Consider the following 72,089-nt stretch of genomic DNA (forward strand, 5'->3'; position numbering starts at 1 on the left):
TTAAGAAAAGCTTTTCGCAGTTAATGGCAATCAAGATATGAAATGGTTCAAATTATTTCTCCCTCCCACCCCCCCCCACCAAAAGAAATAAATAAAATAAACAATATCTACTAGGACATCTGACATAAAATACTACCAGTGTAATCATGTCTACTGATTGCAAAATAAGATCACAAGATAAAGGCAGCAGTCACCTTAGTCACCAACCATAGCTACCCTACACAATCTTAATGAAAAATTCCAGAAGAATCAATAGTTCACATAAAAAAAAAAAGTTAAATGGCAAAAGGCCAGATGCTTTTCAACACAGGAAATCATTACAGAGTTCTAAGTGTGTGCCACCAAAGATTCACTTTTTAGGGAGATTTCTCCTTTCTTTAAGTCGGTGAGACAGTAAAGTTGGTATATATGAGTTCAGAGGGTATGGAGGGCTTGCTCTCCACATCAAATGTTGTGCTTGTGTGGGGGGGTTGCCCCTTGGGGGAAAAAAAAAAGGAAAAGGGAATTGTTTGCCCTTTTGGTTTTTGGGCACTTTTTTCATTCTGTTGAAATGCCAACTTTCCGGAAGGTGGCATTTCATAGTAGAGCCCACAACCATACAATGAAAAAGCCACCAAAGAATACCAAAGATTCATAATGTTTTGGCTATATAGCACGTGATTTATAAAACTGCTAAAGTCACCTGCTGATGTGTGGCTAATATTAAGAGATATTGTAGTGGTTCAAAAATATGCAGGACTTTTATAATGAATAGGAATTTACAGTTGAGGTAAACAATGTTAGATATATTACCTTCAGAAAGGTGCAAGGTAACATTAGGATGCTTCCCATATTCCTCAGTGGAACAGAAAAGGCCTATGCAGTGAATGAGATTCTGCCTTTACAATGTATTTAGCCACACACTGTATTACTGGTGTTATAAGCCAGGGATTCAGTGCCAGTCTGCACTGCCAGTAATATGTCTCTTCACTGTATGCTGTGTATCAGATTGCTGCAGCTGTTCTTTTAAAGAGCATAGATAATGGCAAAAATGTTTAATTATCAATGTTGTAGCATGCTTATTTATGTAAAGGTGTATATGGCTAGGCATCTAATAGTCTCTGTGATCACCTGCCCAGAATAATTCCTAACCTTTGTTATGTACGCACTTAAATAAACAATGAAATAAGAGTGATGGAGGATGCAATGATCACTGCACACAGCTTAAACAGGAATTTGATTAATCTGGAGGAGATTTTATTTCAAATCTAAGACAGAAGTTTATTTGTCAAAATTCTGAGAAACAAAAAATTTCATGTCAGCTTCCTGTTGCTGCTGGACTACTAAAGTGTTTTATGGGAGGGTTGCCCTATACTTTCTGTTGTGGAGAAAATATCGCCTGTACCCTTACTAGCTATACATGTAAACTCCAACATCACTGCACTTCAGAGTATGGTGGATAATCTAAGATACCTTCCCCTCAAACTTATTATATATTCTGCATTCTTATGATAATAGTCTTGTAATTCCGAGGACAGCAATTACAGTTCAGATAATCAAGCCAGCTGTGCATATGTGGGCTTCCTTTTTATGGAGGGTGTTGAAATCTGCATGCTCCCAGAAATATGAAGAAAAAAGCCAAGATCATCTCTCATATTTCAGAGTGCAACTCTTTTAATAGACTCAGTTCTAATGAGAACATGGGTGGGTAATCATTGAGAATGTGGAATAATTTTGATCCACAGAAGGAATGCTCAGTAGGTGCCAGAACCTTGAATATAACTCAATGAGAGCCACGTTCAGTGAAACTTAAGCTAGTACTTTTTTGTAGAGCTGTTTAACAACTCTGATATCCACTCTGTATACGATGCATGTATATATTTTGTTTTGTCAGTCACTCTCCTGTAGGGGATCTTCTTTGTAATATCAAAATTCCAAAACATTGAAGAACAAAATGCAAAGACAAGAATCACGAATGTTAAAATGCCTAAATGCGTATGTTTCCCAGGGCAGGTAAACATTTGCCCAACACCACATTAAAACACAACGCAATAACTAAAACCCACCTAGGTGTGGGACTATGTCCCCCATACCCCCACACACTCCCTAACTATATATATACCAACTCCAGGATTGCACTACAGTGGGGAAAAGGGCATGATTCCCCATGTCGGGCAAGTGTTTACTTGTCTGGGAATACGTATGCAGTTTGGCATTTTAACTTTTGTGTTTATCGTCTCGGCATTTTGGTCTTCAGCATTTTGTAATTTCTATATTCCGAAGTAGACCGACTATATGATATCTATTGTCTTTATAACCTCTAATCAACTCCGATATTCACTTTTCAAATAATACATGTATATATTACAATTTGTCTTTCACTTTGTATATAATGCCATGCATCTGTTGTGTCTCATAGTGAACCCTGACCAGATGAATATGTGAAAAATGCCAAGAAAATCATGGAAATTCCTGTACAACTACTTGAGTAATATGAAGATGCAGTGTCAAGCTCATAAACAGCAAGAACTATTGTATTTGATTGAGATAATTAAGCCATGAAAATGTTAGCAAGTGGGAGTATGTTAAGCAAAAATCATGTTTTGTTAAGTTAAACTGGAACTTCATATTGACATTTTTGGTAGAAATAAACTGCAGTTAACTTGAAGAAACTGTTTCCATTGTGCTACATTTGTTAAACTTGTGGTTTCAGAGGGCAGATTTGTTAAATATATAGCAAGTTACACTGTTTTTTTTTTTTTTGGTTTATAGTCTATGAGAGTAAAACAATTTTGAGTTAATTACGTTACATGAAAAAGAGAGAGATGTTTTTGTTCAGTAGGAATTCATAGAAACCAGCACAAAAATGGGTCAACATTAAATGGCTCTTCGGGAGAGGAGTCATGCTGCTGATAAACATTGTGCCAGTCTGTGGGAAAAGCAAGTTTTATAGCCACTGTACGGGCCATCCCTATACCACCTCACCAAAAAAAAAAAAAATGAGTAGAGGTGATAATATCATTGCATAGTTTATTGCATTTGAGATTATCATATCATGACATCTTTTAAAATGTAATGGAGTTATTCTCCTTGGGCCTCCATTGAAAACGGGCCTCTGGCCCAGTCGGACATTACTGGTAAACAATGTAAAATGAAAGAAAGAAAGAAAGAAAGAAAGAAAGAAAAAATAAATCATATCTCTGAAATATAACTTCAAACCAAAACAAAAACTAACAAATAGTAAACTTTCTGCACTCCCCTCAGAATCCAAATGGTAAAACAGCAAAAATCAGGTATCAAAGTGAAACACAGCTGGTAAGTTTTAAAACACATCCAAAGGCAGCAATTCCATCCAGTGTAAGTCTTTTATTGAAACAGATAAATCTGGTAAGCACTTTCACCCAACAGGGCTTCATCAAACCATAATGCATCACTGATAACAACTCTTACATAGTAAAAAAGGCACCAAAAACTGAATCCAAACAATCCAAATAATCTTTGAGGTTAATAACTTCCTTACATCTGCAGCAGTGTTGTTGAACTGGCTCCTGGCACAAAATAATTCAATGCACTTCACGCAAGCAACAAATGCAAAAGCTGTTTCTTTGATAACTCAGGTATTGGTAAATGTGGTGTGTCACTCAAAATGTCATGGTGTGTCACCTTTGACATGCGTGTCATAGGTTTGCCATCACTGCAATAAAATATGCTATGATGCCATCGCACTGGAGAATCGGGCTCCGTCTGACTGGCTAAAATGACTTCTTCACAACTTTCAGTGGATGCACTCAAGTTCTATATGGACATGGAAGCTATTGATTATGTCGACTACCAAAACTGCAAAAATGAACTGTTAGCTAGGACTGGTGTGATGAGCACATGCAATGAAATTTCATAACTGGCAATTTAAACAAAGTAAATTGGAAAGAACACAAATGCTTTATCTAATGCATATTTAACCTTATGGTTAGAACAGAAAAGCAATAGTAAAAAGGAAAATGAAAGACATTTTAGCAATAATTTGCATAAATGGGATTTTCTGAGTGACACAAAGAGAATTGATTGAAAAGATAGCACACATTTTAAAACTGAGCAGCCTAAGTCTGTAATGAAGAATGTGAAAATGTATGTGAGCAAACAAGAACTGTCAGCAGTTGAAATAGTTTGTTTTAGATGAGGGAAGAGGAAGGGAAGCTAAACATGCTTAACTATGATTAACAAGAATGTAACTAATAAATATATGATTTCTAACCAATATGCTGGTAATGAAAATGGATGTGCTGTGAATTGTAAACAACATGTTGATTGCCTAGCATATGGGATAGGTTACCACTGCAGCTCAATTCAAGTTCTACTTTGATTCACTTTAGGGCTAGTCTTGATGATTAGATGGGCATATGCAAATTTATATCAGGATTGTTATTTATTATCCTGTTTGATTTGGGAGGTGAACCCTATTAAGTGCTTGAAAAGGGAGACATGAACATTTAAGTGTGTCTACTTAAAGATGTATATGTTTAGGCACTTATGGGCCTAGTGATCACTTTCTTAGTATTAGTCCTATTATTTATAATAACCTTGTGTTAATGGGTAGCGTGATAAAGTTAAGTGCTAAGATAACAGAGTCTAAATGGTGACTCTGGGAAGAACCAAGTTAACCAAATGCATCCAAAATGCTGATGGGAAGAAAGGTTATTGGAGTCTGAGACCATATTCAAATAATTAAGGGCACATAAGTCTATGAATATAAAACATATGACAAGAGAAATGTACAAGTACTATACTGTATGTAATAACAGAAGAAGATTTTCAAACTCTTTTGGGCAGAGTTCAACTTTACAGCTTTAGTACCTAATTTAACACATGGCATAAATGGTAAAGATAACCTTCAGTTCAAGGCACTGTGGAAATTATGTGGAGATGGAACACAGTTTTGTACTTTCTGGCCAGAACATAACCCCAGTGAAATAGGCCTGGGGCAGTAGCAGAAGCTGTTTGCCACACTGTTAAATATACCCCTAGTAAAAACAAGGAGGAGCAGCAGCAGCCTGAAATACTGCTAAATATACCCCAAGTAAAAACAAGGAGGAGCAGGAGCAGCCTCAAATACTGCTAAATATACCCCTAGTAAAAACAAGGAGGAGCAGGAACAGCCTCAAATACTGCTAAATATACCCCTAGTAAAAACAAGGAGGAGCAGGAGCAGCCTGAAATACTGCTAAATATACCCCTAGTAAAAACAAGGAGGAGCAGGAACAGCCTCAAATACTGCTAAATATACCCCTAGTAAAAACAAGGAGGAGCAGCAGCAGCCTGAAATACTGCTAAATATACCCCAAGTAAAAACAAGGAGGAGCAGGAGCAGCCTCAAATACTGCTAAATATACCCCTAGTAAAAACAAGGAGGAGCAGGAACAGCCTCAAATACTGCTAAATATACCCCTAATAAAAACAAGGAGGAGTAGGAGCAGCCTGAAATACTGCTAAATATACCCCTAGTAAAAACAAGTAGGAGCAGGAGCAGCCTGAAGTACTGCTAAATATACCCCTAGTGAAAACAAGCAGGAGCAGGAGCAGCCTGAAATACTGCTAAATATACCCCTAGTAAAAACAAGGAGGAGCAGCAGCAGCCTGAAATACTGCAAAATATACCCCTAGTAAGAAGAAGAAGGAGCAGGAGCAGCCTGAAATACTGCTAAATATACCCCTAGTGAAAACAAGGAGGAGCAGGAGCAGCCTGAAATACCGTTAAATATACCCCTAGTGAAAACAAGCAGGAGCAGGAGCAGCCTGAAATACCGTTAAATATACCCCTAGTGAAAACAAGGAGGAGCAGGAGCAGCCTGAAATACCGTTAAATATACCCCTAGTGAAAACAAGGAGGAGCAGGAGCAGCCTGAAATACTGCTAAATATACCCCTAGTGAAAACAAGGAGGAGCAGGAGCAGCCTGAAATACTGCTAAATATACCCCTAGTAAAAATGAGGAGGAGCAGGAGCAGCCTGAAATACTGCTAAATATACCCCTAGTAAAAACAAGGAGGAACAGCAGCAACCTGAAATATTGCTAAATATACCCCTAGTAAAAATGAGGAGGAGCAGGAGCAGCCTGAAATACTGCTAAATATACCCCTAGTAAAAACAAGGAGGAGCAGCAGCAGCCTGAAATACTGCTAAATATACCCCTAGTAAAAACAAGGAGGAGCAGGAGCAGCCTGTAATACTGCTAAATATACCCCTAGTAAAAACAAGGAGGAGCAGCAGCAGCCTAGCATACTGGTAAACTACAGTGCAAAAAGGGGGTTTGTACAGAAACTTCAAAAGGGGTTAGACTCTGATTGCATCTGGAATGAATAGAGAAACATATATAGATATACCCCAGGGATTACCTCAGTGTCACTAGTAAACAAGGAGGCAGCAGCAGCCTCAAATAATGCTATAGTTCCCATAGTAAAAACAAGGAGGAGCAGCAGCAGCCTAGCATACTGTTAAACTACAGTGCAAAAAGGGGGTTTATACAGAAACCTCAAAAGGGGTTAGTCTCTGATTGCATCTGGAATGAATAGAGAAACATGTGCTATCAGAAACATGCAACTGAGTGTCATCTTAAAACTCCAGCTGATAAGTTAGTAAAATAATTCAATACAGAAAGTAAAAGGTAAGAAACCTTAGGGTATGATATGATACCTTCTCAAAACTGAAATGCAGAAAAACATTAACATTTTCTGTACTGTGAGTTGACTTTTATAGCATAAGGACTAGAAGAAGAAACACATTTGCTTTTGTTTGCAGGTGAAGAAGCTATACACTCTAGTTCACGTCAGTGTACTGATGTGTTCCTTATTTGTCAGATGTACAGATAAGTAATGAACAATTTAAGAAAGTACAGTAGAAAGACAATAAAGGCTGGGTCAGAAAATATGCCCAAAATAGGAGGAAAAACAGGTGTGAAGATTGTGTCTGTTTTGGATCTATATTTTCACTGGAAAACAGATTTACTACAAAGGATAAACAAAGACAGAGAAGAAGAAATGCTATCCCAGCTTTTAGTTCCAAAACCTTTTTAAACCACTTGTGATGAAACTGGCAAGTATCAATACTTTAGCAATATATTTAACGATAAACAAAACCAAAGCCAGAATTATAGGTAGATATTTCTCGCCCAGTATAAGGAAATACATTGAAAATTTATGTAGAACTTGCACAGACTGCAAAAGGATAGCACCATGTCCTGGGTTTAGATCTGCTGATACCTACACTTATTATAGAAGTTCTCTTTTCTGGTTAAATCAATAGCAAAGCTGTTGCAATTGTTTTAAATAGTTAAGAACTTGTATTTACCTCCCTCAAACTGATGGGTTTAGTGGACTGCTTTAATTAAACTCTGAAGTCTGTACTTTAGAAGGGCATGGGACAAGGGGGTAAGAAATAGGATCAGTAATTCCCCTAGGCAAACTTTGAAATATTTTTTCTGTAACAAGGGTTTCTGGCCTTAAATAGGATTTACATCAATTTAGTTTGTATAGGGTGAAATCCACAAGGCTAGCTGGATATAGCAAATAAGCTGTGGTTAAAATAGTGCCAGACTCAGAGTTTAAAACAAGGGGAAAGGTGCTAGAATTAATTCTGTAATCTGAAAAAATAAATACCTGGCAAGATGGCAATGACCGCTTGAAGTGGTATAATAACTAAACAAAGTGAATCATAAGATAAGGCAGAAAGTAAAAAAAAAAAAAAAACTGAAAAATATGTTAAAACCATGAATGGAGGCAGAATCTGAAAGCTGATATAGGTACCCATATTATGGTATCAAGGAATTCTATTTATGCTTTTCAAATAGTTGGTAGTTTTGACGAGAAACAAGGAGTAGATCATATTTTACTGACAAATAAAATATTTTCTGAACTTCCCGGTATAACAAATGTAATAAAGCATGATATTAAAAGTGTACCAGGGAGAAGGGCAAACTTAAAATGCACAGAATAACAGAAACCAAAGAGAAACAGTAATAAGTCAAGAAGTTAAATATTTATAACTATTACTTACTGAGAAATACAAAAGAGTGAATGGAACAGTCCAATAGAGTGTCAGCCCCCAAGCCAGAAGGCTCCCTTAAGGTTTAATAATGACTTCTAAAAACTGAATGCTGTATCCAAATTTGAGACTTATCCAATGCCCAGATGAGACATGTTCATAAAGATGCCACGAAAAACAAGGATTAGAGAACATTAGATTTAAACAAGGGGTACAGGCAGATACTACTCACGCTTGAGCCATTTTCAACCCTTGAATGTCTATTTCAATATTCAGTTTTTTCTATTTGGACTTCAGAAAGTTCCTGACAGTTTTCAAAGGTTAATGACTAGAGTTCTGATACCTCACACCAGCTACTCAAGAACATCCTTTGATGACATATTGATTTATTTATAAGATAGGCTAACTATCTGGCAGTATGAACATTGAGTCTAGATGGCAGTCACTGTTGATGTGACACCTTGACCCTATGTGCAAAAAATGGGAAACAAGAGGTAATGGATGAATGGACTGGAAGACAAATTTATCCAAAGTGAAAATTTTGCTAGATTATTTACGATATACAAGATTTTATTTTATTTATTTTGGTTTTGTTTTCTGGGTGTATTCAACTGGGTTTAATCAAAAAACCCTTTTAAGTGGGGGACCATGGAGAAAAGCTCCAACATGTTACAAACATTTATAAATAGACATTTAGACATATACATGAGCAGACATTAAGTAATATACATTATCAATTACACATACTTTGTTCATTAGATTGCATTCATATGGAAACTATGCAAATGTTACAGTATAAAAGACATTTATTTATTAGTAGATGTTGCACTTTGAGCATTTGAGGATGTAGATTAGTGGGCTTGTCAAAATGATAATATATTGTGTAGTTATTGCATAGAAATTCAAAACATTGGAGATGGTGAGTTACTATGTTGGAAGGAAAAAAAAGTAATACTGTATTTAAAAGATGCTGTATAATGCAAGTTCACTGATAATTATATATATATGTGTGTGTGTATATATATATATATATATATATATATATATATATATATATATATATATATATATATATATAGCTATTACCAAGTATAGAGGTGGGGGTGAGCAGCATCATAAAACCATGTGTATGGCTTGAAGATGCTAGTAAAACTATTCAAAAATTGTTGAAGACTAGTTATGTTATAAAGGATTATTAGTGAAGAGAAATTGTTTGACAATATGGCCTACTGACAATAGCAGTGGTTCATTTATCCTGGAGATATACAGGACCGGATCCACTGACTTGGTAGGTGAAGCTTAAGTTTTTGTATTTTACAAGAGTTTGCATTCTGGATTTCAGTGGTAATAGAATGCGAGTCCACAGTTTAGCTGCATTATTAGGATATAGAGAGTCACCTGGAGTATGACAGCATTTGATTACAGTGAGTACTGATTTTTCTCAAAAAAGTATAAACTTCTATTGGAGCAGTAGTGTTGTATTAAGCTGTAAAGGGATGGGCAACTTTCTGGCTCATGGAGAAGTCTGTACATTGTAGTTAGCTGAGAAAGAACTAGGCAGTGTGGTACTTCTAACTAATTTAGTTCTCTGAGGGCTAGGCAATAACGCATTTTGTTGTCATAGTTTACTGCGAATTTGACTAGTTTATTAAACATTGCTAAAGTTTGGGTATGTGTGAGACTTGAAAATTAGTGAAGATTGGGGCAGTACAGAGGAGAGATGGCATTAAGAAATTAGGTGCAATACATGCCCGGCTATGCCAGTGAGATAGTTTTTGTTGATTTTTTTTTTTTTAAATGTGATATGTGAATTTCAACTGGTCTCCTGTTAGGACACCCAATAATTTTGTGTGGTTTCATTGTTCTACCATAGGTTCATAAGTTCATAGGTAGGTACTAGGCTATCTGCCAGAGGGCATTTATAAGCCTAGCCAGCGTGTGTCAGCTTTTGCTGCCCCATTGATTAATTAACTGAGCCTCTGTCAAGCAGAGCCAATGAAGTGATCCCAGGGGTGTACTTTCTGTTACCCATCCACTCGTCAAGGCTTCTCTTGAAGAGTGTTAGTGAGGGGCTCTGCCTAATGTAGTTAGAAATTTTGTTCCAAAGCATGGGGAGTCTCTGTGACAGGAATCTATCCCTCCAGCATTGTTGTGGTGAGGTTTAGCTCACTAGAGCGCGTGACTCACAGTGACTTGGATTTCTTTAGGTGGAGCATGTCCATCAATTCTGAGTTGGACATGGCTTTGTAAGTCAGGCAGAGATCACCTCTGAGTAAGCAATGTGCCACTGAGTACAGCCGGAGTATTTTCAGTCGGGCTGCATAGGACATATGTTTGAGGCCAGTAATCCTCTTGGTGAGGTGCTTTTGTGGCCTTTCAAGCTGTTGGAAGTGTCTTGTGAGGTACATCCCAAATGGGGCATTGTACTCTATGATGGGTCTGATGAGTGATGAGTAGAGGGGCACTATAACCTCTTTATTTCTAGATGTGAACCCCTTAGTTATTAGATGGGCCACATAGAAGGATTTCCTAACTACTTTGGCAATATGATTGTCAAAGAAGAAATTACTATCTACCTGAATCCCCAGATCTCTTATTACCTCTTCTGTATTAAGGGGGCTGCCACCTATGTGGTAATTTGTGGGTATTTTGTTTTTCCCAAACGGGATGACTATGCATTTTTTGGCAGTTAGCTTGAGGCCATGACTTTGACACCAGGTGTCTGTCTCAGTAAGGCCTTTTTGGAGGATGTCCGTGTCAGCCGGAGCGTCAATTATGGCTCCCAGTTTGCGGTCATCGGCAAACTTGGTTAGCCATAGTTCTCCTGTGTTTGCCTGTACTTCTGAGAAATATATGCTGAACATTAGGGGTCCCAGAACTGAGCCCTGCGGGACACCACTTGTGACTGGTTTAGAGTCAGACCTGGAGCCCGCTATTCTTACCGTGTGAGTTCTGTCTGTAAGCCAGTTGGCAACCCATCTTGTGAAGTAGGAGGTTATGTTCAGGCTGGTGAGTTTTTCTATAATACCCGAGTGAGGAATGGTGTTGAACACCTTGGCAAGATCAAGGTAGGCTGTGTGAACCACCTTTCCCTCATCTATGGCCTTGGTAACTGTCTCGAAGAAGTCAACCAGGTTTAGTAGGCATGATCTGCCCTTAACAAAGCCGAACTGGGTCGGGTCAAGTGTTTGGAGGTTCCCAATGTTTTTGTTAATGAGTTCCATGATGATGCGCTCCATAGCCTTGCAGACCAGGCTAGTCAGGCTTATGGGGCGATAGTTACCAGGGTCAGTTGTGGCTCCTACTTTGTGGAGTGGAATAACCATTGCTGTGAGCCATTCTATGGGCACATAGCCTGTGGAGAGGCTGAGATTGAACAGCGTGTTTAGGTGGGGGGTTAGTTTGTTCTGTAGTTCGTGCAAGACGCAGACTGGGACACCATCTGGCCCCATTGATGCAGTGTTTTTGGCTTTTGAAAGGGCTGTTTTCACCTGTGCTTCTGTGATTTCCAGGACACTACACTTTTCCGGTATTGTTGTGGGCCCTTTTGAAGGTGAGAGGGAGGTGAAGTTTGCACTGAATCTATCTGCCAGTATCTTGGCAATATCAGTAGGTTCAGTATATTTTGTGCTATTTTGCACTATCTCAGACCATATCTGTGAGTTGCCACTTCGATTTTTGACATAGCTAAAGAAGGCTTTGTGGTTATCTTTCGAGTCCTTGGCTATTTTTCTTTTGAAGTTAGCCTTGGATGATTTTATGAGGGACCTTAGTTTCTTACTGATACTGATCAGGGATATCTTTCCTTCTTGGGATTTGCTTTTTTTCTGAATTAGTTTCCTCCTTTTGTTGTATAACCTGTTTGTGGCAGGGTCCACCAGACTGGTTTCTTTCTCTTAGGGGAGTGAGTCTTGGTTTTGCTAGGGATGGCATGATCCATGCATCCTTGTAGGTGCTCATAGAGTGCAATTGTAAAAGATTCTGCATCTTGGGCAGTGTTGTCCTATAGCGTGGGGGTTGTGAAGTTTGCTTTAGAAAAGTTTTTCACTGTGGTTTCCTTGGTTGGGGTGGTGGTGGGGTGTGGACATCCAGGGTGATTAGTTTATGGTCTGATCTAACCAGTGACGGGTTGACCTCTGGTACGGAGCATCTGTCGCCCATGTTGGTGATGACCAGGTCCAATATGTTGTGGCCTCTGGTAGGGGAGTTTACCAGCTGATCCAGGGCATTTGAGCTGATAAATTCCAGGAAGCGCTGAGCCTGGGAATTTGTACTCAAGTAGTTTTCCCAGTTAATGGTGGGGTAATTGAAATCTCCCAAGATCAGGGTGTTCGGTAGGAACTTCATGTTTTCCAGTGTCTCCAGAAAGGCAGAGTGGTGGTCCTGGGTCATGGAGGGTGATCTGTAGCAGGTCACAATTTGCATTGCAGATTTGTCCGATGTTAGTTGCACATGGATGATCTCAGAGGTATCATGCTGCACCACTAACCTGGAGGTGTGGGTATCCTTGATGAATATGGATACACCCCCTCCTTTTGTGTTTATGTCCATGTTCTGTGGCCAATATGTGTGGTATGAGTTGTAGCCCAGTAGTGCTGGAGTGCTCTCTGAAGCCTTGAACCAAGTTTCAGTTACTGTACAGATGTCGACGTTCTCCATACTTAGGAGTACTTTGAGCGCATGCATTTTGAGATTTAAACTCCTGGCGTTGAGTAGCATAACCCTCAGTTTTTTACTTGTGCTGTTTACGGAGGTGGGTTTGAATTTTGAGCCTTGCCTAAAAAGGCACTATGGGGGCAGCAAGAGCCTTGGCCAGTATTCGAAAGCCAAGGGGTGATAGGTGCAAGCCATCTCTTGTGAAGCAACGCAGCTTGTCGAGCATGTCATCCCAGGCTGACAGACACTGGATCCCCTTTGAATGACACTAGAAGCTTAGCCAATTGTTGAAATTGATCATTTTTTCTTTATATTGAGGTATCATTCTTGGTGAAGGCAGGATGCTACTCAGGGTCATGGTCATACCCGCCTGGGCTACATGATCAGAGAGCTCTTCCATGTCTCTTTTCATGTAGTCCAGGGAGATACATCTCAGGTCATTCACACCAACATGAACAATGACAGAGTCATACTTGTACTTGTTCTGGAGTGACCTGAGTGCTTGTGTTATGTGGCGGATTCTGGCTCCCAACAGGCAGCTAACAGTAACCTTTTCCTTGTCCAGCTTGGTGAATGGGGCGTCAGTGTGCCTGACTATTGAGTCACCTATTACTAGTGTGTTAGGTATGTTATTTTGCCTTAAGGGCTGTGATTGTGCGGCACATTGATTTTGTGTTTTATGTGGTGTCTTGTTTGTGATGGGAGGTGCAGGTTTTGTGGGTGTCTGCTTTGGAGCTCTCTGATGCTTTTGCAGGTTTTTATTTAGAGCTTCCGAGTATGATTTTGTGTATTTATGTGTATCTTTTGCCAGTGCTGGTTTAGTAGGTCTATGTGAGGCTGGAGGTGTGGTGCAAGTGTTAACCTTCTCATCATGACTGTCTATTCCAGTCTTGGGTGGAGATACCTTAGCCTCCAGTTTGGCTGTATAATTGCATCTCTCACATATGTTAGTGTTTTGTGGTAGGAGGAGAGGGCTGTCTGTGTACATGAGGCAGTTGTAACATTGCCTCAGGATACCCAAATTCACCAGCTGGACTGGAGAGTACACCTGAAGTTGCCCTTTGGTCATGCCTGAATAGTAGGGTGAGCTGCTTAGTTGCTTGGTTGGTGAGGGGTGGATAAAGAGCCTTGCCCTGATGGGCAGTCAAGTGTCGGGGTATATTAGTGCTTGCTATTAGGTCTGAGCAAATGCTGGACTATAGGATGCTTTTTGAGTGCTTAGGTTGAGAGTAAGACTAGTTTTAAGTGAAAAACTGAAGAGGAGACTTGGAGCCAGGAATAATTTAACCCTAGCTAACCAGTGCTACCCTGCACACAAAACCATGCAACTCATTTTTTTAAACTACTAAATTGTGGGCTGGAACCACTCCTCCAGGGACAGATGGCTGCTCAAAGTTCCCCTCTCTCACAGGTGAACAGAGAAACTTCCCTCTATCCAAGTAAGGTATGGGCAACTCAGAAACTTGTAACACAGTCCTGAATTCAGCACTAGCCTGAAAACTGGACTATACTAGCTTAGAACAGCGGAAAACAAGAAATGTATTTATTTATTTTTTTTTTAAAAGATAAGGCAAAAACAGTAAAAAGTACATCTAAAACAGCTTTAAACAACCTTTAAAGCAGGAAAACCACAACGCCATGAAAACATCAGTTTGCGACAAGAGTCTGATATAAAAGAAGTTGAGCAAGAAGGAGTGTATAAATATTTGGGAATTGATGAAGGATCAGCAAGAAAACATGATCAGTTGCTCTCACAAATGATAGTGAGTACTTTTGTTTTGATATAATTGTGAGATGATATACAGTTAATGCTGACTAAAGCAGGATTTGTAGGACAGAAGCCAGATACTTAGGATATGTGATTGGGGGAGGGCTAATTAAACCCCACATAGACAAACAGAAGCACTCGGAAACTGTCCTGCACCCAATACCACATCACAAGTGAAGACATTCTTAGGAATAGAAAGTTATTATAGAAAATCAGTACTCTGTTTGCTATCATAACCTGTCTTCTAACCATACTTCTCAACTATACAGATTTTCACAGTATGTCCAGATTTTTGCCTTATATCTTTGTCCATTTCTCATAATATTGTGGTTTACTTAAATATCATCGGCAAATCATTAAGTGTTATGCAAAGGAGAAAGCCAAATTAATCAATGTAAAGAAGACAGCCTCAAAGATATTCAAAGAGAAATACAGGCAAAGGCATCCAGATATGGAAAATTTCACAATAAAATAATATCACAAAGAAGGAATGTAGAAAAGAAGATCAGTAAAGTAGAAGTTAAAAAATAGAAGATGAAGTTATGGAGTGCCTGTGAAGTGAAGGATTTGATGTAGAAGGTCTAACACAGGTTATATCACAGCAGGATGGAGTGAGTCCCCAAAGTAGGGAGAAACAGGAAGATCAGGAAACATCTGAAGAAGAAATATGGACATAGGAAAGAAAAACAGATTTAATGTGGTGTAATATTTATGCAAAGGAGAAAGCAAAACTAACCAATATTAAAAGAGCAGCACCAAAGATATTTTGAAGAGAAGTACAGACAAAGGAATCTAGACATGAAAAACTTTACAATAAAAAAAAATAAGAAGGCAAAGAGAAAAGGTAGGAAAGGAGATTAGTAATGGAGAAGTTAAAGAAATAGAAACTGAGGTTATGGAGTACCTGCAAAGTGAAGGATTTAGTGTAGAAAATCTAATTCAAAAAGCACCACAACAGGACAGAGTAATGGATATCCAAAGTAAGGGGAAACCAGTGGAACAAGAAGGAATTGGTCAGGTGCCATATGAAGATAATTTGGAGCCTTCCCCAGAAAACCAGTATAAACGTTCACTTGAAGCTAGACCGCAAGGGAAGGAACAGAAAACTGTGTAAACTCTGATGCAGTCACTGTTGAGGAGTGATAGGCCAGTGAGTTCCCATATGACAGAGCAACGGATGGCACAGAATGAAATCGATGAGAATGTGCCACAGGAAGATACTATAGAACTTTCTATAGAATGCTCGCAGAAACTGGAAAACAAGGGGTGTGCCCTCGGTTTTGAAGAAAATGAGCTAAGAGAAGAATTGCTTGATTTAATGGACATGGACAGATATATCAAGATCAATGAAAGAAATAGACTGCAGAAGGTTAATAAAACCCAAAAAGTCAGAAGTCTGATAAAATAAATGAACACAGTAATTAGGACTGTTTATAGAGATCCGTGTGATATAACAGAAGTAAACAGGATATATGACTGTGCAGCTAAATTAATAACTGATAAAGTTCTACCACAAGAACACAGGGAAGTGAGGGAAAGGAAGGGGAGAAATCGCATACCACCATGGAAATGTCAAATAGAGAAAACTGTAAAGCAATTAAGACAAGAAGTGTCACTGTTAGCAGACTTTAGAAGAGGGAATAGATCAACAAAAATACTAAGAAAGATAGATGTGATAAAAGCAATGTGCAATATTAGAACAGACCAGGATCTATCATGCACTATCACAAATAACAAACTAAAAAATTCAAAACAGGCAGAGAAACTTAGAAGATACACAGATAAAGATAAAGGAAAAGTGCAAAATAAACGATTTATTGATGACCCAAAAAGGTTTTATAGAGAATTGGAAAATAAGGTAAAAGGGATTGAAAGACCGCCAAAAAAAGAATAAATAAAAATGCAATTTGTCAAAACTTTTTTGGATGATATAACAATGTCCTTTGTTCTTGATAAATGTGCAAAAAAAACCCTTTAAAGCAGGAAAACCACAACGCCAGGAAAACATCAGTTTGCGACAAGAGTCTGATATAAAAGAAGTTGAGCAAGAAGGAGTGTATAAATATTTGGGAATTGATGAAGGATCAGCAAGAAAACATGAACAGATGTGAATAAAACGTAGTAAGGAATACTTCAGAAGATTTAAATTAATCCTGAAAACAGTACTGACATCTAGGAACAAATTCAGTCTATAAAACAGTTTGCTTTTCCTGTCCTAACTTACAATTTTGGAGTGATTGACTGGCCCCAAAACATGTTGGATAGATTAGATAGAAAAACAAGAAGGATGTTTCATGCTCACCAAATGATTTATAAGAATCAGTGCATACCAAAATTATATATTCCCCATTCTGAAGGAAGGATGGGCCTCCTTGAAATTGATTATATGTATTGATCTGTAATTGCAGGACTCCACATGTATCAGCTGACCTCACAAGACTCAAATGTAGTGAATGTTTTGAAACATGAGGAGAATAAATCTAAAATGACTTCTCTGCTTTATCTAGCAAAAGCACATTGGCATCAAGCAGGAATGGAAATCAAACCAGAAGTAGATGCAAATCAGGCAACAACTGAATGTGCCAAAATACAAAAGAAAGAATATAAGGTGAAGGATCAGCTGAGAAGGCAAGAAATGTGGAAAATGCATAAATGTAGTTGCAAGTATAGAAAACTTCTGGAAGAACCTCATGTTGATCAGGAATGGTTAAGGAAAGGGAAATTCAAACCAAGAGATGAACGGTTAATATTGGCAGCTCAAGATGGTGGCCTGACATACACACTGGTTTACAAAGTCCATTGAACATGTGGGAGAAACAGACAAATGTAGGTTTTGTAAAACTGAATTGGAAACAGTTGCACACCTCATTGCTGGTTGTGCCATACTAATGGCAGAAGGACTGTATACTGAAAGGCATAATAATGTGGTGAGACTGTTGCACTTGAGATTGTGCAAACATTATGGTTTTGAAGTGGCTGAAAAACACTAAAGACATGAGCCACAAAACTTCATAGAAAATGATGAAGTCTATATGACATGGGATTATCCATTGCCAACAGTTCAAAAGATAGATGCTAGAAAACCAGATATAGTGGTCCAAGAAAAGAAGACAAGAGTAGCATTTATCACTGAAATTGCCATACCCAGTGACTACAGTGTCTTGCGTACAGAGAAACACAAAGTCATAAAATATCAGGATCTGCAGGCAGAAACAAAAGCAATGTGGAAGAAAAATACCCAGACAGTTCCAATAGTAGTAGGAGCAAGGGGTCTTATAAAATATAATTTACAATCGTATTTGGATATGTTACCAATACATGTAACTTCATACGAATTGCAGAAGGTGTCATTACTGGGCACATTGCGGGTGTTGTGAAGAGACTACTAGTTAACATCAAAGACTGAAACAATACTAACTTCATGAACTTTAATCGTAGTTTGACTTAGGAATGGGATCCATTCCCATAATGTTATTAGAAACCCAAAGGACTTGGAGAAATTAAAAAAGAGGTTGAAATCAGAAAATAAAGACAGACATTTAAGTTTAATACTTCATACCCTTAAGAAAATTCATGCTAATGCAAAACCTGTTGTTATATCGAGTTTGCAAGAGCAATGTTTAAAAATTATCCCTATTTTGGGGCCTTTGTCCCCCCATTATTGAGAGCTTTGTCCAAATTTCTTGCTCTAAGAGATTGAGGGGTGTGCCTTAACATACTGTACAAAAGTTAAGGCACCTATGCAGATAAAGTGAACCATAGAAGTACATGAGAATTCTAATCAACTGAATGCTATATTATGTTCACAGCCTATCTTTGGTTCCCCTGACTTTACTAAATCCTTCATTTTAGAAACTGATACACTGATAGTAGGGTTTCAAATTGTTTTATTTCAGGAAGCAGGGAACAAGAAATGAACAGACTGCTTTCTAGGTAGGCAGCTAAGTTAGGCTGAGAAAACATAATGTGCCATGGAGTACAAATGCTAAGTAGGCATTAACTTTATTACAATGGTTTACATTATATTATGCTATTTCTGTTTTTTACAGTAATAATAATATGTTTTCTATACATATCATCATAGATTTTAATAAAGAATATGGTATATATGCTGCATATCAAAAATGACATTTCAACATGTCAAATAGCCAGTATGCTGCAACGATGGCTCACCAACACAGAACACAGATTATATACTAAACAAAACTGGTTATGGGACTGGAATAACCCATTTCATTCTTGTGATTGTTGCCATTTCTGTGCCCAGTTGTAAAATGAGAGTGACAAAGTACATGTACATAACCTGGTATTGATATCCCTTTGTACATGCAACCTTTGAATGGGTACATATTAACCTAATTGCAGCTATATCCTGATGAATAACTGTCTTTCCCTCAATGAAATAAGGGGTATTGCACTGATTCAAGTGTAGTTACCATCTCGAATACCCAGAACATTTGTTTTATGTTTAATATAATTTTAATATTATTTTATTTTCCAGAGGTTTAACAGATGGTATCATAGTCATTTAGCATATCTTATTTTACAATATTTTGGAAATCTGTCTCCAGTGCCCATGACCTTAATTTAAGGTCACATTATTTTAAATTACAAAGCAAACTTACAATGCATGTAATCATTCTTCTTACTTGAACCAAACAATGTTTTTTTTCAAACGGAGTCCATTTCATCGTTATACCCATTTTAAATATTTTGCCAAACATCATATGACAATATTCCATCAACAAACTAGTCTACATACAAATAAAAGTCCATCAATATTTTAATTTTGAAGTTTAGAAGATGTCATTCCATAAAGCTCATAGTGTTTCTTTTAAATTTAAAATGCATTTAATATTAATATTTCCATTTAACTCTGGCCATTCATTTATATTAAACAAGAAAACCAATTATGCAAGCAGGAACCCAGACTTTCATAATTCACGGACAAACATGATTCCGAGCAGTAGAAGCATCTCATTTGTACACCGTATCACAGTTAGGGCAGATTGGGAGTAATGTGTCTTTTAAATTATGGCCACTCATTTCAATTTTGGCAAAGTAGCTAGACTGCTAAATACCACCATAAGTGTTGCACGTTTTTATCTTTTTAAGGTAATTCCAGATATCCACTGGAGCCATAAGTTATGACACCAGTGAGAAATCCAAGCGGTGCTGCAGAGAAGACATATATTTCTGCCCAAGACCCATTTACTGCCTGCATTACAAGTTTGCATAAATAGTAGTAGTAGTATTTGCTGAGAAAGATATGTGTAACTTGAAATATTATCTGTAATGCTAAAATCTAAAAAACTTGGTAGATATCACCGCTTGTTCCTAAATTCATTTTCTTGACTAAACGAAACAGAAACTTTTTAAATACTACACAGGCTGTGCTATGATTAACAACACATTATTAATATGTATATGTTTTATGTCTAATGTCATACACATGCTCACATATCCTAGTCATTATTCACCAAGTGATTTGTTTCTACATAGAAAGCACTATAGGTAAAAAACATAGCTATGTAAATGATGTCATAAGTCATCATCATCAGCCCCCTTTTTCCCATTTTTCTACATGGAGTCAGGGAATCGTGTTAACTGTCACTAACTCTCTCAATTCAGTGCCACACTTCTGCCTTTTTCAGCACTTATGCCTGACTGTCACAGATCTTCTTTCACACAATCCATCCATCTCTTTGCTGGATGCCCCCACTTCCTCTTACCTTCTTCCTGTCTGTCCCAAATCTTCCTTACCAGATTGTCTTCTGCTTTTCTACATGTGTCCAAACCACCGTGATCTGTTCTCTTTGATATTTTCTGCAATTAGAACTACTTTGGCTTCGGCTCTTATGTCCTAATTTCTTCATCTGTCCTACAGCGTGCATCTTATCACCTTTCTCAGGCACTTAATTTCCATCACATCTAGCTTCTTCAGCTGTTCTGCCTTTACTGCCCAGATTTCTGCACCATACAGTAGTACTGGTCACACCGCTGTCTTGTACAACTTACTTTTCAGCTTCTTTGGCATTCTTCTGTCATAGAATACACCTGATACTCTATGCCAGTTGGGTGCAGCCCCTCTGATTCTAACTTTGACCTCTTCATTCAGACTACCCTTCTCAACTACTCCTCCCAGATACTTGAAGCTGTTTACCTGCTCCATTGTCTTCCCTTCTATCTCTATTCTCAGTTTCTTCTTCTGAAGAAGACACCATAAGTGTTGCACATACAATCTCCATATATCATATAATCTGCAGTATCAGACATAGCGTTATCGAGCACCTCTTGGCACCACCTTCATGCATGGTGCTTAGCCTTTTTTATGAGAGGTAGATTGGTACAGAAGTTCAAGGCAATGTGCTGTTATATCTAGACACTGCAGATTTCTGGGATTTGATTATATTTGCCTACTATCTGTCTCTGAGCAAGTGACTTGAGAAGACATTGCTCCTGGGTCACTACTGAAAAAATAGATTGTATCCAGTGGATTTATCCATTTAGAAATATATTTTATAAATAATCATTCAATGTGCTTTGTAAACATTGACATCTGCAGATGCAGATATCCGTCATGTGATCGCCATGAGTATGATCAGCTTCCGTAACCTGTACTTTCAGTACAGGAGGTTCAGAGATGGTGTGTGCACTGCAAATTGCAACATTAGTGACCACTGAAACTGCCCCTCAGAAGTATGTGTGCAGAGATCACATACACCAGTGCACTATCCAAAAACATTGGGCATAACTCTATTGTCAGTATCAATGTCAGACTGAAAGATATGCCCTGCATGTCTGGGGCTGTTACCTAAATGTGTGTAGCATCATGTGACACTGGTCTCACTGTCACAGCTGACACCATCACATTACTCCTGCTGTTAACAGATGTGCATGACACACTGTTGTCATAATAGGTGTACCTACCACAATCTTTTTTTCCTAAAATTCAGGTAAGTCACAGCATCTGCATAACAACCATAAAAGAAACACCAGTAGTCATATTGTTGGTAAGTGGAAAAATATTTCTTTTTATATTGTTTTTAAGTAGTCATTCATTACAAAATGTATTGCTGAATATGTAACATTTTTTTGTTTTGACCCACCATTTCTTTTTTCTTTTTACTCAGAAATGACATAACAATCTTCGGTTGACACCGAGATATACATGAGCACATAATGTTTCATGGAAACTAAAGCCATGATGAAATGGAACGGAATCGGTACTCATCATATTAGTTTTAAGTAGTTATTTATGCTAAAATGTGTTGCTGAATACATAACATTTTTGCCCCCCTTTCTATTTCTTTCTTTCTTTCTTTTTTATTTTTTAAGGTAATGCCAGATATCCACTAGAGCTATGACTCATGACACCAGTGAGAAATCCAAGTGGAGCTGCAGAGAAGACATATATTACTGACCCAGACCCGTATTGTCATCCAGAGGGTCTTCGGCTTCCTGACAAGCCATTTCAGATAGGTATGAGGATGAGTCTGTCTGGGAGTAGCCTTCAGTATAACCCACCTACTGCATGCAAGATGTTTACTGCCTGCATTACAAGTTTGTATAAATAGTAGTGGTATTTGCTTAGAAAGATATGTGTAACGTCAAATATCTGTAATGCTGTTGTGTTAATGCAAAGGAAGTCAGAAACATATGTATACAGATACATGCACCAATCTTATATGATGATTATGTTTAAAAAGCTATGATGATTACATATTAACATAATCTTCTGAATGAATGCAAATGAAGCATATGTATACTTAATAAACTCCATATATAGCTCTGTAAAGGAAAGACATACATGTGCAAGATAAGAAGTACATGTTCAGGTATTTATACAGACTGAAAAAAAAAGTTTACAGATACACATAGTAATTTAATTTATCATTGCATAAACTGAATTACTATTTAGATTAGATGCAGACAGTTTTGGTAAATAAACTATTGTTTGTGTAGGGCACAGAATTATTAATATGCCAATTACTTAACATGATTATTTTCAGTACTTCCATATTATCACAACCAGATTTGTAACCTAGTATAATTCATAATGTGATCACAAAACCACTTCATCTTTAAGTCGAAAGGGGTGTCTAAAGTCTTAACTGCTATTTTGTCACTTTGGGTATGAGATGTAGAAAGAGGAACAATGGCAAAGTTCCTCTTCCTGGGCAGCGTCCTTTCCCGCTTTGTGTCTGCAATGTGGTTTGCAATGGTACTGTAGGCTGTTGGTTTTTTGTGATTACTGGAAACACAGGGATTTAGGTTTCATGGTCAATGGTTTGTAGAAAAGACATGATGTGTGCATGTCTGCCAGTTTTACATGTGTGAGATCTTGCCCATATATTTGCGTGTGTGTGTGTGTGTGTGTGTGTGTGTGTGTGTGTGTGTGTGTGCGTGCGTGCGTGCGTGTGTGTGTGTGTGTGCGTGCGTGTGTGTGTGTGTGTGTGTGTGTGTGTGTGTGTGTGTGTGTGTCTGTGGTGTGTTTTTTCAGCTTACTAGTTTAGGACTATTGTTGATGGTATTACATGTGTCTATGCTGTGTTGTCATTTGGAGAGATTGGAGTGCACAGGGCATAGTATAGCTCGCCTTTGTGTCTGCTACTACATTTAGACAAACAAAACCAAGCAGCAGGACTGCATCTTCCATCCATGGTGTGGCATATGATTTATTTGCACATTGAGTGAGGTTACTGTGTTGAAAAGCCAGACACAAGGTGTAGGGCATTTGGCAGTATTCCATGTAATGTTGTTAGAACAATGACTTAAAGATGGGATAGAGAGGCTACCAGCTGCATTTGCACAATCATGCCAATTGCTATGAAGTGACGTTTGAACTGGTTTTGAATGTCATTTTGTAGTTATCAGTCTAGTTACTTTGCTGAAATTAAAATGAGTGCCCATCATTTGAAAGACAGATTACTGCCAATCTGCCCTATTTGTGGTATGGCGTACAAATGAGATGCTTGTCCTGCTCGGAATCTTATTTGTCGCGAATTAAGAAGGTTTGGGCTCCTGTTTGCATTAATATGAAAAATCAAATCTTTTATTATTTAAATCACTGAAAACACTCAGTTGTTTAGGGTTCAGTCCAAATAAATGACAACCTTTCTTAGATGCTGGAGAACTGTCAAGAGGTATCGCTACTTACATATTATTGAATGGTTTGGAATCTGGTTCCGATAATACATAAGTACCTTGTTTTTTACAAAAGTAATGTAAATGCACTTGCAGCATAGCTGAATTCTCATTTAGGCACCAAACCCTAGTTAAAATTAAGGTTTGGGGAGAGGGTGGGGTGTTGTGCCAAGTGAATGACGAAGGAATACTTTACTCAGATATGAATAGTTCTTCAATAGCTATCAAATCACTCACATATGTGTAGCAAAAGAAATACAATCTTAAATAAGTTGCTACATTTGTCTGTGTATAAATAACTTCTACCTGAATACTATGTTACATTCATACCATAGTATTTTGAAAACAACATTCCGCTCACATTGCATAAATTTCTTTTTAATGTGCATTAAAGAGAAAATTGTCACACTGTAAGAATTCATAAAGTCAAACCTATGTAAACCAAAACCAAAAAAAAAAAAAAAAGAAAAGATGAGGTCAAGTGCTGCAGTGAATGCATTCCCCTGTATATATGGGGAAAAACTGAAATAGAGGTAAACAAGAATTGTCTGATGTCTTCTCTTTACAGCTGGTAACAAAAGTCAGCAGGAATGAAGTGTAGCTGTTGAATCTGCTGGTAAGTTATGACTACAAGTCCGTACAATAATATTTGTTTAACTGAGTCAGTCGTGGGCATTCATTACATTACTGAAACCAAGACTGATGTGCATGTCAGCACACAAGTGCAGCATTCTGTCTTAAACTGTTCCAATGTGTATAGAAAGTATATCCTACTCACTTGGGTCTATGTTGCTTGATCAAAATCTCACAATCTTGATCAAGCAACATTGAAACCCATTAAAGTGAAAGTGCACTAGATCGAAAGAGCACTTTCGCAAAAGCTGGTTCTCCGAACTGGAAAAAAACAAAACTGCTTTAAACAGTATTTTGCAGGGAGGCAAACCCCCCTTCACCCATCATGTGGGGGGTTGCACCCCCCTACTTAAATATACTAACACCAAGATCGCACTACAGTGGGCAAAAGGATATATTTCCTTATCCCTGCTGTAACACGCTTCGGAAAACCGGCTTTTGCAAAAGTGCACTTTTGATTTAGTGCACTTTCGCTTAAATGGGTTTGATCTTCTGGTTGTCAACAAACTGAGTTTTCGATAATCAGAAGGACAACCACTCACTTTAAACAAATGCAGTGAAATTATTGCATTATGCTAAACAAGACAGAGAGATATTTGTGAGTATAACTGCAGTAGTCTGTTTTAACCCGTGTTCTTTAATGATTATAAGGAAATATTTTTAGAGCATTGGACCTGAAAGAACTGCAGTGAAATCATGCTGCAAGTAAATACAATGCTTATGTTAAAATAAACTGCATTATTCTGGCTTTAAGTGATTAGCTGTAATATTTATAAATGGTGTTTGTACTTAGAAACATGTACAGAACTTGAGAGGAACACACTGTCCTCCCAAGTGCTCACAAGCACTTCCGAAATGAATTTATCTGAAGTATGCATAAGCACTGATTAAATTCTTCTTCCCAAGTACAAAAGCACTTCCCAAATGAATACTCTCATTTTATGCATAAGCACTTCCCATAGAAAAGTTTTACTTCAATAAAGATTAAAGTACAATGTAAAATTGTTTTAAGAAATTAAATGGCATACGGCATGATAAGTGGATTTACTGTGTATTTTCTTTTTGCCTTCCCCCCTTTTACTTTGTTTTTATTATTTTAAATACACATTTATTTATTTATTTTACTTTTTTTACACATTCAAATCCCTCAGGGGTGGCCCAGGCATGTACCTCCCAGGTTAGGCAGTGCTTAACCTCTGTTCTTCCAGGAACATCCTCAGAGGGTTAGGGCATTGGCATTAATCCTACAGGCACCCTGGCATATGCAACCTGGAAAGCCTCACCAAAAGTAGTCTTCAGAACATGGTATAGGATATGCTGGAGAAAGTAGTGGACAGATGGAGCCAGTCTATCAAAGCCTCTATCCAGCATGTTAAAGATACTCTCTCACAGCTGGTGCCACCCACTGTAGCAACACAGGCCCCAACTCCCTCAACATTGGGGTCCTCTAGTGCACCACCATCTTGGAGGTTTTTGAGGATCCATGGACTGAGGACTCTTGCACCATCTCTTCCTCAGCCCTTCTTCCCTTATCCTTTGTCTGTTACCCTCTTACCTATTGCCCTTCCACATTACCATATGTAAAAAAGAAGTTAAAAAATAGGAGGTTCTATCTCCCAACAAAAACATCGTGCCCCTCTTCCAACATCCTCCAGCCCAAACCACCTTGATGTTTTCCATGTGTGTTGCCCATTTTTCATCTTTCCTATCTTCTTCTTTTATATTCTTTGATAAAACCATCAGTGTCCACATAAGGATATGCCTATATAAAGCATTATAAACCCCTTGATTTTATAAAAAAAACATCTGCTGTAAATACTGTGCAGTCTGCAGCTTGCCTAATTATACCTTCCAAGTGAGTCTGTGCTTAGCCATTCTTGCCCACAGTACATAAACAAGTGAAGTAATACTAAGCTTTAGGGTTTTACATACTAATTCTCAAGTTCTTAATGGTGAATTTTACATACTTTTTGCTTTTGCCATAAACTGGTATGTTTTTAGAAGATCTTTGCTTATGCTCATTCATTGCAAATGACCAACGCTGATTTACATCTCTGTCTAGTGGAACTTCTCATAGATAACATCTAGGCTTGTGTGAAGTCCCAGACTATGAACAACAGCCTTAGTTTAAATTCATATCTGGCAACATTAACCAGTACATTTAAATGCATAATGTTTAAAAAAGCACACAGTTGCATTGTGTAGTGCTTTGCACAACACTGCTCATTTCTGAGTACTCCCTTTGATTCAGCATTAAGATAAAAATCTCAGTAAACAAATATCTTCCCTGAGCATCCCATGCGGTATGGAGAGTCTACAGTACTTCAATCTCCTGAATAATCCTCATGAGTTCTTCTGTCCTTATGTAGTATCAAAACACATGGTTCCAGTCAGCAGAGCCACACCTATGGTGGCACAAGGGGAACAGCTGCTCTAAGTGCAAGTTGTGTTAGGGGACACAATAGAGAAGTGCTGTGCCGTGGTGGGGTAAACTGCCATACTGGCATGCATTCATGAAGCCAAAAGGATACTGCAGCTTCAAAGATGAAGGAATGTTGATGCAGCCTTTGTGCTTGTTGTGAAGGTCAGTGTGTGCTACTAACTGTAGCAAGGTACATATTACACCTGTAGAAATGAACTTGCTACAGCTACAGCAGCATGAAGGATGTATTTTTTTGTTTTGTTTTTTTTGCTTTATTCCTCAACTCTGGGTTGAGGGGCACCAGTCCGGGGTACTGTGTGGACAAGATAAACTAGCAATGGTACTGCCAATCAGTGTCAGATTAAATATACCTTTAGCCTGGCCCTGTTTTTGATGCATGTCTCCTCAAACTTCTAAATTTGGACCACTCATAAATAAAAATGCTTCTCTGAACTCACCTTCTTGATTCTTTTAAACATACACCAATTGATGTGATTGTTTTAAATTATACTTCCTGTTTGATAAGTCACAATTTGGTCATGTGCGTTTATTTTAAATGTGAGTAGTCCTGCATACAACGATATACTATTTTGAAAAGAATTCTGGTATTGTAATAGACATTGTACTGAATCCTCTTTCATGTGAATCCACAGTAAAGAAGTTCCATAACAATATTGTGGATGCCTATATTGCTTTAAAGCTTTTTTTTTTATAGGTCCATAGGTTCTTATTAAGCTTATGGTCAAAGGAGACACATTATTTATGAACTTATCTAAAGGTATGTTAAGATAACATAGCTTGCAAATGAACTGTGCAACTCAGCTTGCCTGAATCATAGGAAGCCATCACAGACTATCATCAGAGACCTCAAAGGAGAAGATCAAGAAACAAAGCCACATCACCCAGTATGATTGGAGGACTAACAACTTTTCTCGGCATGAATATCCCCAGGTCACATCAAAGATTACTCTGAAATCAAGATTATTATATTCACTGTCTTTGTTGCCACAGTCAAGCTCTTTTTACATGGTCATGCTAGATTCCTTTCCAAAGGCTTGCACACATTGATTACGGTATGAGCAAGTGAACTGTGCAGCATAACTTGCCTGAATCATGCTACAATACTAGAATCTAATCAGTAATGCATAGAATTCACTACTACATTCTTTTCATATGTTATAGATATTCACTGTAAGATCACTACATGCAAATAGAAAAGGCTTCTCTCCAAGCCAGCACAGATACTAACCCTTTGCATACATTTATTCATTTCTGGAAAACCTTTTTGTAGACACACCAGTGGATGATTCTTATGTCTCGACTGTTATGGGCTTTTGCATAGCTTCTTTTTCTGCTAGTCTTTTATTTATGCTGTACATATTTACTTCACCTGCTGGACAACTAGAGCACCATCTAAAATTTAAAGAAAAGGGGTGCGTGATATTGGCATCCCTCTTATCTATGCATAAATGCCAATATCACCCCCTTTTTCTCCTGAAACGTTACATGTCTTCCCTATTGGTAACAGTTAGAAGCATAGTTAACCATAGTATAATCAGAGAACTGAATATTATAAAGAGCAATTCTTGACAGGAGTTACATTTACAGACATAATTCTAAATAATTCTGCAGTCTCAGATGGTATGTTTGCAATACTATTCAATAGTTCTGTAAGGTTCAGCATGCCAAATATTAAGCAACTACAACAGCGAGTCTATTTTGACCTTGATTATTTACAGTCCCTATCTTTTGCATTTGAATATTTCTTTGCTTACTTAGCTTACTGAACTATTCAGCTTGTTCATAAAATATTTCCAACATAGCTTTGAGAGAAGACAAAGAATAGAATGCAAAGCATCCATTCATTCTAGATCTTCAGTTCATTCCGAATTCCTTTTACTATATAATGGATATGAAATTAAAAAAAAGCTGTTTCTGCCACCCACAGAGTGTGTGTGTGAGACACAAAAACCTTTCTCAATTTGTTCTTTGCCTAGAATTTAATTATGTATAAAGCTGTTGAGTTACTCTGTCTGCACCCCTGAGACCCATCCATCCTTTCTGCCTTCCCCATAGAAATGAACGGTGATGTCTTCCCATACCTCTCAACCATACCAACTTCCTTGGTATTTAATGCTTTTGAGGGCAAAATAATAAGGTGCCATGAATTTCTGAGTGGCCCATTCAATTCCCGATTTTTTTTTTTATTTACAATTTTATGTTATGGCTGATGTAATCACACATTGCCAGTGTATCCTACAATGTCATCAATGTGCAGGGGAATGTGTGATGACATCAGCTTCATGAGGCAGTGCCTGACTGGCCAGTCAGACTCAGAGACTGGGGCAGGAAACTAAAAAAAATATAAAAACAAATTTCAGACTTCAGACATTTTTTAGAGCCATAGCACAGCCTGCCCATGAGTGACATGGAGCACAGCCAACCAAACAGCGAAGACATCACGTCAACAGGATGAGGACCACTTGATTGATGATCTGCCAGCCGTGGACTGTTTCTGTTTTAGATCATGTTGTTCAGGATACTAGCCGACTCTTCTTTACTGTGATGATGCAGTGGCTTCCAGTGCTTGCCCTGAGTCTATTCATTAAGCATCCCTGATGACAAATCTGTTTGGACATAATTTCAAACCACAAAGTTCAGCATGTACACATCGGCAATCACAGCTTTTAGGTGTAGTATATTATTTCTTTTCTATTTATTTTGTGTGAATGCATACATATAGATATGCGGTTATGTTTTAGAAATGCACTGTTGTTGGTCGGAGATGTGTACTGGACATTCCATGTGTTTATTTGTGTATTTGCTGCAGGTCACAGTGGGAATGCTTATAAAGCTCACATATAGTGACCAAGTCTGAAAAATGCAGTTGGATTTTAGTTGTGCTTTTTGAATATCAAGACTGCAAATACTATATATTTTTTTAGAGTGTAGTGCGATTATTTGTTATCATGCGGAAAGCCACGTGTGCACAGAAATAATCGCAATTACATTAAGTGTTTTGATGTGTGATATTTGTGCTATTAATGAAACAATGTTTTCACCCTAGAGTACTGATTAGTGTGTTTACTGCGATCCACGTGCTCATGCTTATTACAATTTTGCAGTAGTTAATGTATTATGCTTCACCGAAATCTTCATGTCTTGGTGTATAATGTAGTATAATTAATTAGTCCTGACCTGTGGTAAGTGCATTATGATCACAGTGCCATTACATCACTGCGCTATAATTATTACACCCAGCTTGCTGACTCATTGTGTCAGCATTTGTCCCAGTGGCAGGTGGACTGCAGTGCTGCTTTAAAACCAACTTTATTAGAACCCATTGTAAGGTGTCAAAACCGGGGTACTGTGAACGAGGACTTCAGAATGTGACAGAATGCATTTCTTTTCTATTCTTTTTCTCAGATCAGAACAAATTGTACGTTAGAAACAAATTCAGTTAGTTTGCTTAATGTAAAACAGTCTGTGTTTTTTATGTGTTACCTTATTTTCTTTTAACTACTAATTGGTATTGTGGGAGAACAGGTTTTGTCTTGAGGTATTGTCTCACCCTATTGTGCTTATGCCACTATACCTGTGCTGTGTTTAGTTTTTGTTATCATTATGGGAAAACAGTTTAGAAATTACTGATTTGTGTTGTTTTTGCATAAGTTTAAAAGCATATTTACATTAAAACTATTAACTCATTCTTTTTCATAGTCACATCTCTTAACTGCTGTGATTTTGTCATAGTGATATGATTCTTGTCATCACGTTTAGCTTTCTCCTCTTAGATTTTCTTAAATTTCTTCATAAAGTTTAGTCTGTTTTAAGTATTAATGTTATTAAATAACTGAGTTAAGGTCATACAAAGATTTCCAGTTACTAAATACACGTGGTCTACTTAAAGTCCTGGTATGCTGCATACTTCTCAATCTGTCAGAGCAGGAAATCTGGACAGAGTCAAAAATAATGGTGAGGCAAAGGCCTCAAAATTAGGACAGATTTTAAATATTACTCCTGTAAACCCAAATAGTTGCTAGAATAACAGGTTTTGCATTATTATGTATTTTCTGAGAAAAATGAAGTCTAAAATCCAAAAGTCTGACATTATTTATTATTATTTAGTGGCTTCAATCTTCATGTTGGTATCCCAAAATCCATTGGAGTGGGCGGGGTTACATGATTATGTATGTAAAGTTTATGTTAATCACTATCCAGATTTTTGGCCAGTTGTACCTACTTTTCATGGGACTTTGTCCTGATTTTGATGTTTCCGGGTTAACAGGTATGTGTCTTCCTTCAGCAATAGCAGCCTAAATCACATTGTGACTACCCCATGTCCTACTATGCATGCCAGTCTGATCTGCATTATATGCAGAGTCCATTGGTACTTAATATCGTTAAGGGAGACTTCTTAGATATTTTGAGAGTGTGCTGCCGCTTAGTAGGTTTATCTTCACAGGCTGATTTTTACCCTTGACTCATGTTTTGGCATGATGCTGCTATTTCATTTAATGAAGTATCTGATATTGGTCTAAGATGTCTTCACTAACAAATAAAAAGGGCAACGTTTTAATGTACTATGTTGTACACACCAAATGACTGCAGTGCTATAAGGATTCAGAGAGTTACAGCAAAACTCAGCCTCACTCATGGGCTGGAACTCCTGATGCAGTTCTTTGCAAAACTGGAGGTGAGATTTCAAAGCTTGAGATTACACCTGCTGAAATTTCTGTAACATATCTGCTATTGGTTCATTTTAGACTGCTTCTTTAACTCACCTGGGTAGCACAGGAGGTTATACTCCTTGTGTGTATGCTTGTGTGTGTGTGTGTGTGTCTTTGTGTGTGTGTGTGTGTTTGTGTGTGTGTGTGTTTGTATGTACGTGTGTTTTGTGTGTGTGCATGTGTGTGTGTGTCTGTCTGTGTGTGTGTGTGTGTGTGTGTGTGTGTGTGTGTGTGTGTGTGTGTGTGTGTGCGCTTGTGAGTGCGTGTGTGTGCGTGCTTATTTGTGAGTGTGTGTGTGCATGATTTTGTGTGTGATTATTTCAGAAGTGATGTATTTGCTGGGGATGATACAAGAAAACATAACAGTAGATTTTATAATGCTAGAAATGATGTAAGGAATTACTGGATTTGGAAACAGGCCCCACTCACAACTCTGTTCTTCCACTGTCAATGCCAGGAAATGTTCCATATAGGAGAGTGGTATCAATATTTCTCTACTTGACATGTTTAAAAATGTCTGTTTGTCTATCTAGCCAACTAGCCATATAAATGCCTATTATTGCTCCTTTTATTTATTACTTTTTATTAAATGTTTATTTAATATTTGTGTGTGTCAAGTCATGGTCTGGCAGTCTGAAATGCCCTTATATTAATATGCCACTGTTTCCAGTCTCTTAACCTATCCTTTCTTTCTGCCTTAATATGGCAGAAAAAACAGGGCTACTACCCAGGCCATTGCCTATATGAGTTGGCTTCTGGTAGCAGCCTAGTGGGATAAAGAGATGGTAGGGGAGAGAACAGAGTGCTGTGACAGTAGTCACTTATCTATCTCTTATTTTTTTTTAATTTTTCCATATATTTTGGGTTTCTAGTAACACAGTATAAATGGATTCCCTGGACTAAATTACAAAATTGAAATACAAAACGAGCGAACTCTCTTTAATCGAACACTAATGATCAAAAACCAAAAAAATATCAAATGTACAGAATAGCGATTTTTTTTCCCAGGGGAAAAAATTGCTGCTCCAAAAACAAAATTCAGAGACAAAGTAAAGTGGGGGGCTTTGCCCCCCCCGATGTGGTTGGCTGTGCCCCCCACCCCCCCTACTTAAATATACCAACTCCAAGATTGCACCACAGTAGAAGAAATGGCAAAGTCCCGACAATGGCCCAGCGATTTTTTCCCTGGGAAAAAAAATCTCTGTTCCATGCATTCAATACTTTGTGGTTTTAAGCATTACTGTTCGATTAAAGAGCGTTCGCTCCTTTTGTGTTTCAATCTTGTAATATAGACCCAGACTGCATCCCTGAGTAAGGGTATCACTAAAATTCATGGAATTAGTATTGCTGCAGTCAGCCACTAATGTTTGCAAAAGTGCCCTTCTCAGCACCCACAATGTACAGAGAATGGCCTCCTTCTCCAGTTCATATGGAGTTTACATGTATTGGCATTATGTGTAAAAAGCCTTTTTTATTAGGCTGGTTGCTTCTACTGCTATTGGAACTATATTGGAACTATCTGTAAATGTTTATTCCATAATACTCTGTTTTCTGCTTTCATATCCTCATAGTGCATAACCTTGTGGTTCGCAAAATAAGGATGTTTTAGTTGTTTTTCTTTTCTGCTTTTCCCAGTTAGAGGTCGCTGCAGCAGAACTCCGGTCTGCTAATGATTGGCAGTATATTTTTATGGTGCTGAGTTGCCAGCCTGACGTCCAATCTTCAGTGAAGGTACACCCATTCGCGCATGTCTTTTGAACACCACTCGACCGCAAGGAGGACATACAGACTCCACATAGAAGGCACTCTAGCTGAGCATTGAACAGGAGAACCTCTTGCTGTGAGGCAACAACGCTACCGCTGCACCACCATGGCTTGATATTTCCGTGACTAATGTTACTTTTGTCCTTTTCTTCTTTAACTAGTATATCTGGTTCTTATGTTTCTACTTTCCTAATTGTTGATATTAGATGATCTCATATAATCATCACTTCTTCATTTTCAGCAATTATTTGTAGTTCATTTTTGCAATATTTCTCAGCAACCTGTATATTATAATGTTCACACAGCCCATAATGTAACAGTTTTGTAATTTTTTTCTGCCTTTCAGCATGCAAAATCCTCATCCATAAGTATATCACAACCAGCAACAGTAAGGAAATGCATATATCTTGTTGAGTGAAAAAGTAAATCTCCTGCAGACACCAAAGCAGTGATGAAAAGAAACAGCTTACAAGGGAGTAGCGTGTGTCTGGGTTACTTTACCCACTGAAATAGATGACATCTCCATGAACCACACATTTCATATCCTCACCTTGGGTGCTGCTGGACATGTGCAGTAGGAAGATATTGAGCCTACGAAAAAAATTCTGTTAATGACTATCTGAGAATTAGCCATGCTACTTCAAGCTATTGCCATGTGCTGGAAATGAACAGACATACCAGCAGCAGTAAATCACATGGTTAAGAAACATGGGAGTGAACAAAAGGTACATAAAGTTTATCTTCTTCTTGTCCAACAAAGAGAGAGAAAGCTGTCAGGTATGTTTTGACAAATTATGCTGGTATTAGAAATTACTAGTGTAACAGTTACCATGCAACGTTTTCTTCTGTATGGTACTGAATCATTAGCTGCCTGCAGGACTAAGCTTCTAGTCTCTTTTTCTCAATCACCCTCTGGAACCTTCACCCAGTCTCAAGAATGTCTCTGATACAGAATGCTTCCATCAGGCTAAAATAAATCAGATCTTCCCATATCACAACAAAAAGTTCACAGTTGTGGCTTTTAGAGCTTTAAAAAGTATATTATCATTTATTAGCTGGCGTTAAAAAGAGTAAACAAAAGTTAATAAGAATGGCGAGAACAAATTAGTTTAATCATGGAAAACTGGGTTCATTAAATAAAAGGCCAAGCATAAAGCTTGGATGTCCAAGAATAAAACCAACTTTCCAGCAAATGGCTAAAGCTTCAGATTTATTTATTTATTTAGTTTACTCTTTTGGCCCAGACCACTTTGGCCATTGAGACTATCTGCCTGTCTTTTCTGCTGGCATACTCATCTCAATGGCAGGACAGACTCCATGGACCACTTATACCCTTAGGGATAAGTGAAGTCATACCAGCACAGGTGCTATCATCCTGTTGGAGACTGAAGCTTTTGCTTCAATACTATCATGTTTACCTATGTGAGCCAGTGACACCTCTGTGTTTGTGTCCTGAATAGGCACTGCATATGCTGCCACTTCAGTGGGTCATATAAATCCACATATGACCCACAGCTTAAGGAAAACTGTCTTCATTGTCCTTATCTTCTCTAGTGAAGCATTCAAATAAAGCAGATATTTCCCAGGGTGCACCTCTTTCTTAATGAAGGAGGAGAGTAGGCTGAACCCTTCATTTTTGTCCTGGCCCCAAATTAGCATATCCAGCACAGGGTCTGCTGTTAAATCCAAGGTCATCTGAGTCTTGTTATGGTTGCATCGCTCTACTCTATTATCTTAAATCATGCTCCCTGTGCCTCTCTATTTATTTATTGCAGCAATCTCATTTCATTAAAGAAATTAATAAGTGTCAGTGACAGTACCTGCTATTCACCTTCACATGTAAACATTTCTCTCTATAAGGCACTTCTACAGTCCCATGTAATGCTTTCACTTTTCCTACTTATTGTAGAAAGTCTACTTCTTTATTCTCCCTCACTGATTGCAGCATCATCCTAATAGGTTGACTCTTACTTTTTGAATCACATCTGAGCATTACTATATGCATCCAATGTTCACATCCTTTCATGTGAAGGGTCTAAGTTGAAATACGCAGTATATTTTCAGTATTCCTACACACCTGCCTCTTTTTCTCAGGTAGTCTGCCAATTTATTTTCTATTTCATTTCATTGTTGTATATTTGTTGTGCTTTAACTCTACAAAGACTAAAGGATGCCGTGGTTCATCTCACCATCCAAGCAGTTATTTCACTACTGTTTTATACATCAGCACATGTAACATCATAACATAAGTCTTGTTTTACCTCTGCTGCAATACATAGATACAAAGTATGGTTTTCACTATTGTATCATGTATGCTGTCTTTAATATTGTTTTGCACTCACTCTCTGTGTAGTTCACACTTTATGTCTTTCATTTAATAATTCACACTATACACCTTATTCTGTTCTATATTCACAAGGTTTCCACTCTGTGAATGCTTATAAATATGGTTGTAAGGTCTTACTACTCAGTCAGTGGTATATCATCTGTTGTCCATACCCTTTTGTCTTCTGTCCTGCATGTTATAAGCAATGGGTAGTTGAACCTTGTGTGTCCCATTATGATGTAGGTGGCATCTGTGCATTTGGCCATAATGTTATCACTAGTAACTTAACACCTCATGCCTGAGATCTCTGTTTGAGATTTTGATTAATTATCCAATGTCATCATCTTCTATTATGCTTACCGTTTCATTTTTGGTGTAATATATCTGTTTTCTTGTGAATGAAGTTCTGTTTCATGTATCATTGTATGCCTTCTATAGAAAGATGTCCACATTTTAGCATCACCTTGGTCTGTGCCTTACACTTAAGACTTAAATCACTTTTTGGGACATTTTTCATTGGATACAATGTTTTATTTACACTGATTATATGTGAGTTTTACTTTTAAATCTGAAGCATTGCCTTTCTTGGAGGCTTGTTTGATTTTACTTATGTTTCAGATTTGCAAGGGAACACAGTGACTCAGTTGTTATGATCTCTGCCTCAGAGCTCTAGGTTCAGGGATTCCATCCTTCCCTTTGGTCTCTGTCAATGTGGAGTACTCCAAGTTCTCTAATTGCTTGTGGGGGTTTTCTCTGGGCTTTCCATTTAATACCTTATAAACTTGATGGCTGGTCAAGTACACAAAACTGCCCTAGTATATTGCATTTAGCTCTAGCCTTGTGGCCCATTTCATATTTCAAAAGTGATCAGAGCACACAACATCACTTAATCAGTTAACAATCAAATAAGTTTAAAATATAATGGGATGATTTGTTTCATTTCTATACTTCTATCATGAAAATATTTAAGTGCAGCTATGTACGTGTGGACTAGAGATATTCTTATGAAAATGAATATTTGATTATTTGAGTCTTTCAAAAATAGCCAAAGAATAAGTAAAGTAAAGACACATCATGTCAAAGCATAACACAAGTATATTGATCACTGGGGGTATTTGAACTCTTTACTCCTTTAAATGATTGGTGGCAGGAGTATTAATCTGGTCACTTATTAGACATTAATCTGTTTACTGTTTCCTCCACAGCACATCTTCATTTTCAGTTGAATTGAAAGGGCACATGGCATTGAACCTAATCTTGGACAGGGTGTTAGTAATGAGTTGCAGTTCCTCTGCACCCCTAAATTGGGTTAACCAGTTAATCAGGAAATAGACAAATGAGTGAATGAATATTAGAAAGTTACCATGCAAAATGATATTCCCAGCCAGACACAAATGGAATATATTTGGCTGCAGAAACTATAAAGTAAAGCTAGTGCTATACTTAAGTTTTAAATTAATCTTCTTAACATTGTGTTTTTTTCCTGAAATGTAAGGTACTATGAATGAAAACAATTTCAGTTTTTGAAGTACTTATGGGCTTAGTTAGGTAGAATACTTATCATACCATGTGTTTATTATGTAACTATGTTAATATTTCAAGCTTACATGATACCAGACAAATAGAAGTATGTTTCGATCTACCTGCATAAAATGTTAAATGTCTATAAATATCTCTATCTGTTTATCTCTCTCTCTCTCTCTCTCTCGCACTCACATTTATCTATCAATCTATCTATATATAGGTGTGTGTGTGTGTGTGTGTGTGTGTGTGTGTGTGTGTGTGTGTGTGTGTGTGTGTGTGTGTGTGTATACACACATGTATATGTATATATATATATATATATATATATATATATATATATATATATATATATATATATAAATCATAGTCACTGATACACAGTAATTAGATTCAAAATGTCTTATGTGAACTGAACAAAGCCCAGCATGCATGAGTTTCCTGATAGATACCTGTGTACTAATTTTTCTGGCTTATTAAACGTAACAACAGGATATGGCCTCTGGCTAATTGTTCTCACCCACTTCTGTCAAATGGAACCATATGAACTGAAACACACCTGTTTACATTGTTTACCTTCCTTTGATGACAAGATATCAGTGTCACCAGGTGCATCAGATGTTTCTTTCTTTGTGGCCTGGTGATGAGATACAGAGCAGGTCTGAATCTGCTGCTAGAATCTGTATTTGACTTCCGACATAAACCTTCTATCCATCAGTGTTGACTGATCTAATTATTTAGGTATGACTTTCTACAGCAAAGTAGTGCAATCTCATGTGATGCTAAACAAAGTGCAAAGTATGATCCAGATATGAGGCATTCCATTAGTTACTCATATGAAATGTTACATCTTGCATTGCATTGTATAAGAAAAACAGCAAAGCTTGAAACCAGCCAGAAACTCATTTGTGATATATAGTTTATGATTAAATAGTTGGCTGTGAATTAAATGAATGTTGAAAGTTTAGGTTTCATTCTCATAAATTAGCCTTGCATGGTGTTGCACTTTGTTCAAGTCACTTAATTAGACTGGAATAAATAATATCTTATTAATTATGTATTAGTGGCCTTTCTTTATTCTTCTCCACCTCTGCAAGTATAAGAGTAATGTTATACGTATTCACGTCTTAGCTTTAAAAAAAAATTGTTCTTGTTTTGTATTGCACTGAATGCTTAGTTTGGTATTAAAACAGCAGAGACAAAGAAAGGAGTGCATGCAAATACCTAACATTAAAAATAAATTGCTTTCTCCATTTAGTGGTGCATTTCAAAACTGCAGGAGACCTAATGATTGTTTTTTTCATATGGAGGAATAATGACTATAAACATAATAGGGCAGGTTCTTTGTCTCCCACAGTATGGAAACAAATATCATATTCTCTCTTTTTTGGTTAAGGAAATGAAAAGTCTAATATGACAATATCAAATTTGTCAAGTAAATTATCACTTATTAGTATTATTACTAATATTATTTTCTTTAAGTACTGCTAGGAGTTACATAAAAGTCAAAACAGAAGCAAATAAGGCAGAAAATAAAAGCCATGTCTCTGTAATACATGCCTAAAAAGAACACAAAAGTGCTTTCCTCATAGCTTGAGGAAACTTGATGTGAGAAAAGTTTAGTAATAAAGTACTCATAAGTGCATCTGTAGGGTTTAATTTTTTTTTGCAGTGAGTTTCTTCTAATTAGTAAACAAACTTCTGGAATACATAACATGTAACAGATGGTTATGGATTTAATTTCAGTAGATGAAATGTCCACATTAAACCATTTAGAATAAAGTGATGAAAATGAGGACCTCTCAATTTAGTAAACTACCTCAACTGCTCTCCTGTAACAGAATGCAACTCTTGTTTTCTTGGTACACCATCCATATTTGTCATTGTCAGTACCCTTTTCTGGATAAGTTGTTTGAGAGTTAAATAATGATATAATTTTATAAAAATCATATCTAAAGGATTGGCAGATATGTACTCCTTGAGTAAAATGCTAAATTTGCTCCCAAAATGTTACCATTGTTCCTATTATAAAAAGGTAAGAAAAGAAAAAAAAGAAAAAAAAAGCAATTTCATCCCTAAGACACATACTCAGTTTTTAATCTGTACCCTCCAGAATATTTGCATTTTCCATTTTTCTGTATAAGATTGACTGCTAGCTCACTCTAGTTTTATCTTGCCTTGACAGCCCTTTCGGCATGCTCCCTCCTGCGTGTCCCTTGCTTGTCACCTGTGTCAGTCTGAGATTTCTTTCTCAAGCTGAGCTCTACTACCTGCCATCCTTTTTAATTTACTGCCCCTTCTAGCACCTGTTTTCCATTATCTCTTCCATCTTCTTGATAATTGTAACAAAATGTCCTTTATTACTTTACCCATGTTAAATCAAATTACGGTACTACAAGTTATGTTTCATCAACTTTTTATTTTATTTATTTATTTATTGTAAAGAAAAGCTAAGAAACCTTAAAAAGGAAAAAAAATATTTCTTGCAAAGCACCATCCTCTGAATGCCCCTTCAGAGAGCTTTCTCCTTTATACTCCCTTTACTTATGGTCATAAAACAATTGGACAAGAACTGTAGTGCACTGCTGACTTGCAAACTACAACTTAACTAAATTTCAGCAAAGTACAATTGAAAGAAAGTAATGAACAGTTCTTTGCATTGACACATATGCACCAGAAGCTGTCTTCCTAAATATGTTTCCAATAAACAGTTTATTTTTGGTTGTGTGCTTACTGTGTAAGTGGGCAGAGCCTATTTTCTTATAGTCATAAGATGAAAAACTCGAAGGATGAAGATTTGCTAATAAAAAGTTACAGTTCATGAGTAATTTCTAAAGGCACAGAAATGAGTAAATATGGACATGTAGTATCATTTCTCTGGATGGCGTAATCTGGCATGCGTGATGCAGTGAAGATGTAGATGGGTTCAGCATGTGCAAGGAGCATGTAGCAGTAAAATATTTTCAGTATATGGGACACTATAAGATATGTGTAGCTGCGGAATTTGCACTTAACCAAACTTAATTAAACTCAAGGGTGAGTTTCAGTAGCTTCCACTATGAGTGCATGAATGGGAATGCACCAAGGACTGGAATCCACAAACTGCAGTTAAGCCCCCCCACACACTGCAAACTTATATATATCAACTCCATGATTGCTACAACTCGAAGAAGGGTCACTGCTGATAGAACTTGCAAACAGTGATTTCCAGTGGAGAATTTGTGATCATTGGCAAGTTGAACCTCAGGCAAATGAAGCTCGAGAATTCAATCTTCATCCACCAGTAGGGTAACAGTTTCAATGTCTAAATGTAAAATATGCAAAATACCAAAAAACACTGAAAGGAATCTAGAAAATGTTGATGAATTACAGATTTAGTGCTTTCATCCCTCCAGAGTAATGATACTTGTTTAGAATAAAATTACATATGAATTAGCCAATACTTAAACATGCTTACTATAGCTCTGTGACAGAAACCAATCAATCCAGTTAAACAAGAAAAAAATATATTAAAACTAAGCCATTAATAAAACGCAATTGAAATAAACTACCAAATATCTAGAATTAAAGTGTAGTAGTTCTGTGCTTCACAATATTCCTTATGCTAACTAGATTATTCAAACCAGAAGCTATAGTAGCATTTAATTTCAATTGTTCCAGTCCCCTTCAATAAACACATCACACTGAATGACATTTGACAACCTTTATTAAACTTCCATAACATAACTTTATTGACCAATATTATTTATCACAGAATAAAGCTGTGGTGGTACAGCGGTAGTGTTGTTGCCTCACAGCAAGAGGTTCTCCTGTTCGATTCACGGCTGGAGTGCCTTCTGTGTGGAGTCTGCATTTCCTCCCAGTGGTCGAGTGGCCTCTGAAAGACATGCGTGAATGGGCGTGCCTTCGCTGAAGGTTGGGTGTTGGGCTGGCAACTCGGCACCATAAAAAATCTACTGCCAATCATTAACGGACCGGAGTTACGCTGTGGTGACCCCTAACCGGGAAAAGTCGAAAAGACAAACAACAACATTTATCACAGAATAAACATCCATATAGCTGTTATTATCACAACATAAACATTCATGTAGCTGTTAACTAGGGCAGCATGACCTTGCTCACCTTGACCAAATAAGCAGCGTACTTAACTCCACTCGCTTATTTAACTTATCAAGCAGCTTCCAAGCACTCACTCTCCTTTCCCAACTCCTTGAAATGAACATCCAACACCAGAGGGGGAATAGAAGTGAGACAAGCCTGCCCCTCTTCTCCTCGTACCCAAACTAATATATAACCACAATGTTGCAAAAAACAGGAAAGAAGGGTGGGCAGCAAGTTCATGCGAAAATGTGATTCTTTACCCAGTTACACTTGCATAAAACCCATTAAGTCCACTCCTACCATTACTTCATTTCCTTCCAACCTTACTACATTCCCACTTAACCCTCTCATACCCCCTGCCCCAATTACCTTCCTTCTCTTACCTTCGTAATTCCCATTACTATTTCTAAGTGACCTCCACCTGAAGATGTCCCTGGACAAACTGGCTTGCTACCAGACCTCATTTCCCACTGCAGCTCTTTCTTTTCTAATAAATTCTCTGCACAGCTACCTCTTTGGTTTGATCTATGACCAAAAGTACAGCCTTTTAAAAGATGAAACTCATCTGTGAATGTCACCGTATAGCACTAATGTTGATTTTTGTACAAAGTGCATATTTCTGCCTCTATAATTCTCATAGCAGCGAGCAAGATGTTTTACATATATAAAATGTCTCACGGCTGACACAAACTGCAGTCTTAATCATCTACATATATGTACAATTGTAGTGATGGCTGCACCAAAATTCTTTTGACATGAAGAAAAGTTGTTTGTCTTTCAGCTTTTCCCAGTTAGGGGTCGCCACAGTGGAACTCCGGTCCACTAATGATTGGCAGTAGATTTTCATGGCACCGAGTTGCCAGCTTGATGCCCAACCTTCAACAAAGGCACGCCCATTCACGCATGTCTTTTGGAATGCAATCGACCTGCGGGGAGGACATGCAGACTCCACACAGAAGGCACTCCCCACACTCAAGCCAAGAATCGAACGGGAGAACCTCTTGCTGTGAGGCAACAATGCTACCGCTGCACCACTATGAATTATCATGAAGAAAGTGATGATTGATGCAAAATCCAAAAGGTTACGTGCCTAGTCACTGAATTTTCATAGAAACATCAGACTCCCTGTAGTTATCATTCTTCAATAATGATTTTGGGTTATGACCTTTCTTATAACAAAACAAAGTTTTTTTTTTCACCTAGTAGTTAGAAACTTATGAATCTCTACTTAAAACTTTCCAGTTGTTAATTATGATTTTAGTACCATGAACAACTACACTGTACTCTATCTGTAGTCTGCATCTATAATCTACACCTGATGACTACTTTGTGCCATCTGTCAGTAGGCTTTTATAGGTTGTACTCTATATACAAAGCAGCAAAGCCTTGAGCATCAAAAATGCCCCAAACACAAAAGGGCTGGAAAAGTTAAAATCAAGTGTTTTTCTTTCTTTTTTTTTTTTTTTCAGGGAGGCAAGACCCCCATGCAACCCCCTCAAATATAGGAGGCAAGCGCCACACCCCATGAAAATATATATATATATATAAAAAAAAAAAATATATATATATATACATATACACACACACATATATATATATATATATATATATATATATATATATACACATACATATATATATATATATATATATATATATATATATATATATATATATATATATATATATATATATACACATATACATACATACACAGATATATATATATATATATATATATACATATATATATATATATATATATATATATATATATATATATATATATACATATATATATATATATATATATATATATATATATATATATATATATATATATATATATATATAAATATACATACACATACATATATATAAATCAATTTTCAACTCAAGACACCATTAGTAATATTTGATACATCTTAAAAATGTGTCCACTTGTTAGTACTTTGACCAATATCTGGAATCAGCTGTTTCAAAACTATAAGGTCTTCCTCAAACTTAACCTCTTTATATGTAGTTTGGGAAGTCTGCACACCTATATTTTTACCACGTTATCATTGATTAGATTAGAACGGCAACCCTGAGAATGTAAGCAACCATAAGTAAATATCAGATTTCTGTATACTTTCAAACTCAACTTTTTAGTCCCAAAGTCTCTATTTAAGATAAAATTAATTCAGGTTGAAGCAGAATTTAAATGTTTTTCATTTCCACCCATAATTTAAACCTCTGCACATATTTCTAAAAAGTGTTTTCACATAGCTGTATTATTTTCAAGTAAAATTCACTTACGAGAATTTTTCTCAAAGGAAATTTCCAATAACAGTTAAAGAGAAACACAGTAACATTAAATATGAATGTAGATTTATTGACTTTATGTTTTCAAAAGCTGTACTCTAAACTACAAAAAAGTGTACAATGTCATTTTTGTTATTTTATTTTCTCTAACACTGTTAGCTTGTTAAATGAAAACTGGCTTACTTGCTTGGTAAGATTCGACCATGTTCTTTTTATTAAAACCAAACCAAAATAAGAGAGAGAATAGTGGTGATGTAATGTTCCACAGTGCCACTCAATGCCAACTGATTGACTAAAAAAAATGTGACATTACCCAAAAGAAATGTTTCACATTGAAAGGAAAATGTTCTATCAGCCCAAACCCATGACTGGGGATTTCCAAAACTTGAATTTGATAGAGGTCCACTCCTGAATTAATGCATTATGCAGGAATCCTCACTACCAGCTGTGAAAACCATTTTTCTCATCGACTTATGCTTGGAAATCATGACTGCTGGAAGGAGTGGAAATGAAACATTCACTGGCTATAACACATAGACCCTAGTAACTTCACTTTCTCCAGCTGGTGCATGGGTTGTTCGTATGTTCTTCTATAGAATTGTTTTATGACTTTGAAAGTAATATCTCTTCTACAACTGGCTGGCTTTTTTTCTGTAATATGTAAATCATATTTATATAAATTGCAAATCTAATAAAAGTTACTCTGACTTTTTGAGGAATATATACTTTTCATGTGTTTCATAATCTACAGAAAAAGTGTGATTTAGCTGTGTAATACCCCCTAAATCATTTGTTGATTGCTGTAAATCTTATTTCTTTGGGAATTTTTCCAAGGTAACATCAAACACTGTAAAACACTAATTTGTTAGCTTGGATCTTCTCAGATATGACAGTCTAAGCACCCCTGGGAAAATGTTGCAGCACTGACAAATTAAAGTAAAAATCATGTCCTGAGACTTATCTGACTCTGAACTCATTCTAAAAGCAACTGAGAGTAGAACTCATTTGGTAGATAGTGTTATCTTGTATATTGTCCTGTGGCTGTGAAATGCTATACTGTTTTTTAGATAATAAGTCCTTCTGAAATTGATAAAAGGAGCTCCTAGGCTGTAAATCACACACACTGATCCTGCTTTGGAAAATGTTGGACTGCTGCAGCTACTAACAGATAAATTCATAGGTTCATAGGATTATACTAAGCTTAAGGCAAGACAGTCATCAATAAGCGTAGCCACATCAACCTGATAAATATGGACTAGTTCCCTCTGGATAAAAGATGATTAGCATATGTACTCTATCTATTTCCATCCTAGGAGTAAATCACTGGTTCAATATATCTTTAGCAAACAATATTTGTAAACATCTTATGCACTGGTGTGCATATGAAGGTGAAGCTGGGGCAGTTAGTTATGTGTTTCAATTATACATGTGTGATTATCTCACCATGAAACAATAATGTAGCATGTAGGCTGACAGTCTGTGGAAAACCTGAAGTGTTAAACCTCTTAGACTATGTACATAAATAGACTGATCACCTCATCAAAATACAATATTAATGATTGCACTCATGAGATACAGCGTGTCTTTCTCTCTGCATTCTTTAATGAGGTTATGAAACTGTAATTGCTTATTTACAGAAAAACAATATTAGTATTTTTTATACACATTCTGTGCTGTTCTAGCTTGAGGCATTGATAGTAAGTTGAATTTCCAACCAGGCAATTTAATTTTATAGTTGTTTTAAGTTAACTTAGGTTCTATTTTGAGGATTAATTTAAATTACATTGTAATAAATAAATGTGCATTGTTATATTTAAAATGCTAGATGATTTTATTTAAATGTGCTTCAGAATGTACTTATTTATTCAATAGATTTTTTTTTACTAGCCTTGCATAATTTAAACACTTGATATGCTTTGCAATGATTCAATTTTTTTCTTAGTCTATATTTTTACTTAAGTGGTATTGGTTTAGAGTATATTAAATATTTGTGCAGCTTGTGTATTTAAGATGCCTTGCATTTATTTTAAATGTACTAATTGAAAAAAGAAAGGCAATAATAGTGTGCTTCTGCCTGTCCCTGTGATTACTCAAAATGTTGCTGTGAAACGCAATTGCTACTATCAGTAGCACAGTCTTGGGTGGTCAGGTACTCCATATTCTTCCTTAGAAAGGTAACGCTACGACAGCATGAGACATTAAGCTAAGGTCCAATCTACTTAAGTTAATAGTTGATTATGTAGACAGAAGATCACATGGTAGTTATCAAAAACAGTAGGGAAACTTCCCAGGTGCACTCGCCATATTTTTCATAGAAAATATGAATTCCACTTTGTATCTTTGAAATGAGGTTTTAGGCCTAGAGGGACTAATCTAGGCAGCAAAACATTACTAAAAAAATAATCTGTCTGTTTATCTAATCTATCTAGTTATTCATGTAACAATGTGTGTGTGTGTGTGTGTGTGTGTGTGTGTGTGTGTGTGTGTGTGTGTGTGTGTGTGTGTGTGTGTGTGTGTGTGTGTGTGTGTGTGTGTGTGTGTGCATGTGTAAGTGTGTGTGTGTGTGTGTGTGTGTGTGTATGTGTGTGTATATGTGTGTGTATACACTCGTATGTGTGCGTGTGTGTGTGTGTGTTTGTTTGTGTGCATGTGTGTGTGTGTGTGTGTGTGTGTGTGTGTGTGTGTGTGTGTGTGTGTGTGTGTGTGTGTGTGTGTGTGTGTGTGTGTGTGTGTGTGTGTGTGTGTGTGTGTGTGTGTGTGTGTGTGTGTGTGTGTGTGTGTGTGTGTGTGTGTGTGTGTGTGTGTGTGTGTGTGTGTGTGTGTGTGTGTGTGTGTGTGTGTGTGTGTGTGTGTGTGTGTGTGTGTGTGTGTGTGTGTGTGTGTGTGTGTGTGTGTGTGTGTGTGTGTGTGTGTGTGTGTGTGTGTGTGTGTGTGTGTGTTTGTGTATGTCTGTGTGTGGAAGAACACACTGCTGAGCTTGGCCCTTTCTCTCCCATTCTTACTTGCTACCTTCATTATCTGATCTGATGGGAGGCAAAATATATGTGACAATCAAACTTTCTACATTTAATGATTAAATCCCTATCATATACTCCACCAGCATGGCAGCAGTTGGACACCTTCACCTTCGCTGAGTACAGTATAATTTGCTTTATTCTTTGTGTATATCCACATACTGAACATCACAAAATGTTTATTTAGGCTGTTTGCTTTGCTGTCCAGAGCTAGCCTCCATTATCCACTAACAACTGTTCCACTGGCCATACCTCCCCACCCCACTGCAGAAACATAATTTTTTGACATTGTAATCCACACTAACGATTCATCATTTGATTTATTTGCTGCTGTCTGAATCGGGGAAGATAGTGTTAAAGATGAGAACCTTCCCTTTTCATCAATTTGCTTACTAGGCTTTTTTAGGTTGTTATTAGACTCTGAATTATTATTAGTATTTTTATGATAATTAAGTTTTATTTGAATAGAGTTTTCTCATTCTACATACTTCTACATATTGTTTTTTAACATATTTCCCAGTTTGTACTGACTTTTTTTAATGTTTTAAGAATGTTTATTTATTGTTAATTTCTTTGGAAGGCAAATACATAAAAAGGGACATTCACTGCTATATGTTAGCCACATCACTCACGGTTACCTTTAATGCCTTACCTCTGTCCTTATAAGTTGTTAGTCAGGATACAGGTGTACTTATTTACTGTTTCTGTAATCACAGCTGTTTGCCATTACCCTAATAAATACTCTAGCTCATCTTATAGATATTTTATTCATACAACTAGTTTTTAGGTTACCAAATTTGCTTGCTTCTGACCTTGAACTATATTGTTAGATTATTTGCACCTGTTTACATGTCCTGCCTTATTATATTGCCATGGAGTTTTCTCTTTTTTCATGGAAAGTTAGGAGTTTAAGGTCCCGTCTGTAGGTACAAGAGTCTACGATGACAAGGAAGCTGTGTTATTTTGAAAAAACCTAAAATAAGCAAACAATAATACCCAAGAGGGTGGGTGTTATGATGAAAATAATGCCCTCCAAGGGGTGTTCTGAGGCTCTTCACCTTTGAAGTCAAGCTTCTACACCCCTGGAAGGGCATTATTTCTACAATAGCACACACCCTGGAGGGCATTGTTGTGCTTAGAGAATGCACTGTCTGTAAAATTGTTTTGTTTTACTTATTTATTTATTTTTATTACTATATTATTTTTGTATGCTTTTGATTAAAATCTTTCCTTTGCCCAAGGTTTCATACTTACTGTGGTACATCCAAAATAAAACACTTTTAAAAATATCTGGGTATTTACTTTATTTTTTTGTCCCTTTCTACTAAACTATTTGGTTTGTTAGCAGTCATTGGAGATAGACGTTTCTAAATAATGACAGATATTTGAGTTTCAGAGTTTTATTTCCTTCAGAAAATTCATGCTAACGCAAATCCTTTTATTTAAGTAAGTTTGTAATTTTATAAGAGCAGCAATTAAAATCTGTTTCTATTTTTGAGCATTTGTTCCTCCTTTATTTTAGGGTTTATCCAAATTTCTTCAGCTGAAAGGTCCAGAGGTATGCAAACATCTTTACTGCGGCCAGTGGTCGATCTCACTCACTCTCAGACACACCCCTCTGCTTCAGAAAACTACAAAAGATGGGTTATCAACATTCTACACTTTCTTGGGAATTCATGATTTTACATATCCCTCCTAATAACTTGGATAGAACCCAAATGATTATACTTATAAATATTTTCTTATTAATGAAACTTTATATAGCTACAAATTGGTTGACTCCATCTCAGACTTCATGGGGAAACTTTAAACGTTTAGCGATGAAACATATTCTAGCACACAAACTTTTAATTAAGGATAATAAAAGAAATATTAATAGTCCAAAAGTATGGGAACAAATTTTCAACATTATATTAGCTTAATGTACCGAATGCAGTTCAATCCCAGGACATGCACACTTAATTTGAAAGTTGGTAACAACAATCCATTCTAATAATATTAGATTTTTTGATTTTCGTTATTAGATGTTCCTTTCTTTTCTTTATCGATTATGTTTAACTGATGGAAGTATTCATGTAAAAGTGTCCATAGTTTGTAGTATGGGTGTTAGTAGCTTTATTTGGGTATTATTTGTTTTTCTTTCTTGTTTATTATTGTATGATGCATTCTAGGCCAAAATATTGCCACCATGGAAAAAACTGCTTTAGAAGAACTTAGGCATAATCATAACACCGCCATTTTGCCAGCTGATAAGGGAGGCGCTGTCGTAGTTATGAATATTGGGGATTACCTCAATGAGGGCAAAAGACAATTGGCAGATCGTAGGTGTTATATGCAGATGTTTATTGATCCTACATTGGTATATAAGAAGGACATTGATTCCTTCTTACAAACAGCGGAAGAACAAGGCATCATAACAAAAAATATAGTAAAACATCTTACTGTCAAAGACCCACAAAAACAAATTTTATATCTTCTGCCTAAAATACACAAATCTATTACAAAACCTCCAGGTAGACCCATAGTGTCGGGGATTGGTTCATTGACAGAACCATTATCTGCTTTTCTTACACACTACCTCCAGCCATTGCTAACATCAGTAAGGGCCAGATTGAAGGACACAACACACTTCCTTCAAATTATTGAAGACACCCAACTTGAACAGGGTTGGCTTATGTGCACACTGGATGTCAAATCATTATATACAAGTATTCCACATTGGGCTGGGTTACAATCATTACAGTATTGGTTGGAAAACTCTGACTTGTACCCTCCTGGTTTCAATACTCTTTTGATCTGCATGGCAGAACATGTGTTAACCAAGAACGTTTTTTATTTCCATGGTGAGTGTTTCTTGCAACTACAAGGTACAGCGATGGGAGCTACTTTTGCTCCTATTTATGCAGACCTGTTTATGGCCTATTTTGAGGAGTGCATGATTTATGATTCATCACACAACATCTACATAGTTGAAATTGACATCTGGAGACGATATTTAGATGATTGTTGGATGGTGTGGATGGCGGACATAACATATTTACATGAATTCATACAATATTTGAATGATAATGTATGGGGTATGGAATTTACCGTTACATATGATTATTATACCATTAACTTTTTGGATGTTACAGTTTATCGTAACGAAGACCATACTTTGAGTACTAAAGTATTTTGCAAATACCCACAATACAATACCTTGTTACATGCATCTAGTATGCACCCTAACCACACCATCCGCAACATATCAAAATCACAATTCATGCGTATCAAACGCATATGTTCATCTGATGAGGATTTTCAAACAGCTAGGAATGATTTATGTTATAGGTTCAAACACAGGGGATACAAGGACAGAGATATCTCTGTGGCTAGTGAATGGAGCAATACTTTGGATAGACAAACACTATTACAATACAAGAAATCGGATGACACTGACAAGGACTCTATCATCAGGTTTGTGACTACTTATGGTAGGAATCACCATTTAGTGAGAGATATTCTGAACCCTAATTGGAACATTTTGTTGGCACATGATGAATTAAGAACATTACTAGGTACAAGATGCCACATGTCTTTTAGAAGAGGTAAAACTTTAGGGGTTTTTTTTCCGACTATAAACATCAGGAAGGGGGAGGAGCTATTTACCAACAGACAACCCTTACAGGGGATAAACTATTAGGCACCTTCTCATGTGGTCATTGTAGTTCCTGTTCCCAAGTTTATACACTTAAGGAATTCACCAGTGCAAACACTAATCGTGTGTATCAGACTAGAGTTTTTGCCAATTGTAGTACTACATGGATTATATATTTAGCTACTTGCCAGTGCCAATCATTTTATGAGGGACAAACATCAAGATCTCTCAGAACACGCATGACAGAACATAAAAGTGATATCAGGAACAAGAGGGATACCAATGCCCTGTATAGACATACCATGAAACATTCTAATGCACAATTTAGGTTCATGGTTATAGATAAAATTGTGGGGGATCGCAGCCATCAACAGGGTTGGCATTCTATTTTGAATAAAAAGGAATAATATTGGATTACCAACCTTGGGGCATTATTTCCGCCAGGCCTGAATGATCATTTATAAATTGTTTTTGGTTTGGATTTTGGTATATTCACTCTCTATATCAGGACATTATTCAGGTTGAGAGAATATGTTATTTTTTGTAGATTTAAATGTCATGGATTTATGATGTTTAAATTGTTTAAAAAATATATATTTTTTTCATAACTTATGTTTTCTCACAATTTATGATTTTGTTGTCTTTTGGTTTTGGTGATTAAGTTTATATAGGTGTTATATCACAATTGGTCAATTATTGACCTTTGATTAACTTAATTCTTATACACTAATTTTGTTAGTGCTACATACAATTACCATGTTTATTGTGTCCATCTTTTTGAATTTATTATTAGCCCAACATGATCGAATCAGTCTACTAAAATACTGTTTAATATGTTTTGTGAATATATCATAGTAATATTATATACATTTCATTTTTTATGTTTGGCTATATTTGTACTATTTATTATTTATCATCAATTAAGTTTTGTTATCAAATTATGTTTTGGATTTTAATTTTATACATGCTATTTATATGATAATACTATCATATTATCAATTTATGAAGTGTCTTTATTTTGTTTCTGGTATCTTCATATGTATTTGAACATTCCGGCCACCAGGTTGGGCTATACCATTATCTCTTAGTTAAGGAGGGACTACTATAAATATAGCAAGTACCTGTGCTACACTGAACTTCTTTTTTGCTTAACCATTGATAAAGGCTGTGAGGCCGAAACCGGTCTGGTTATTATTTTGGAATATGTTTTATAACCAATAAAGGATTTTGAACCTTTTGTGCCTACCATTGTATTTTGCTGGTCGTTGTGGTTGTATGCAGTTGGTTTTGACCGTGCATGCCATCCTTGCGAGGCATTTTAGTTGCATCTTATTATTATATGAACAATTGATAAAACAATAAAGATTTATTATTGAAAAAAAAAGAAAATGCATGCTAACACATCAATTGAAATATTTCCTGTTTTGAGCCTTTGTCCCCCTGTTTATTTTAGGCTTATCCAGATACCTTGATCTTAGGATCTAAGGCATAACTCTCAACTGCCCAGATTTTTGCAGAATCTCCAGATTTTTGCCTCATATTTTTGGTCTGCTCCTCATAAAAATGTGTTTTTTTTTATAAATCACTGGGAAGATTAAAGTTGCTAAATAATGACATGCATTTTATTTTCAGACTTCACAACCTTCAGAAAATGCATACTGTTATTCTAGCAACTTTCAAAGTTTATGAAAATAATGTTTAAAACGTGTCCCTATTTCTGTGCATTCACCCCCCCCCCCATTATGTCAGCTTTTATCCAGATTTCTTGTCATAAGTGGTTGAGATGTATCTCTAAGAGGTTGAGAGGTACGCAGGCTGCTGCTGCCAGGGGATCATTGTCTCTCACACACACACATACAGTGTCTTCTGCTTTCATGCAGGTATTCCGTCATACACGCAGACAGAAACATAAACACACATACACATGCACACACACACACACACACACACACACACACACACACACACACACACACACACACACACACACACACACACACACACACACGCACTCACACACAGACACACACAGACACACACACACACACACACACACACACACACACACACACACACACACACACACACACACACACACACACACACACTTTTTTTCTGTTTTGCTCGATCAGTCTCTCTTTCTATTAAAATTATACATGCTTACACACGAGCACTCGCGCGCGCACACACACACACACACACACACACACACACACACACACACACACACACACACACAGACACACACACACACACACACACACACACACTTTTTTCTGTTTTGCTCGATCGATCTCTCTTTCTATTAAAATTATACATGCTTACACACACACACACACACACACACACAATTTATTTTAATTTTTTTCTTTCTTATTTTACATTCACTAAACAGCAAAAGTGCTGCTTAGCGAGTTTAAAACAATGGCAGTCATTAGTTTTTTTTTTTTTCTGTCTGAGCTCCACTGCAGCTTAATATGCTGCCGTGAAGTGGTGGACTCATTTTTTTAGTAGGCACTACCTGTAGATTAACACACTACTAAAGAACGTTCATTCTCCATTCAGGGTGCAATCTACAGGTTGCCCATTCTCTAAAATAAAATAAAATCTACCAAAGAATCTGAGATGTGAATAGGAGAGATAAGAAACAAACAGTTTGCTTTGGTTTTCTAAGAAAGACATGCTTGCTAAAAATAAATAAATGATTTAATAAATAGGAGTGTGTTGTTCCAAGTCTGTGAAGAATTTAAGTAAATTATCATAAAATATAAAATTATAGTCATTAAGTGCTTACATTTGTATGTAGGCCAAAGGAGTAATGAAAGTTGTATCAGCAAACTCTGTAGTTAGTACTGTGCTTTATGTAATGATGTCAGTAAAATGTCATACAATCATACATACAAATATTTCAAGCAAGGGCATTAATGCCTTTCGAGCTTGTCAATATACAAAAACACTTGTTCCCATAATGTGCCCAGGCTGTTCTTAAAAATATCTAAACTAGTACTTGCTTTAATGTAATTTGGTAGTCTGTTCCATGCATCAGCTACTCTGTCAGAGAACCAATTAGTACACTTCTCATTCCTATAGAATCTCCTACGTAGGTTGTCTGATGATTCTCTAGTACTTTTTGATAACCGTAAACATTCCCAGAGGTAGTTGTCTGTAAATGCCCTATATATCTGAATAAGATCTCCTCTTAGACATCTGTAAGAGACACTGTACAAGTTCAGATATTTTAGTCTTTCATAATAACTTAGATTTTGACATCCATGGATGCCCTTGGTATAGTTATGCTGTACTCTTTCCACTTTACTCATGCTTGTTTTCTTATAGGTTCATAGGTTCATACTAGGCTATCTGCCCTAGGGCATTTATAAGCCTAGCCAGAGTGTGTTTGGCTTTCGCCACCCATTTTAAATTAATTTTGCTATGCCTTTTTTTGAGGTTAGTATACTGTGCCTCTGTCTAATAGTGACACAGAAGTGATAGCCGGGGTAAACCTACGATCTCCCATCCACTCATCAAGATTCCTCTTGAAGAGAGTCAATGTGGGACTCTGCCTAACCTGGACTGGGATTTTATTCCAGAGTGAAGAGAGCCTCTGGGTTATGAATCTGTCCCTCCAGCATGTCCTATTTATTTCAGTGCTGAGGTTCAAGTCTCTCGAGTGCGTAGCTCGATGGGATTTGGATTTTCTGAGGTGCAGCATGTCCATTAATTCCGGGTTGGACATGGCAGACTCAGTCCCAGCTCTGACCACAAAAATCAGAAATCTTTATTTAGGTCAGATGAAGGAAGACCAGCAAACTGGTTTAGTCACTCAAGTTTTTACTATGTGGCTTCCTGTTAAAGATTTGGCTGAATTGTCACTGAATCACATAGTAATCATAACAGTATGTCGGAATGTCTAAACTATGATCCACCATTAAGACTGCAAAACCACCAAAAATATCTTTTTTTGTAGGTGGTCAAATCCTCCAGCACCCCCATACCCCTGCTACATACAAATGTCAATCCTGATTTAGCACTATCTCTGAAGAAAAGAGAACTCTCCAAAATGGCCCAGTCCGACCCTTCCCTCCACAAACCCTGGAATCACACACTACTGCCACTACCATACTTCTGTTAAGCCTGGTACCCTATTTGCATCTGCTCAGCTTATCGCTCCTGTTTCATCCAGTCAGACTTAACCTTCATGAGGCTGCAAGAGTGTAGCTAGGCATACTGACTGTATGCAAGTGAGTACATACTTTGAGCATATTTTGGAAATGTTATGGATCAAACAGCACAGAATGTATAGAACTGTGTAAAGTAGTTTCTACATTTTAGTGCTATACATGTCATATGTAAATAATAGGAATGTGCTTGTAAAACTATTGTTTTTATGGTTACAGCTGACGACATTTGAAAAGGCAGCATTTGCAAATAGTATGCTCTTTTTGTATAGGGGCAATGTTTTGAGGGATGAGTGCATTGTTTTAATAGATGATGCTGGTGAGAGCAACAGAATGAGATTTGAATACAAAATATCAATTTCTTGCTACATCCCAGCAGCTCTGGCTTGTCACATGATATGTGGGGACACTAGTTGTTCATCTAGTGAATTTTGAACCTACCTGGCATATGGTGGCACTCTCCCTCAGAAGACGGACGGACCACTGAGGGGAATGGTAATGGTTGCTTCCAGATGGATAGAATAGGCTGCTTTCAAGGATCAGCAAGCTGCATGCTGGCCCAGTCACTACCACCTGGCTCTTGCTAGGCAGCAGAGGGATATAAGGGATTACTTGGCAGAAAGAAATAGGTCATACAGGTTATCGGGATCTCTCCCAGACTCGAAACTCAAGGCTTTCATCACCCCAATAGAAAGGATGAGACTGATTGCTGCAGGTAGAGGAGCTATCCTTCAGGATCATGAAGGAAGCAAAACAAGCATATATTCTAGACATTTTCTACTGCAACATTCACGAAAAAACACAACTCTCTGCAGATTTCTCAGTTTGATGCTAATCTTTTGGCTTCTGTTTTCTGCACATGAAAGTTCAAGAAAGTCTTTGATTCATTCTCAAAAGGAAACCCCAGAGTGATGGGATACTAATATATCATTTCAAACTGCAAGATTAAATCCAGCTACACATGTACTTAGAACATATCCTTTCAATAACACTGATCGAGGGCCCTTTCCTATCTGGTTGTTAAGTAAAATAAATAATTACCGTATTTCTTAATATAGTCAAGAGTCTAGTTAATTCAGATGGTCATAGACCAGTTTTCATAACAGTGCCTGATATAGAAATCTGTCCAAAGCTACTTAAATTATGATAACAGAATTACTACAGAGGTTATTCCAGAATTAATAAGTTAGAGCTGAATGAGATCACCTTTATGTTCCACTTCCCTTTTTCAGCTGAAGAAATCCTCTTACCATCACCATAGGCTGGGATATCCCTTTGTTTACTACAGCCCAGGCAACTCTGGTTCTATTAGTGGGATTGGTGACTAAGGAACTAGAAGGGTATGAGGAAGGAGAGACATGTACATGGGGCATATAATGTAGTTAGAGTTCACTAGTGAAGGCTTGGAAATCTGCAGCAAAATGCTTCCAAAAGGGTGGGTCGGGAGGCTTGCCAATATCAGCTCCTTGCAGAAGTGGTTGGTAGACTGGAACAGTCTGCCCACTGCATACCCCACCAACAGAGTGTTACTGGGTGTGTGCTAGTCATGGGAATACCAGTGAGAAAAGCACTCCCAGCAACAGAATGATATGGACCATGGATTGTCTTGATCTCCTTGCAGGGCCAAACCTATATCCAAGTTAGTCCAAGGGAGTCCTGGACAGAGAGGTAATCCTGTCAATTGAGATTAGTCACCAGGGACCACTGATGGTCAGCTGCAGGAGACAACAGATGCAAAAAATGTTTATAGAGTATTTAAATGCTGTTTCAGGAGTGGATCACATTCCTTAGTCAGGACATAGTTACAGTTCACAAAATCAGTTTTGATCCAATGCTTGATGTTTGCCAAGAAACCACTTTTAAGCACCAGCAATGTCCCCAGATTTGCCTCCATGTGTAATTCATAAAGGTTTGGCTGTTGGTTGAGGAAGTATGCTTGTAATTTTTTTTTTTATCAGCCCAGTTGCTCCCACCAACACTGAAACTACCTGCATATCCTTATCCTAGATTTCTCCAGTTTCTGCCTGTATGACTTGAAATTTTATAACTTTCTGTTTTTCAATTGATAAAACACTCCCTAGGATTTTATAAAATTTGTCTAGGCACTGTGCAGAGCCTACCTGAAATGCATCTGTTTACATGGCCATGGTCCCCCTCGGCAGCGTGTCATGCGTATTAATGATGGTGTGCCGCGTGCTGCTGAGGGAGAGCATAGGAACAGGGATATTGAATCAGTGTAGGGAGAAGTGTAGAGGCTACCTATGTTTGTGGATTTGTACAGTTTCAGGCCCCCTGTACTGCTCCCCACTATTGTTAAAATACTGTTAATTGTTTCAAATGTGTAATATTTTATTTTTATGATTTCTTTTTCCTTTCTGTATGTCTGCATGGCATGGAGTGAAGCGCAGCACTGTCAAGCTGTGCTCACATATTGACAGTGGACACCTGCCAGACATCTAAAAATAGAAACTGGATGTAATTATTTATTTATTTCTGGATCTAGTTAAGCATTTCTGGGTAGCATGGTGTGGTGCTTAGCAACAATAACAGGTAGCCCAGTAGTATATGTGAAGGTATACTAGTTTTCATAATATCCAAGTAGCTAAATGGGTAGAGTTACAGCCTAATGCTTAGTAGGTCCTGGGCTCAAGTCCATAGCAGTATTATGATGTTTGTAATTCAATTTGTTATATATGTTTAATTTAAAAAATACATTTGTGAAATATGTAACTGCTGCACTGTGCTAAGCACTGCTTAAACATGCTAATGGCTACTGTTTGCATGGTGCTAGGCTTCACTAAAACCTCAGTTATGTGGGTTTTTGTACTGCTTAGCTGGTTTGCGTGCTGCTAAGTGACAGTGTTTTTTTTTTTTTGAATGTTCTCAATGATGTGTAAGGAAGGGAAAACAGACTATATTAGGTGCAATAGGTGGTAATTCTGCATCATTCTTTGGAGTCTAATCGACTGTTGATATGGCAGGTGGTGCTGGTGAAGGTGTGCGGTTTTGGGTGCAGAGATGGGGTGTTCAGGAGTCCAGGGTCTTTGTTGGGCTCCTGGTAAAAATTATGAACCAAGCTGCTGCAGGCAGGTTTCCAGGTCCCAGAATGCAAGGTGTAAGCCCGGGACTGGTTGGCCAGGGAACTTTTTTGAGCAGTGCTGTCACCATTATGGCAACCTGAGGAGACGAAAGAGGGGAATCTTGGACACCTGAGTCCAAGAGGTACTAGCTGGGAATGCCCCGCAAATATGTAAGTATGTTATCCACTGTTTTATCAAATTGCAAGCTGAATGTCTGCAAAATTTTTATGCATAATATGCTGCTTCTTTTCCAACAGCTGCAGCTGAGTGTGATCACAATGTAGAGTCCCATGCCAGGTGCCTGTCCAGGTTGCACTGTAAATGTAGTGAGTACAACTTTATTATGCTAACTGTAGTGCAATAAGCAAGAAAGAGTAAAGTACTACTGCAATAAAGTATACACAATAAAAATTGTAGTGCAATAAATGGGCAAGTAGAACTGTAGTGCAATAAATGGGCACTTAGAGCTATAATGCAATAAATGAACAATACAAACTGTATTGCAATAAATAATGCCAATAACAGTAAGCAAAATGGTGTACAGCAGGATTGTGTTGTCATAACCATTGCAGTAGAGCTGTATGCATTGCTTGTCTATGGTAAGGTTGCTGCAGTAAAGTGTAACACTGTCTCCAGGCCAACGTCAATCACATAATACTTTCTGTTCCTTCTATTCCAAGTAATAAAGGTATATGGGTGAGGTAGCCCACTCTATGGGCAGATATTGTGTGTGGACTTTACAAACATTTATCAGAAATACCAACAAAGTGTTAAGCAGCATTGTTGATTCCTAAATAAATCTGTTTAATAAATAACATAATAAATTAATAAATGGCAGTATCCCATGCATGTGTGTTCTACTGTCACTGCAGTCAAGTAAAACAGTGTACTAGTTCTAGAATGCAAAACAAATTCAATCAAATAAAGATCTCATTTCTTCCCACTCCAGGAACAAAAGGTTTATGGTTGAGGTAGCCCATGTTATGAGCAGATATGATTGTGTCTACATTTCACAAACACTTATCAGCAATACCAGTAAAGTGTTAAGCAGCATTGTTGATTCCTAAATAAATCTGTCTACATATTTTCAGTACGGCTGTCTTCCTTCCATGTCTATACTAAGTTGCTGCAGTCAACTGTTACATTTTTGCAGACGTTCCCTGCAATCACAGCTATTATGTTCTATTCCCATGTCTACCAGCTAAGACATGATGGATGTCTAGTTTATGTACTGTACACAAAAATGCCTCTCAAGTGTCATGATTTCTCATAATGTAATTAAAACTGCCTAATCTGTCTGTCACAGGACTACGAGAAAAATGATTACCTGGAATGCAATGTATTACCAAATCCACTTACAGAACACCTTGATAGTTATAGAAGTCCACATTATGTGAAAGTGTTCTGTGTAGCTGTGTACCTGTATTTGTTATTGCTTGGCCCATACTGTCACATGCTAACAGCTTGACAGGTATGTAAGTGCTACATCAGCTATAGGAGAACTGTAGTCACTTTACTCAAAACTGACAATACATGCCTGTATAGTATTTATTATCAGTCGTTTCTGGGATATAGTCTGCTTTGTCAGTAATGGAATGTTTCTCTGTCTCTCTTCTCCCCACCCCTTATCTTAATATATTTATTATTATGATTTAACAATAACATATTTTGTTAAATTAACTATATTTTGGTAAAATGTGATTTATTTTTGTTATGGTGTTATTATGATTCAATATTAACATATTTTGTTAAACTGTTTTGTTGGCCTTATGGTATAATTCTTACTGGCATGCTGTTACCATACTGAATGTTATGTTATTTAATGTTGTGTTACACATAATATATATTAATATGTATTTGGATTGCTAATATGATGTTCCATTCAGTTAATTCTAACAATGGGTTGGCTATTACTAACCTTAACTTATTGCTATACCTCATTTAATACAGCAGATCAGGTTAGGCATGTTCCGTATTATCCCCGTACCTTGGCTCATCTGGCCATGGCACTGTTTCTCAGCATGTCTGGGACCCAGACTGGTGGTGCCCCTTTGCTGCCCCTGTACCACATGTGGCATTTTGTAGTACCAGACAAAGGAAGGGGAGAGTTCCCCTATAGGAACAGTGGTTGAGGGGGTATTTTCACCCATGCTAAACTACCAGTTTGGTACACAGGATAGTCTACCATGGTTTTGACCACTACATGCATCGGATTGAGGACATGCTGGCCAACCTGGTGGGGCAACCTTGCCCCAGTGCCCAGCCTCCACTAATGCCTTCCCATGGGAAGTGACAGAGCAGTGCAGACAGTCCCATGGGTGGGGATGTGAATCATGCTGCTGCCTAGTGGAGGCACATGGGACTTAGATTCTACAGTACCCTCCCTATCCAAGGTGTTCACCCCCTTCATGCGTCATACACTGCCCCTGTCTGCTGTCTTGTTTGTTTTGTCTGTCTGCAAATCCATCCTCACCTGCCCAACTTACCTCCCCCACACATACCTATTTCTCTACCCAGCATTCCACTCTCACCTTAAAAAAGGGAAAATGGGCACCTGTTCCAAAAAAGAAAATATTGTCCCATACATAGCTCTCCATTTCACATGTGTCCATTGGATAGATGCAATTTGGTCCGATTGGCTTGACAATGCAGTTATGTTGTCCTCACCCCTCTCTCTGGGGTTGAGAATTCAAAGTCATGTACAAATTTTGTCAAATTCCACAGTTGTTGCAGTACAAGAAATGGATATCTATGGTTCTGTCCTACACCCTTCATGCACATCCCTACCTGCTTTTCACTATGTTTTCCCCCTGCTTGCACTCCGTTTCACCACTTTCCTATCTCCCCATTTTCTTTTGTTTATATTTTAGCGTGATGCTGCACGATGCACAGTGCCACGCAACTTCGTTAAGCAAAGCTAAATAAAGCTATATTGATTATATGTGATTGTAAAATTGTAACACACAGTTACAAAATAAATTATGTCCCATGTTTCAAACTCAAGAGCATCACATCTGCAGACCACTGCATTAACCTGCCATGCTACACAACTCTTAATTAAAGCTGGTGATTTAAACAAAACATAGTAATTTTCTGTTACAGTCATTAAGCATATTTCAATGGAGCTGCACAACATGCTGCACCATGCAAATTTGATTAAAAAGAAATGGAAAAAAATGGGAGGGTACCTTGGACTCTGGTGCAATAGTACACCAGTAGAAAGCCAAATACATAATAATGGATGTAAGTGAGGCCTGCGATAGCAGGTAAATGTGCTCTTTTATTAGCAACATGTAGAAATACACCTGCTAAGGCATTAATGGCAAAATACATGTTCAACAAGCATCCTTGTGCAGAAATACATCCATAGAAAACCATGCACATACTGATGGATGTAGAGCATGTTTGTCACAGTCTGTATGTGTGCACATATATCTCGCAAATACACCTGGTGTAGCAGTGATTCAGTAGCTCAGTCTGTTACATGGCTTGCAAAAGTACATTTTGCCACTCATAGCCCTAGGTTCAAATCCAGTGGTGTGTGGCAGTAGAGTTGTAGTATTGCTATATTTATCCCCCATGTTGCTCAAGGACACAACAAACAAGTAGCCTAGTACTCTGTTAGTGATGCTGTTGCCTAACATACTTACCTTATACATATACCTTAATTGGACTGGAAAGGGTAGCCTCACTCTGGCTCTGCCTCTACAACATGGCTGACACAGCTCCTACTGTTACTGCTACAGCTTGTTGTCCTCCAAAGTGTTTACACTCACTGCTTATGCCTATTATCTGCAGCAGGAGCTGCAGCCTGTAGCACACCCATCTCCATGTAAAAGTTGCTGCTACAGATTTACCCTCTATGATGAGGTAGTCTCCTCACCCCAGCAATGTCCAACACAACATATCAGAAAGGGCCCCTAATCTACATAAAGGCCTTATATATTGTACTGTGGCTGCATGTGATTGGCTGGTGATAGTGCAAATCAGCTGTGTTGACTGCAATTAGTATTTTAGAACCACAGTTTTTTAAGAGACAATCACCTGCTGATGAGAAGCATGTTAAAAAGGCAAGCATCTGGCTATGTTAAACTAGTCTTTATGAGACTTTCCTCACACAGAACACATGTACGCAAAATATTAACTATCAGCACATATCAGCAGAGGAGTACTGCACTCCATCAGGTATGTAACCATTTTTTTTACATCAAGATGTAGATATGTGAATATATCTAAGGGAATAAACATCACAGCAATAAGCCGTTCTTAGAACTGTGATAGTGACATGTCAGTGATCTCCAGATTTGTTACACATACATTGGATGTGCAATACATCACAGGTGGAATGTATAATGTCAGTGTGGCACACTGGGCTCTTGGGACTCTCCCTTTAAAATGGTTGTAATTGCACACTGCTATTTGTTTGACCCGGTTGTTTTTACATATTATTGGAGGGTTGGCCCTTAGGGACACAATATAATAGACTCCAGTGCGGGCTGTATGATCGTACAGCAGTATCTGTCATGACACACATGGAAATATCTGACTATCGATAATATTCTAGTTGACACTATCACATCTATCAGTGTGTTCACACCTACAAGGCATAGGTATGAGTCTAACATCTGCACAGTCAGACAATATGTGTGCATTTTCCAATCATGCCAACAGTACAGCAATACAGCCAGCAGGCCTGGGATGATAGTCAAGGGATTATAATGCTGTAAACATACATCAATAGAAAAAGAGTGTCATGCTTACCAGGAGCAGGACCACAGGCTTGTGCAATACCTAATGGAACTGTAAAAAGTTGACGGAGAGGCAATGTCAGTGGCACTACATGTTCCACCACTACATGGTAATACATCCATACATTTCACATTTACAGCAGTTACTGTATTAACTCATTCACTCTGGAGCAGCTCAGAAAAAGCTATCTGCTTAATTCCACCATAGGAACAACAGTGCAGCCTGAGATCATTTTCAGAAAATCCATTTCTAATACCATACAGAAAACAAATGTTGATAATTCTTTAACTATAAAAGCTAGACTAAAAATGTAAATGCAAAAGTTGTTCAGCAGACACTGCCCTTTCCAACAGTGTAAATGCTGATAGTGTGTATAAAAGTCGTTAAATATTTGGTAAGGAATGTTGATATTGTGCATAATTTTTATCTTTTTGGAAAAGCAAAGCACAATATCTTGGTCAATGTTCCATGTAGACCCATACAATTTGTATTTAATTTGTTTGTATGAATGTCAGCTTTAAAATTATATCTTAACCATTGTGTGATGTTCCTTTATGGAGATATTCACAGAAATATGATTAATATAATATTTCTCATAACTGATAAACAAAGGATAATTTCTCATCACATATCAGTGTAGAAGTTGTGCATCTCAATGTCAGCTTCAAAATGGTGCATCATTTGTGTGATCGCCATGCTCCCTCGCAAAGATACGGGCATAATAATGAGATGTTTTGGAAATGTATAATTTTCATAATCCTACAAGACTAAACAAACTGTGATATCTGTACATTATACAGTGCACAGATGCAGTTCTTTTACCATGTTGTAAGGAGTAACACTGTCTTCAAAACGAGGTATTACTTGGCACACTGCCATGCTCCTCTGCAAAGTTATTTACCAAAATATGAAAAAAATCATAATTTCCATAACCTAAGTCCAAAACAAACTTTGATATCTGTACATTTGTACAACATACAGGGACAGTTCTTTAACCGTGTTGGAACTATCAATACTGTCTTCAAAATGAGGTATTACTTAGCACGTTCAGATGCTCCCTTGCAAAGTTATTTGCCAAAATATGAAAAAAATAAAAATTTCCATAACCTAAGTCTGAAACAAACTGAATGGGTACATGTAAAGAGAAAAAGAAAGGTAAGGACCGCCACTCCACTAATGAACACAGGACAGAATGGGACTTCAGTGGCAAGCAAGGCCATCTGATCTGTCTGATAGTTGTGCTGGCTACCCACTCAGACAGGTGATACCACTGCAGTCTCACAACCTCCTTCAGAGTCAACAGTCTGCCTTACCTATGCGTTTTCTCTTTACATGTCTCCATTCAACAATGGACCGAGGGATCAGGTTCTGTATTACTAAGCCTTTCCTGTCATCTAAACTCTACACATGCCTGATAAAAGCAGAATAAAAAATATTTCAAAATTAATAGCACAAACAGTGATAGACATTTGCTACACACAGCTAATCACCACATGGCATTCAGTCAGTAATGCAAGACATTCATAGTTATTGTTTAGAAAATGTACGTTAATGCAGCACGTGTTCTATTAACACAAATTAGATAGAGTAATAGGTTCATAGGTGTGTACTAGGCTAATGGCCTGGAGCCTTTACAAGCCTAACCCATAAGATTACCCTGGCATCTTGCCATCCAACCTTAGTTCCCAGTGCCTCTGTCGAGTAGAGCCACTGGAGTGATCCCCTGGGTGAATTTTCTATTTCCCATCTACTCATCAAGATTTCGGTTGAAGAGGGCCAGTGAGGTGGCCTGTTTGACATGTATGGGAAGTCTATTCCTTAGCATTCTCTGGGTTATGAATGTGTCCCTCCAGCATGCTCTGTTAATTGTGGTAATGAGGTTGAGGTCTCTGGAGTGTGTGGTGTGGATGGATTGGGATTTCTTCAAATGTATAATTTCTAACAGGGCTAGGTCAGACATGGCTTTGTAAGTCAAACAGAGATCACCTCTAAGGAGGCGATATGAGACAAAATAGTATAGGGATATTTTTATTTTACTTATGTTTTGCTAAACATACTGGGTGGCAGCAATTTCCACACAGGACCAGGGGAGATGGAAGAGATCCCCACAAATTAAACAGTACAGAGGTATTCAGAAACATTTAAAACATTCTACATTAAAAAAAAAAAAACTTGCATAGACAATAACAATTGAGTTAGAGAGCAATTAGACACTGCTACACCTGAGTGGTAAAGGAATAAAGTAGCATAACTAATCATTTACATTACGAACCAATGACACCAGCTTGAGCGGAGATGTGCACATACACCACAAGGAACTAGTACTGTACTTCAAACATCTCTTTTACCTGACGTTAATTTTTTAAATGTATAGCCCTGCAGCCCTTCATTTCGTAAACTAAAATACTGATTATAGATCAATTCCTCTCCAAATATGACACATAGTGAAATGTAACGACGCATATGAAACATAATCTCAAGAACCTGATAATCTTCAAACACAATAATTACACTCATGATTTCCTGGAAGCTGCAACATTCTACAACAGTTTTTCCTAAACAGCAAACAAGTGTGGGAAACATGTTCCCACTACAACAATAAATGAACTACTGAGATTTCTTTTTTTAAAAAGCAACTAAACTTAACAGCTGCATAACCAAATGTCCCACTCAATAAAAAGAGCGGGAGCTCATATATAAAAGAACAGGTAGCACAAGTACTTGGGTGCTGGGGAAAGACTGATAAAAATTTTCAAACAATGGGAATAAACTGTATCAACACAAAATAGACTCTTTCATAAACCAGGACAGTAGCTACTGCCACCACATTAAGTCTAATCAGAATGTCTGCAGCAGAATGACAGCAATACACAACAAACCAAAACAGCGCAACAGGTAAGAAAGAGCACGCTTAGCTCAGCAACAGTGGGAACCGTGCACCTAGGCAAACCTTGACTGGCAGGAGGGCCACAGACAGACACCAGAGTAATAACCTATCATGCAGTATACCCTACTAGTTCATTTTAAAATAAGAAGAATATATTTTATATACACATACGCAAAGTCATCTAACCTTGCTCCCAGTCTAGGTGCAGACCAAAATTTACCAATCGAATGATGCAGGAAAATAACGCGCAAGTGAACGCAACCAAATATTGCTTGTATTTCCCAAGTGGCAGGACTAACAATAGCTTCCAAACCTTTAAAATAGTCACAACAGCAAAACAACTTTCATGGGAATGGTTGACGGGATCTCTTCCAAGTTACTTCAGTAATTTATGAGTACAGTCCAACCTAGGGTACAACCACCCCAAGTGAAAAAAAGTGCTAATGTTTAAAAAGCCTTTATTTCTTGTCTTCGTCACTGATTCTTCAACATGGAAGTTAAGAGTTGTGCTGTTAGTGAGCGGGGAAAAGAAAAGAAAATTAGGTTGGGGGTGGAGCTGTCAACCAAGTGGTGGCTTGGTTTGCAAGAATCCGATTAGCTGCCACCACTTGCTTTATCAACAACCTTTTAAATGGAATTTTAGTAAAAGTTTAATGTGAACTTAATGTAAAAGCACACTGAATTGTAACTATATAAGGTAAATTACAAGTTCAGTTATGAATTCAATGTGTTTTACATTTACATTAAGCTCAACTAATAAACTGCACTACAGTTTCTTGGGCTTGTGGGAGACACTGGGGGGTAAAAGCTTGCAATTAGTATCTTCTCATGGCGCGTTCGGTGTTAAGCACAGAGGCACCATGAGAAGGTACTCGGGGTTAATGAATTAATTATTGTAGTGCTCAAATTCTGAGCATGAGAGTCAAACTGCAGTTAAACCCTTCTCTCCCCAAAACAGACAGACTTGACACCCACATAAGACTCTGTATACCCTGACGCACTGAATGCTACAGTACTGCAGTGATGATCAACCTGAACTTACCTTCATGCTCCTCTGCCATACTGAATGCTACAGCATTGCAGTGCTGATCAACCTGAACTTACCTGTATGCTCCTCTGCCATGGAAACTGTGACACCCACATCCACGATGTAGGGTGTGATGGATGTCTGGGAGCCGTTGTGTGTTCCTATATTTGCCAAGAATTCCTCTGTGGCTGAGTGTGGTTGTTCCACTGCAGATCCTCCATCGGTGATGCCATGATCCCTGGCTACATCTTCCAGTCTTCTGCATGTAGCATCAATCATGTCCTGTTTTAATGACCTGTTGCATTGAAATCACAGACAAGGTCAGCCCACAGTACCTCTCACTGTTCCCTGTCGTCTCTCCTCCTGGACAGTAGGACTTCATGGCGGTGATGTAGCCCTTCCAGTATCAACTCATACTCTGTATGAGAGAAAGCTGACCGGTGTTGTGCATACATTTTTCCTGAAAGACAATAACATGGGAACACGTCATGTTCACATATGTGGAAGTACACTATGTAGAGATACAGCAAAGACAGAATGGCTAGCAATATCCACTGCTTGATCACACATGTCATATTCCAAAGTGTGCAAACATACTAAGCATGTGGAGACAACAAGAATACTATCAATAGTCAGGAATTTCCTGGTGCCATGACAGATACTGCTGTATGATCATACAGCCCACACTGTAGTCTATTGTAGTGTATCTCAAGGGCCAACCCCCCCCCCCCCACTGAAAATATGTGAAAACAACTTTGCCAAACAAATAGCAGTGTGCAATTACAACCACTATAAAGGGGGATTCATATGATCCCAGTGTGCCACACTGACATTATACATTCCACCTTTGATGTAGTGCATATCCTCGGTTTGTTTGTCTTTTCCCGGTTAGGGGTCACCACAGCAGAACTCCGGTCTGCTAATGATTGGCAGTAGATTTTTTTTTTAATGGTGCCGTGTTGCCAGCCCAACGCCCAACCTTCAACAAAGGCATGCCCATTCATGCATGTCTTTTGAACAGCAATCAACCACTGGGAGGACATGCAGACTCCACACAGAAGGCACTCCAGCCAAGAATCGATCAGGAAAACATCTTGCTGTGAAGCGACATCACTACCGCTGCACCACCGTGGCTTACCAGTGCATATCCTCTGTATGTCTAACAAATCTGGATATCACTGACATGTCATTATCACAGTTCTAAGAATGGCTTATTGCCATGATCCCTATTCCTCTTAAGTATATTTACACATCTGCATCCTGATGTAAAAAATAATGGTTACATACCTGATGGAGTGCAGTACTCCTCTGCTGATATGTGCTGATAGTTAATATTTTGCATATGCATGTTCTGTGTTACGAAAGTCTCATGCAGACTGGTTTTCCATAGCTAGCTGCTTGCCTTTTCAATATGCTTCTCATCAGCAGATGATTGCCTCTTAACCAACCTGTGGTTCTAAAATGCTAATTGCAGCCAACACAGCTGATTTGCACTATCATCAGCTAATCATATGCAACCACAGTATTAATATATAAAGCCTTCATGTAGATTAGGGGCCCTTTCTGATATGCTGTGCTGGACATTACTTGGGTGAGGAGACTACTTCATCAGAGAAAGTAGATCTGTAGCAGCAAACGTTACATAGAGATGGGTGTACGACAGGCTGCAGCTGTTACTGCAGGTAATAGGCATAGGCAGGGAGTGTGAACACTTTGGAGGACAACAAGCCGTAGGAGTATCAGTAGGAGCTGTGTCAACCATGTTGTAAAGGCAGAGCTAGACTGAGGCTATGCTTTCCAGTCCATTTAAGGCATGCATTTAAAGTAAGTATGTAAGGCAACAGTATCATTAACAGAGTACTAGTGTACATGTTTGTTGGGTCCTTGAGTGACATGGAGGATAACTATAAAAATAATTCAAATGCTACACACCACTGGATTTGAACCCAGGACTGTGTGTGGCAAAATTTACTATTTGCAAGGTATTTAACAAACTGAGCTACTGAGTCACTGCTATGTCAGATGTACTTGCAACTATATATGTGCACACATACAGGTTGTGACAAACATGTTCTACACCCATCAGTATGTGCATGGCTTTATATGGATGAGTTTCTGCATGAGGGTCCAGTTGAACATGCATTTTGTGATTAATGCCTTAGCAGGTTTCTTTCTACATGTTGCTGATAAAAGGGCATGTTTAGCTGCCATCACAGGCCTCAATTACTTTCATTATTATGTCTTCGGCTTTCTAGTGCTATACTATCGCATCAGAGCTAGAGGTACACTCCCATTGTTTCCACTACTTTTTAATCTGGTTTGCTGTGTGTGGTGCAGCATGCAGCTGCACTGAAACACGCTTAATGACTGTAAATGGCAATTGCTGTGATTTTTTTAAGCCACTTGGTTTAATTAAGAGTCATGTGGAGTGGCAGATTAATGCAGTAGATTACAGGTGAAAAGGTTTGGGGTTTGAGCTATGAAGAGGTGTTTGTTTTGTAACTGTATATTACAATTTTAAAATCACATATAGTCAATATAGCTATATTTAGCTGAACTTAGCAAAGCTGCACAACACTTCACTTCATGCAGTGCTGGACTAATAAATAAGGAAAAGTAAAGTGGGGAGATAGGAAAGTGGTGAAATGGGGTGCAAGCAGGTGGAAAAAAATACTGAAAGGCAGGTAAGGATGTGCAGGAAGGGTGTAGGAAAGAACCATAGCTATCCATTTCTTGTAAAGCAACAACTGTACACTTTGACATAATTTGTACATGGCTTTGATCTCTTACCCCCAGAGAGAGGGGTGAGGGCAACATAACTGTGTTGTCAAGTCAATTGGACCAAATTATGTGTGTACAGTGGATATGTGCAAAATGGAGAGATATGTATGGAATAATTTTTTTTGGGGGGGGCAGGTGCCCATTTTTTTAAGGTGAGAATGGAATCTTGGCAAAGGGACATAGGTACATATGGGGGAGAAAAGCTAAGTAGGTGAGGATGCATTTGCAGACAGATAAGGAAACAAAACAGCAGATAGGGGTGGTGTGTGAGTCATGGGGTGGCGAACACCTTGGATAGGGATGGTCTTGTGGAATCTAAGTCCCCTCTGTCTCCACAAGGCAGCAACATGACTCACATCTCTACCCATGGGACTGTCTGCACTGCTCTGTCACTGCCCCTGGGGTGGCATTGGTGGACACTGGGTATTGGGGTGAGACTGCCCCACCAGGTTGGCCAGCATGTCCTCAATCCATTGCAGGACCCACACTAGACTATCCTGCGTACCAAAACCAGCACCTCAGTATGATTGATGACTCCCCCTCCACCACCACTCCCAGAAGGTGGCCCATCCCCATCCCCGTCCCATGGGGTGGTACTACCCAACACTGCAGGTAGTGCAGGTGCTGTGCTGGGACCTGGTGCCATGGCCGGATGAGGCGAGGTAGTTGGATCAGCTCAAAACAGCTGACCTTGATGTGCTGTGGTAAATTATGTATCAAAATAAGTTAAGGTTAGTAATAACCAAACCATTGTTAGTGTTAATAAAATGGAACATCATATTTATCAATCCAAATATCTATCAATGTATATTATGTGTAACATAACAGTCAGTATGTTAGCATGCCAATAAGAAGTAAACCATAAGGCCAGTAGAACAGTTAGTTTAACAAATTATGTTAATATTGAATCATAATAACACATAACAATAACTCATCATAGTTTGCAAAAATGTAGTTAGTTTAACAAAATATGTTACTATTAAATCATAATAATAAATAATAATAAATACATGAAAATAAGGAGTGGGGCGAGAGAGAGAGAGAGAGAGAGAGAGAGATAATCTATTACTGACAATGCAGACTATATCCCTGAAAACACTGATAATAAATACTCTACAGGTGTGTAGTGTCAGTTTTGAGTACAGTGACTACAATTTTATAGCTGATGTAGACCGTGCATACCTTTCAAGCTGTTGGCATGGGTCAGGATGAGCCAAGCAATAATAAATGCAGGTACACAGCTACACAAAACATTTTCACATAATGTGGACTTCTAAAATTTCCAAGGTGCTCTGTTAGCAGATTTGGTAATACATTGCATTCCAGGTAATAATTTTTCTGGCAATGCTGTGCAGATGGATTAGGCAATTTTAATTACATTATGAGAAATCATGACACTCGACAGGCATGTCTGTGTACAGTACATAAACTAGACATCAGTCACGCCGTAGTTGGCAGGCATGGGAATAGAACCCAGTAGCTATGACTGCAGGGGGCATCTGCAGAAAATTTAACATTGGCTGCAGTTGCTTATTATAAACATGCAAGGAATACAGCTATTCTGGGAATATGCAAACAGATGTATTTAGGAATCAACAATGTTGCTTAACACTTTATTGGTATTGCTGACAAGTGTCTGTGAAATGTTAGCACAATCATATCTGCTCATAACATGGGCTTCCTCAACCATATACCTTTTGTTCCTGGACATTATGTGACTGAATTTGTTTTGCATTTTAGAACTATTACAGTGCTATACTTGACTGCAATGACAGTAAAACACACATGCATGGAATACAGCCATATTGCATTTATTGAAACAGATTTCTTTAAAAATCAACAATGCTGCTTAACACTTTATTGATATTGCTAATAAATGTATGCAAAGTTCACAAACAATATCTGCCCATAGAGTGGGCTACCTCACCCATATACCTTTATTACCTGGAGTAGGAGGAACAGAGAGCATTATGTGACTGATATTTGCCTGGGTAGAGTGCTACACTTGACTGCGGCAATTTTACCATAGGCAAGTAATGCATGCAGCTCTATTGCAATGGTTATGACACAATCCTGCTGTACACCATTTTGCTTACTGTTATTGATATTGTTTATTGCAATAGAGTTATTTTCCATTTATTGCACTACATCTCTAATTGCCCATGTTTTGCACTGCAGTTGTACTTGTCCAGTTATTGCACTACAGTTTTTATTATGTATACTTTATTGCAGTAAATGCTTTACTCTTTCTTGCATATTGCACTACAGTTAGCTTAATAAATCCATACTTAACATACTCACAGAGCAACCTTGCCAGGCGTCTGGCATGGGACTCAACATTGTGAGCCCTTTCAGCTGCAGCTGTTGGAAGAGAAGCACGTCATTATGCATACCAGTTTTGCAGACACTCAACTTGCAACTTGATAAAACAGTGGAAAATGTATTTACATATTTGTGGGGCATACCCAACTTGTGCCTCTTGGACCCAGGTGTTCAAGATACCCCTCTTTTCCCTATTCAGGTCATTAAAATGGTGGTGACACTGGTCAGGTGTGTGAGGCACACCAGTAGCACTGGTCAGTTCCCCGGCTAACTGGCCCCAGGCCTTCTCTTTACACTTTGAGCCCTAGAAACCTCCCTGCAGCAACCTGGGATCATATTTTTTAACCAAGAGCCCAACAAATACCCTGGACTCCTGAACATCCCAAGTCTGCCCCCAAAAGCATGCATCTTCACCAATATCTGCCATATCAACAGTTGATAATACTCCAAAGACTGTTGCAGACTTCCTGCCTATTGCACCTAATATAGGCTGTTTTCCTACCCTTACACATCATTGAGCAACATTCACAAAAGTGCTGCATTGCTTAGCATCATGCAAACCAGCTAAGCACAACTATGTAGTGAGAAAAGTCACACAACTGAGGTTTTAGCTAATACAAAAATAAGTAGCTGTTAAATGTTTAAGCAGTGTTCAGCACAGCACAGCAGTGCCATATTTCACATATTTGTTTTAAAAATTAAACATATGTAATAAATTAAATTACAGACATCTTATCACTGCTACAGACTTGAACCCAAGACCTACTAAGCATTAGGTTGTATCTCTACCCATTAAGGTACTTGGATATTATGAAAACTAGTATACCTTCACATATACTACTGGGTCAACAGTTTGCATTGCTAAGCACAGTGGCATGCCATGCAAACGTGCTTAATTAGACCCAGACATAAATAATTAAATACATCTAGTTTCTATTTTTAGATGTCTAGCAACTGTTGGCTATGTATGTATGAGCACTGCTTGTTTCTGCAGCGCTCCACACTGCACCACGCAAACAGGAATTAAAAA

This window comes from Protopterus annectens, chromosome 4.part1 (genome assembly GCF_019279795.1).
Source record: "Protopterus annectens isolate FY-2018-M chromosome 4.part1, PAN1.0, whole genome shotgun sequence".
Taxonomy (NCBI): Eukaryota; Metazoa; Chordata; order Ceratodontiformes; family Protopteridae; genus Protopterus; species Protopterus annectens.